This window comes from Papio anubis, chromosome 5 (genome assembly GCF_008728515.1).
Source record: "Papio anubis isolate 15944 chromosome 5, Panubis1.0, whole genome shotgun sequence".
Classification (NCBI taxonomy): Eukaryota; Metazoa; Chordata; class Mammalia; order Primates; family Cercopithecidae; genus Papio; species Papio anubis.
The window spans coordinates 46,019,826-46,091,914 of NC_044980.1; positions in this window are offsets into that span (position 1 = coordinate 46,019,826).

A 72,089-nucleotide genomic window follows, 5' to 3' on the forward strand; every position below is an offset into this window, starting at 1 on the left:
TGAGAGAGTACAACTTTACCTTGCTCCTACTCCTGACCTTAAAAGTATTTAGTTTCTCACCATTCTGTATGATGTTCATCATAGGTTTATATATATGCTCTTCATTAGGTTAAGAAACTTCCTTCCAGTTCTAAATTTGCTAAGTATCATAAATACATACTAAATTTTTCAAACAAATTTTCTGAAACTATGGAGAAAATCATATGGCTTTTCTTCTTTAGTTTGTAAATATTGTGAATTTCATTGATTTTTTAACATTAATTGACTGTACATTCCTGAGAAAACCTCCAATCAATTGTTCATGACATACTTTTCTTTCCCTTGTTTTTTTTTTTTTTTGATTTTTAAACAGGGTCTCTGTCACCTGAGCTGGAGTGCAGTGTGGCATAATCACAGTTCACTGCAGCCTTAACTTCTTGGGCTCAAGAGATGTTCTTGCCTCATCCTCCTGAGTAGCTGGGACTATATATGTATATACACACACACACACACACACATATAAAAAACTATAATATATAATATGTATGATATACTAGCCCATAATATACTAATATATGTATATATTAGCATATTGCAGAATTTGGTGGAATAATAGTTTGTTGTGGATTTTTGTGTTATACTCATGAGGTATATTGTCTAGTAGTTTTCTTATAATGACTTTGCAAGATTTTGGTATAAGGGTAATACTGGCTTCATAAAAGCCGTTGAGAAGTGTTCCTTCCTCTTCTATTTATTTGGAAGAAATCGCTTAGAATTGGTATTTATAGTCCTTGTGTATCAATTTTCTTTTTACTTTAAATATCTATTTTAAAATTTTTCTTTAATTCTATTGGGTATTGTCTCATATATTTTGAAGTTTTGTTTTAGGTAAATTTACAGTTAGCAGTTTTATGTCTTCTTGAAAAATTAACCTCCTTGTCAATATATAATGTCTCCTTTTATCCCCTAAGTACTCCTGAAATCTGCATTGTTTGGTATTAACATAGTGAATTCAGATTTCTTTTGCTTAGTGTTTGTATGATATATCTCTTACCATTCTTTTACTTTACCTTCATATTAAATTAGATTTCTTGAAGACAGCATATGATTGGGTCTTACTCTTATATAAAATCTGGCAATCTCTCTTTTTAACTGGTGTGTTTGGACCATTCACATTTAAAATTGTCACTGACACAAATACATCAAATTCTACCATCTTGCTGGCGATTTTTTATTTGTTCCATTTTATTTTTCTGCCTTCTTTTGATCTGAGTATATGTTATAAACTAGTTTTATCTCCTCTATTGACATTTGTTTATACTTCATTTGAAAATAATTATTGATTTCCAGGGTTTGTAATATAAAGTTTTATTTAATCTGAGTTTACATTTTAACTTAATTGTACTGAATCAAGTATAACGTACAGACCTTACAATAGTATATTTCCAATTTTTTGCTCCCATGGTCTATGCTATTGTCAAAATTGTCTTTTTACTCATGCTGTAAACACATAGAACATTGGTCCTAATCTTGCTTTAGGCAGTCAGATGTTAAAACAAATTAAACAGAAGGAAAGGTATAGATTTTATACTACCATGATTTATTCCATTCCTGACACACTTTATCTTTGTGTAGATCCAAGTTTCTGATTGATGTCATACATCTTTACCTGAAGAACTTCCTGAAGACTTACCAATGTAGGTGTGTTCTCAAAGCAGTCCCTCCACTTTTCCTTGTGTGAAAAAAATTCATTAATTTAAAAACATTATTTTTGCTAGATACAGAGTTTCCAAGATTGACAAGTTGTTTTTTTTTTTCTTTTAACACTTTAAGAATATCACTCAATTGTCTTTTATTTTGCCTAGGTTTCTTACAAGGAATTCTGCTATCATCCTTACATTTGTTCCTCTGCAGGTAATGAATGTGGTTTTCTCCTCTGGCTATCTTCAAGATAGTCTCTTTCTCTTTGGTTTTTAGCAGTTTATGCTTGGATGTTCATTTTTTTTTTCTATATTTATCCTACTTGCTTTTTTCTAAGCTCTTGCATCTGTGGTTTCATGTCTGTCACTAATTATGAGAAATTCTTGGAAATTATTTCTTCACATATTTCTCTGCCTGGCCAGGCATGGTGTCTCACGTCAGTAATCCTAGCACTCTGGGAGGCCGAGGCTGGTGGATCACTTGAGGCCAGGAGTTTGAGACCAGCTTCATCAGCATGGTGAAACCCCATCTCTACTAAATATACAAAAATTAGCCAGGTGTGGTGGTACACGCCTATAATCCCAGCTACTCAGGAGGCTGAGGCAGAAGAATAGCTTGAACACTGGAGGTGGAGGTTTCAGAGAGCTGATTGGCACCACTGTACCCCAGCCTGGATAACAGAGCAAGAATCCATCTCAAACAACAACAACAACAACAACAAACCCCATATATACATATAATATATATATGTAATGTAATACATGAAATATATTTCTCTGCCCATTTTTTTTTCTTCTGCTAGAAATCCAAAGATCCATATGTTAGTCTTTGATATTTTTCCAGAGCTCTTAGGTACTCTGTTCTTTTTAATGCTCCATTTTTTTTTTCTCTTTGCATTTTATTTTGAGAGATTTCTATCAACTCTCTTTGCGTTCACTTAGTCTTTCCTTGACTGTATTGAGTCTGCTTACTAATGAATCTGTCAAAAGGATACTTCATTTCTGTTACTATATTTTTAGTTTATAGCATTGCTATTTGATTATTTCTTACAGGGTCAGTATTTTTGGTATTACCTGTCTGATAGTTTATGTTTTTTGTCTTTCCCATCAGAGACTTTAACACATGTGTAACAATTATTTTAAGTTCCTTGTCACCCATGCCATATCTGAGTCTGATTCTGATGGTTGCATTTTCTCTTCAGAGTTTTTTTCTGTTGACTTTTTCAATAACTTGTGCTTTTATTTTTGAAATCTGGGCATCTTGCTCAAAACAGTAGATACTGAGGTAAATATGTTTTTGATGCTTAAAGATGAGCCCACCTCTTTTTTTTCCTGCCATGGATTAGTGTGGGAGTTTCATTAATCTAGACAGTAGTTGGGCTGACTTTAATATTTGCTGTTGCTATGGTTTCTCTTAGCACACCACAGTTTACATTCTCCTAGTGGTAACATGTGTTTAAGGTGTCGACTGGTTTATTAGCTGCTATTTTCTCATTGCCATCTCCTCCTTCTCTTTGGGTGTTCTCTTACTGTTGCTCTCCAGAGAGAATCTGTCTCTTTTGTAGCCCTCCCAGCTACATCCCATTAGTATTTTCACTTGATGCTTATTAGCCTGATGATATAAGGCAGGGAAGGAGGGTACTCTCAGATGTTCTGGTGAAGCCTCAATCTTTTGTAGGTGCTGTACTCTGTTTCAGAGTATGGCCGTTACAAGTACTCTTGCCACTCCTCCACCTATAGTGCTGGGCCTATGATATATTCCTGCCTCTCCTCCATACATAATGCATTTTCCCCTTTGCTTCCTTCCCTAGCTGCTTTTTCTAGTACCCTAAAGCAACAATTTTGTTGCTCTTCCTCCCTTACATCAAGGCTTTTCTTCCCTAGGGGAGATAAAGGACAGGGGTCTAGTTCTAGTTCCTGCAGTGGTTACTTGTCGTCTCCCTAGTCAGTGCTAAGAAAATATGTTTTTCAGGATTCTCCCTGATCGTCCCTGTGAGTGCCTGGTAAGGTTTATGGAGAAAAGCTTACAAAGGGTGCACATTACCCTATATCTGTGGTCCCCAGGTGCCGTATATCTATCAATAGCCTATAATTGTTATTTAGCGTTAAAAAATTTAACTGTATGTTCTTACCGTATAAAGCATAAGTTAGCATCTTCCTCAGATGTGGAAGTAGTCAGATCCTGTCTTCACCTATGCAAACCTATTTCTCCCCAGATTTGGGGCTACATTTTTGCTGGGCAGCCTAAATTTTCTGGTGGTTTCAAGAAGTTGTTAATGTGCAGTTTGTGTAGTACTTCTTTGTTGGGAAGGTAGAAGCAATGCTCCTGCCAGCTCTCCAAATCCCTGTGCTAGAGCCAGAACAACTAATTGTTAATGATTTTGAAAATGAGAGGTTCAAAGTCCACAGCATAAATAGGATTAAAGATTGCCTCCTAACTTTCCTAAATCTATTTCCAATAGCCATGAATTTCATTTTGTACTGTTGAGTATGGGCTGATATTAAAATTGACTAGAGTTTACTTTGCCGACCAGCACCCATTTAGGGTTCAAGTAGCAGAAATTCAATGGTATCAGTGTCTTGTTTTCCCACAACAGCATTAATGTGCTATATAAATTAGTTCTGTCAGTGGAGAATTCTTGCTGCTCCTTAAACACTGTCCTCTGTGGCTGTGCAGATGTTTCTGTGTCTTTATGTAGTATAATCCTATTAGCAGTGCCTGTGTAACACTTCACACATTTACCAGTTCTTTTTAGGTATAGAACTCATTAATAATAACAAATCTGAACATTTAGGCATTACTATTATTATTACTATTATTGTCTCTCTTTTACTGATCAAGGAACTAAACATTACATGAGGGGATCTACCTATGGTCATAAGCAAGTATCAAGTAGAACTCAACCCCTGACTTGCAGCTCCCATTTTGTTTCTCTAAGTTGCATAGTAAAGTTCTCATATAATTCATTCGCTTGTTCATTAATTCAACACACAATTATTAGACATCCTTTCTGTTTATGACATATACTTAGACTGGGAACTAAAATTAGACTCCAGTCTTAAGCTCCTTGGAATTTATAACACGGTGAAAAAAAAAACATGACAAGTAAAACATTGCAATGGTATCTGTATTAGTTCATTTTCACACTGCTACAAACAACTTCCCAAGATGGGGTAAATAAAGGAAGTTTAATTGACTCACAGTTTTGCATGGCTGGAGAGAAACTTACAATCATGGTGGAAGGGAAGCAGCCACCTTCTTGATAAGGTGGCAGGAAAGAGAGGAGGTGAGTGAAAGAGGAACTTTCCAAACACTTGTAAAACCATCAGATCTTGTGAGAACTCACTATTATAAGAACAGCCTGGGGAAAACACCCCCACAATCCAATCATCTCCCACCAGGTTCCTGGGGGTTACAATTCAATATGAGATTTGGGTGGGGACACAAAGCCTAACCATATCAGTATCTGATGTTGAAAGGAAGAGCATAGATTTTGGGGCCACACAAAGAGCTGTTCAAATTCCTATTTTGTTACTTTCTAGCTAGGTGAGCTTAGAAAATTAGTTTACTTTTTAAAGCTTTTATTCAAATGAGACAGCAATTAGTTTTGCAAGCTCTTTACTAGCACTGGGAATATATCCTTCCTTACCCATATCAGAGGAGAGAGAAGGATGACCTCTTCCCTCAATTGTCTAAGAAAAGAACTAAGGTTTGCTTTGATTGGACCATCTCTGAAACAATCACTGCAGTAGAGGAAAGAGGTCAGTCCTCATAAATATGCATGGTTGTTGTCCCATTGGGAAGGAGTAGAATCAATGCTGTGGAGACACCCATTGTTGTTCTTCCTAATTTTTTCATCATTAGCAGTAGGGATTCTTCATATGCTTTCAGCTATTTCTTTTCTTCATTTAACATTATTGATGTTTCAGTTTTTCATTTCTAAGAATTAGATAGCCTGTGTGTGTGTGTGTGTGTGTGTGTGTGTATGTATGTGTGCATATTTTTGTAGAACATTGTAGAGAAGAACTGATTCTCCCTTAAGAAAAAAATACTCATCAAGCCTCAGTGAATACACCCATATTGGTCTGTTTTCATGCTGCTAATAGAGACATACCTGAGACTGGGTAGTTTAGGGAAAGAAGTTTAATGGACTCACAGTTCCACACGACTGGGGAGGCTTCATAATCATGTTGGAAGGCAAAGCAGAAGCAAAGACACATCTTACATGGCAGCAGGCAAGAGACCTTGTGCAGGGGAACTCCCACTTATAAATCCATCAGATCTTGACACAGGAAATATTACAATTCAAGGGGAGATTTGGGTGGGGACACAGCCAACTCATATCAACACCTAAATTCCAAAATAATATCAATGATGATAATATGTAATAATGTGACTACTTTTATTTGTTTTGTTTTTTTTTTTTCTTTCCAGATGTGGTTGAATCCATGATTCTATACTGATCTTTATACATTATGAAAGTAGATTTTCTTTTTTTGCCACCTATTTTGTTCACCCTTAGGTGAGACAAGAATGCCAGCAGGGGCTGGAGTTAAGTATTTCCTGTCTCTTAAGTTGGTGAAGCCCTGGAAAAAACTGTCAGGCTCTGATAAAATAGTTTTCCTTGAAAAAAGGACACGTTAAGAACAGGACACATTAAGAACAGAACACGTTGAGAACAGAATGCTCTCAGCATATTTCACAATGGTTACTTTTCCCCTTCCCCTGCCAGAAGTATGAGGATATTTTTCTCTCATCTTCCCCATGAGAACCTGATAGGATTCCTGAGAAGTCCAAGATCAAGGCAGTGGCCGGTTTAGTTGTCTAGTGAGGGCTGCATCTTCTGGAAGAGAGGAAAACTGTGTGTTGACATGCCAGAAAGCAGAAGGGCAAAAGGGACTATAACTCCATGAGGCAAGCTTGAGGGCACCTAATCCCATTCTTGAGGACAGAACCCTCATGATTCAACCACCTCTCAAAGGCCAAATCTCCCAATATTTATTGTACTGGAGATAAAGTTTCAGCATGAATTTTTGGGAGAGACAAAAACATTCAAACCATAGCAGCTTCAATAAAGTTTCAGCATGAATTTTAGAAGAGACAAAAACATTCAAACTATAGCACCTTCTAACATTAATCCTCCAACCCCCTTCACCACAAGAATTTCAAACCCTCAAACTTGCCTACACTGAACTCCCAGTAATTTGCAAATTACATAGTTTAAGTCCCCACTCCTCCCACCAAGCCCCCTGTATTGGCTCTAGCAGAAGTTTTTCTCCTGGACTTCTGCTCCAATAAATCATGATTCTTTGTATCTACCTGTCTCATGAATTTTGAGGGCAGTGGTTTGCCCCGTGACCTCAATTATCTGATGAACCTAAGAAAAGTTGTTGATTTTCAGTTTGTCTAAGGTTTTTCTTGTTGTAAGGATGAGAGTTATAACTTCTACGCTCCTTATAAGCTGGACAGGAAACTGGAAATCAAATTAAGTAATTTTTCAAAAGATAAATAACTAGTAAGTGATTCTGATGTTGATCTTTTTTATAATCAAAATGAAAAATTTACTTTAGTTTTGGTAAACACATGTCTTTCCTTATTATTAACTTGACATAAAGCTGTCTTATACCTTCACTTGAAATACATGCCACCACAGTCTTTACTGTGCTTTATGACTTTAGTGAATTCAGCATTGCAACTAGCAAACTTCACCAGTATACACGGTGTGTAAGCAAATGTTGCAAAAATTAAGTTTGCTTCAAATTTGTCGGCACTAATTTTGTTTTGGTTGCAGATCGGTAACATGTGCAGTTAGGTAGAAATTCAGAACCAAAAGTATAGTTGTTTGGACTCCATACTTTTTAAAGTGCTAAGATGTGCAATAAAATTGACTCGTGCTTTAATTTGGCTGTATATCCTGGTGTTGGTTTCTTAACTTCTCTCAGCTTCACTTTCTCACCTGGGAAATGGGGATAATAATATCTAACTCAAAGAGTTATTTTGAAGATTAAATAAGATGATATGTAAAGGGCTAAGTACAAAGTCCAGCATACAGAGTGCCCCAAATTATTATCATTATTCTGTGTGGATCTGAGATAGATCTCAGAACAGGGTAAGAAAGGTTATTTCATCTTGACAATCTGTAGTGTGGCATGGGCATATTTAAGGACAAATCACCTCTCAGCTCCTGGAAGTATTTAAGGAAGAATATTCTCCTCTGAGGATGTAGCAAAGGAGATTTTTGCATTGGGTAAGAGTTAACTAGATGACCTGTAAGAGCCCATACAACTTTGAGTGTCTGATTTAATTAGAAAATGGCATCATTAGTGTTCTGTTTATATTTGAGATGTCAAATTTAATTACTGGTTTGAAGAATGGTTTTCTTACCTCATTACAGTTATTAGTACCTATTATGCCTTTCAGGGATTATTAATTGATTTGAATTTTTCAAGTAGCATTCAGAGACACATAAGATCATTGACTAGACTATGAATTTTTTAAAAAATGTAAAGTTCTTCTGATTCAGAGGTCTCAGAAATGTTTTGTGTTGCGAGCACAGATTTTTCTCCTAATTAAAATTAGTTTCAGCATGTAAGGACTGTACACATAGTGGTTTGGAAGTGACTTTGCCAAAGTTAATTGTTTCAGGACTCTGGATAGAACATATGCTCTCCAGCAAGCCACAGTCCCTACCACTCCCTAATGTTCTATACAGAGCCAGCTTTATTCATTTTTATTGTTTGCTTTTTCTCTCTGGGAATTTGAGTTTGCAACTTCCACTCTATTTTTTTTAATTGTTCCTATTCATTCTTTCCAGTTACTTAAATTGAACCCTTAATTTTTAAACATAGTATGAATATTCAGGACAAGGACAAATTGGATTATATAAAAAGTTGTTGAACTTTCAGTGGTGTATTTTGATTTAATTTTCTAAAGACTGATGAGATTTTTAAAAAAGAAATGATTCTATGTTCTCAAAGGGGGAAGGGCAGAGGCTACATTGTCAAACGGAGCTAAATGTATATACATATACATATATACATCTATATACATATACATATATATGTAACTGTTACATCACAAGTCAATAAAAGCTCAGAGAAAGTTTGAAAAGAAGAAAAAGAACGAGCCTGAAAAGTTAGATCTATCCCTAGTTATATAGATCAAACTAGAAGAATTTGGCATTACAATGATTCAATAAAAGAGAAATATACTTAGGTGTGCTATCAAATAACTTCATGCATGTGAGTGTGAAAAGATGAGCTAAAAATTATAGATTGAATACGAAAACATCTGACTTTGGGATTGGGTTGCAAATTAAGCATACTGATTTGCACATTAAAAAAAAAGTCCTAAAAAATGTATTTAGATGAAGGCCTTAAAACCAAAACAGTGTCATTGTGAATAAAAGTTTTTTGAAAAAAAACCACAATATGATAAAGTGTATCTACCTTGCTATGTTTTAAATGGAAACATTCTATAATATCATGTACTATTCTTTGTTCATTCACTTGACATCTGGATTAATTAACAGTGAACACAATATCAATTTTATATTCTTGGTTCAAAATGTGTGAAGTCACTATCGTTCTAAATAGATAATTTATTTGTGGTATTCATATGTCTTCTAAGAAAAATAGATTTTTCAATAACAGATGTAAGTACACACTAAATATAGATATTTTAAAATATTGATGAAAATCTAGAATAATGTCTTAACTGTAATGTAATTCTTAAGTTATGTAAAAAAGAATTGACTCATGGCTTTTGTAAGTAAATTTTACACAAAGTATATATAGGTTACAAAATGATACAAATATGGTTGTGCTGCAACAACAACTGTACTTTTCATATTATTCTATCAATAGTTACATTAAATCCTATTTAAGAGGCTAGTTCTGGTGCATACACCTATTTGGGTTTTTTTGTTTTTATTTTTGAGACAGTGTTTCACTCTTGTTGCCCAGGCTGGAGTGCAATGGCACGATCTCGCAGCTCACTGCAACCTCCACCTCCTGGGTTCAAGCAATTCTTCTGCCTCATTCTCCCAAGTAGCTGGGATTACAGATGCCTGCCACCATGCCCAGCTAATTTTTGTGTTTTTAGTAGAGACGGGGTTTCACCACGTTGGCCAGGCTGGTGTTGAACTCCTGACCTCAAGTGATCCGCCCATCTCAGCCTCCCAAAGTGTTAGGATTACAGGCATGAGCCACTGCGCCCGGCTGTATACACCTATTTTAAATGTAACTTCTTACAATTTTATAGACAAAATCCTTCAATGAGCAATGGAAAGATGATTTTTAAAAAAGGTTGAATAGAAAAACAGCCCGCAACAGTAATCCATTTTGGATACAATTTTGCTTTTTATGAATAAGTCTGTAAAATATCAACATAAAGAGTGTAGCTTTTTTATGAACACGGCCACAATACTGAAAGCCAGTTCAAATAGTGAACATTTTACAATTCTTATGACATGGGATTACACCCTTGTGGCTCACGCAGCATATGTTGCGTTGGTTTGATTTTACAAATCAAAGAGGAAGAAAATACAAAGTAAATCATTTAGTTGTTTTTTGTTTTTTGTTTTTTTTTTTAAATCTGTCATTGCATTTTTCTATGCTATTTAGGAAATGCAATACAAAAGTGCTATCTGAATATTTATGAGTATTTCAAATTTCATGTGTATTAAAATACAGGTATCGTTAATAAATGTTCACTTTATATGAGGTAGTATCCGGAACCACCAGAACAACAAGAATTTTGTGATTAAAGCAGGAATACTATAAGGGATATTTACTAGCCCATATAAACATTTACCAGCTCATTCTGTCCCATGGAACTATAGTGAAAAGAACTGGCATTTATAACTGCTGTCCAGTATCAATGGTTGTAGACTAGTGAGTACAGTAGGCAATAACTTTCATTTCTTCTGGCTTGAGGAAACAGTAAATAAATTAAACACATCAGAATTCTGCCATCTTTCTAACTTCCACAGGCCAAAGACACATAAAGTGGGACAGAGTCTCTCTTTATACTGGGGGATCAAATAAACATGAAATCTTAAAAATATTCTTTTTTCAAAATACATTCTGCAGTTTCTTCTACGAAGAAATTCCAGAGTGATCACTCTTTCCAGAAGGGAGTAAAAAGAAATAGAATCAGAATGATCTACCCAGAGAAAGTGAGTCCTGAAGTATAGGTGTATTGGTACATATAAAGTAAGATTTTACCAAATGGAAATCATACTAATAAGTTTGTTGAAGCTGACACTAAAGAGTTCTTACCGTAAAACTTATATAATTGGAATTATTACCAAATTCTTATTAAGTTCTTGATCTAGACCAATCTTGTCCAACTCCTGGCCTATGGACTGCACGCAGCCCAGTATGGCTTTGAATGCAGCCCAACACAAATTTGTGAACTTTCTTAAAACATTATGAGATTTATACTATGCATGCACTTTGTTATTATTATTAAATTTTTAGCTCATCAGTTATCATTAGTGCTAGTGTATTTTATGTGTGGCCCAAGACAATTCTTCTTCCAATGTGGCCCAGGGAAGCCAAAAGATTGGACACCCCTGATCTAGGCTATAGCAACAAGAGAGAAAATACACTAAATGTTTATTAAAACAATTATCTTAGGGAAGATGAGAAAGGGGAGATTCTTTGCTGAGAAAGCTAGAATTCTGATTATGTTTTTCAGTATATTTGAATTTGGTTAATAACATTTCAACATTTGATATACTTAACATAATAGGCAATATTTCCGTGTGGAATTCCTGTTTCCCTAAATGTGTTTAAATTAAGGCCAGGAATAACAAGTTTCAGCCAGTATAAAGAAAGATAGTCAGAGGATTCACTTAAAATAATGGCAGCCTGGAGTTTGAATTATCTTTTATTTATAGTTTTCCAAAAACAGTAGTATGAATTAACTGTAGTAAAGAAATGGAAAAATATACAAAAATATAAAAAATTTAAGAATACTTGCAATTTCAGCACCTAGAAAGAAGCTTGTTCATAGTTTAGTCTATTTTTCTCATTATTTAAAAATATATATTCATGGAAATATAAAGGCTGTATATTGATTATTTAATGGCTGAGATCATACTAGATATACAGTATTGTTGACAATTGTCTAATATAATTAAATATTAAACAATTAATGGCCCCATAATATTTTAAATTTGTAGATAAATTTTATTCATTTCTCTATTCATGAACATTAAGGTTGCTTCCATTTTCTTACTCTTATGAATAGCTCTACACAAAAATAAGCATTCTTAAACATAAATTCCTGATGAAACCTTTGTGAATGTTCATGACAAAAATTTCTGAGTTATGTATCCAACAGTGTACTATTTGAAGTGTCTTGATCTATATTTCTCAATTGTTTCCCAGAAACTTTGCTGCATTTAAAACACCTCCAGAGTGTATGAAAGTGTTCATTTCATTTTAGTTTTACCAGAGTTGAGTATTATCAATTTAGTATTTGCCTTTTAAAAATGTCAATAAAACAATTTTTACTTTACTATTTTTATGTATATTTAGTAGTTACCTCTGTGAATTGTTCAAATGTTTTTGTCTTTGCTATCCTTTTTTTACAGAATTGTTGGTCTTTTAATGGACTTACAAAATCTCTTTACACTTCTAGACTGTTCGAACTTTGTTATATTTGGAGCAGCATTAAAACTGAGTTTGTGGTTTGATTTTAATGTCTTTCATAGTGGAGTACTTTAAACACAAACCTAAAACTTACATCACATTTAAGTAGATTTTTGTCTTTGTAATTTTTCCATTGATTTATATTTAGAAACTCCCTAATGTAAATGCAATATATATTTAATATTGCTATGAATCAGTCAGGAAAATATTTAGAAGGAAGGAAGATTGAAAATGGAAATATATGCCATATCAGAGATTAAAGTAAACTTTTAATAATGCATTTAAGATAACAATGTAACTAAAATAATTACAACTAAAATAATGCTATCTTTAAATATATTATAAAGTAGTTAATACATTTGGAATTTATTTTAATATATTATATGGTGTGCGGGAATCTAGTTTAATCTATTCACTCACTCAGTGACTCTTTAATACCAGGCACTATTTTAAGTGCTGAGAATAGAGCTGGGACTAAAATAGACAAAAATTGTACACTGGTGGTGTATATATTTTACTAATATCTAATTTTTTAATGGAGTGCTTAACCAATTTTCCAGCATCATTTCCTTACTATGCCTTTCTTTCTGCATTCATTTCTGAAGACTTTTCTCAATTATTATAAAAAGTAAGATCTGCTTCTGGGTAATGTTTTTCTTTTATTGATTAGACTATTGATACTTACATAAATACAATTGCACATTTATACTACAATCTAATTTCTGACATGGTATATATTCCCTTCTGCAATCTTTCTTTTTCTAAAAAAAATTCCTGGCATATTTATAGCCATTTGTTTTCACTGAATAAAATTTAGAATCACTGATAGTATACTAGAATGCTAATGGTGAAATTTGGATTTGAATTCAAATTATTTCCAAAAGATGAGGAATCTTTACTCATCCAGAAACTTGGAAAGTCTTTCTTTTATTCACATCTCCATTTATATCTGTTAGTAAAGTTTCAACAAATTTTCTTCTTTTAGGTTTTATATATTTCTTGCTAAAGTTTTGCTTTATAGTTTAATTGCTCTTATGAATAGAATATTTTCATACATTTAACAGTCGTTACTATACGAAAAATGATATCTACACTTTTCCATTGTGTCTTGTCAATTTGCTGGTCAACCTTATTAATTCTAACAGCTTTTCAGTTCAATTTGTAGGATTTTCTAGACAATTTTGTATCAGCAATAATTGTAATTTTTGTTTCTTTTTTCCAGTAACTATATTCCTTCTTTATGTTTTATATTTAATAATTGACTAAAATATCCAAACTTGTAATATCTAATCTTATTTCTAAATTTATTCTTAAAAACCTTGAATGTTTTTCCATTAAATATGAAGTTGGCTATTAGATTAGGTTTGGTATTCTTGATCATGGTGAAGAAATGGTTATTTTTCCCAAGGTTACTAAAAGTTCCTGTGTTTTGGTTTTGTTTTTGGGCAGCGATTTATGGTAAAGTGATAGCTTTTTTCTTTTAACCTCTATTGAGTTTTGTCCCCTTAACTTATTGATGTTATATATAAGTTTCTTTTATTCTTGTTACAAATTCCACCTCGTTATTCGGAATAACTTTAGAAATTCACTGCTACATTAACTTTAGAAATGTTTGTATATATAGGCAAGAAGTGAGAGTGATCTGTAGTATTATTTTTCTATCTGTGTAATATTTTGGATCTATATGATTAACTTGAAAGCTTTTAATTGTGTGTGTATGTGTGTACTCTAGAATTATTATTATAGCACAAAATATGCTCAATTACAGAAATTTGGAAAGAACTCCCCTGTGAAACTACTTTGGCAAAAGTCTCTTAGGAAAATAATTCTTCAGCACTTTGTCCATTTTTTTCTAGTTTTGTTTTACTTTAGCAAGTACTTTTGGATGAAAATCAATGAGAACAGACTCAGAAGATAAGTGAAAGAAATAAATATAGGAAGCTCTTCTCTGGAAGAACATTTCAGTAGTTACATCTAAAATTATGAACAGTTGGGTTAGGTAATTTCTTTCAGAACTTTTCTCTATACATCTTGTACAGGTAAGCAAGGAAAAATACAGCAATTAACTCACGCTGACAAGAACTAAAGGAAAGGTTGAATTGATTTTGATAGGGATTATAAGCAGTGGGAACATGAAGCCATGGTTTCCTGTGAACAGTCTAGTTTAGAGAGTTTGCAGAGCTAAATTGTGAAAGCTACTAAAATAGAATGAGAACCATAGAGTAACTGAGGAAAATGAGAAGCAGCACCAGAAGAGCAAGTGCGGTATGACCAAGAACAATTTTCCAGTTGTATTTGTATTATATTCAATAGTTAATTCATATTTGTTTTGTGCCCTCTCCTCTACTTTATCAACATTGTCATCATTATTATTATCATAATCATGATGTTGTAGGGACAATCTATGTAGTATTACAGTTCCTGTATGTTGATTAATGTTTCATATATTTAATGACTATTACTCTGCTTACATTTCTATATAAGACATGGAGAATACCAAGGAAAATGATAATCACAATAATATATAGAGTATATTATACTTTACAAAACGTTATTTTTCATTCATTCTTGAATTATAATTTGAGGATATAGTATAACCATTTATCAAGGGTGTGGGTTGAACAATAAGTCTTAAGGACTTGCCATTTTTAGCTGCTGAGGCCAAGGAAGGCCTCACAGAGGAAGGAGAATGTGAATAAGCCTTTGAGATAGGTCATCCTACTTGGAAGGATTGTCTTTCTTTGGCACTGGTGTATCATTGAAAGATGTGGAGTAAAAGAGTGTCATGATAAAATGAATGCTTAGGATCTAAAAGTCATGGATCTGAAAGTCATGTGTAAACATGAAGTATGCAAAAGGAAAGACCAGGGAAAGGCAAACTAGTTGAGAAGCCACTTTTATAATCTTTTTTTTTTTTTTTAATTATACTTTAAGTTCTAGGGTACATGTGCATAACGTGCAGGTTTGTTACATATGTATTCTTGTGCCATGTTGCTGTGCTGCACCCATCAACTCGTCAGCACCCATCAACTCGTCATTTACATCAGGTATAACTCCCAATGCAATCCCTCCCCCCTCCCCCCTCCCCATGATAGGCCCCGGTGTGTGATGTTCCCCTTCCCGAGTCCAAGTGATCTCATTGTTCAGTTCCCACCTATGAGTGAGAACATTTGTAGGGACATGGATGCAGCTGGAAACCATCATTCTTAGCAAACTATCACAAGAACAGAAAACCAAACACTTTTATAATCTTGAGCAATGGTGAAGTGGCTCAAATACAGAAGCCTTGTGTTGGAGAAGAATATCACTGTTTTGTTGCATCAGAATATTTAAATAGTTCTATAATGTCTACTGTTTCACAATTTGTGTGGTGTAGAGTTTGGATTATTTAGAAACTGTTTCCTTGTCTAAAACATGGTGATCCTATGATTCAACATGTAGTTTTCCTCCTCATTCTACACTGGAAAGTAACTAAGGGAAAAAGTTATTTTTAGTGTTTTTGTCCTCTCAGAGTTTGGGACAGACCTTTGGGGTAGGTCTTAGTGTTTATTAACAAGATGTCAAAGCCTTCAGTTATTACCTTCACTTCGGTCAACTTCAAGCAGTCAAACTGATGAATAACCAGAAAGCTGTTTATGATCCACCTGGTCATGGAGTTTAACATAATACAGAGAAGGTATGGCTAGCAATAGTACATTTATATAAGAAGTTTTACATTTGGATCCAAAAAAGTTTTATTCTTATCTAAGATGTTAACAAGGATTTAGACAATAAAAATTTGGATTTCAAAAACTAAAGCTAGACAACAATGTTTTGTTTTTTTTTTTTTAATTTAGGCTTATTGTTCCTCCCTCTACTGGGAATCGTACCCCTCATGCCTATCTTAGGTGGCCATAGAAATTAAGAAATAAAAGCAATAGAGGATGGAACCTTGTTTTCTGGGAAATAGACACAAATAACATACACTACAAAAGAAATGGCTGTAGAAATGAAAGATGTTACATTAAACTAATTTCCATTCTCCTTTCTTGGATTCCTTATCCCTTTTTCATATCCCAGTTATTATATTTTCTATTCAAACGACAAGAAACATTTCCATGATGAAAACATAAATCAATTTTTAAAGACCTTTTAAAAATTAAAATGCACCCAACCTGTGAGAGTCGGAATGAATGACAAAGGTTTTCAGGAGCATTTAGGAAGTTCCAGGAAATATTGCAAACTTCAGGCAGAAGTATCAGGTCATACTTTTCAGAGAGAAAAGAGGTTCAGTGTCCATAAAAGTTAGAAAAAAGTAAATGTTTTCAATGGACAAAGTGGTTGGAAAATATCAAGAATAACTTTTAAGCTTAAATTCCAGGCTACATTTTACTTTTTTAAAAAGTTATGACATTTGATAATTTCTCCTCTTAAATCTTGGTACTTGGCAGAAACAGAACTCATAGATGTCCTTAATTTAGAGATATTCCAGAGCCTGGATTTAGATGGGTGCAGTGAAGTTTGTAGTTTCACTGATAGAGAGATGTAATAAAGATTTGGAGGTAGCAGCTGGTTTCTTGGGAAAAATAGACCTCAGGCAAAGAGATACAGGGCAAGAGATCTCAGGTCAAAAGAATGATGGTAGTCTTCCAATTATATTAAGATATATTTTATAAGAGGCTTTTATGTAGACAATTATATGTGGGAAGTTTAACTTTAAAGAAAGACAGACTTGGAAACAATGATAAAATGCAATTAATTATGACAGGTTTTGTCACGTTGTTTTTCTAAAGGTTAAATTTAATCCAAAAATATCACACTTGATATTTTGAAATTCTTTTGTCATCAAAATCAGTGATACTTATAGTATGAGTCAACATACATAGAGCTAATATTTTATAATATTTCCCTTATATGTGTATTATGTTATCAATACAATTATTCAGCTCTCCCCATGAGTACTTAGATGTTACTAGATGTGAAATTTACATGACAAAATATTTCAATAGACATTTGAGTGTATTTTTAAAGCGGGCATTTTTTTTTTTCGTGCTCGCTTTTTCATGTGAAATTTTAATAATGTAGAATTCATTCTTCCTCTGAAATGTTGCTAGTTCAAAGGTTTTGGAAAACTGAAGTGTTCTTTGAAGTGCTTTGAAATATTTTAAAAACGTCTTTCACGAACAAATTTGTTTTTTACAGACTGCTCTGCTCATTGACACACCAAGACACCACTTCAAACGTTACAGCAGAGCTGTGGACAGGCAGGCAGCCACAACAGACAGGACAGTCTTGAGACAGACAAGCTGCAATCATGGGGAGAGGGACTTTAAAAAAAAATCTCAGGAGTCTCTCAGACTGGAGGTGAAAAGTCACTCACCAAGTACACCAGGTTCTGTAACCAGAACCTATAGGCCCAGGAAGGTGCTAGGGATATTATGAAATATGCTGCTAGATCCAGTGTTTTCTGCAGCTAACCAGATTCTCCAAACAGAATATGATTTCTTGCAGCAGCGTCTTTGAACTTGGAGATTAGCAATAACAGCTCTACTTACCAGTTAAAATATATTTTCAGGTACATTTGCAGTATTAACAATATGAACTAAAATGAAACATTCTGATACTTTCCAAATAAAAAGACCTCTTTAAAAAAAGTTTTTAGAAATCCCATTTGATCCTAAGAAGCTCTCAGGGCGTATTGATTGGGAAAGTATTTATTTAAAAATTAAAGCTATTAAAAATGTATAATACTTTCAATAAATTTCAATTTTGTTAGTCATGAGAGTATTTATGGTCCTCTGAACTTGGTACATACATGTTGATAATATAGTTTATTTAAACATTTCTTATAGCTTTGAACATCTTGAAATAGCATTGAGGTCCAGATTATGGGGAAAAAATACCCTACTCTTTGTTCCCTAGAATTTTCTTTTTGGCTTTTACATTTAATCTTACAGATTTGGAATTTTCAACTATGGATATGATTCCATTTACAAGTCTCTGACAAGAGATTTTATAAAGCAAGTTATGTTGAAATGCATTCAATAGTTTACTTTAAAGAAATTTTTTCGTAAAATCTTTGGAAAATAAAGGAATATTTTATAAAGTGAATAATGTATATTTCCCATGATTGGCATCTCCCATATTGGGTACCAGTTTAAGAACTTGTTTATATACAAAGATAGACACTTAGAAGATGAGAGAAAGGCCTTTAATACCAGTACTGCAATAACTTACTATCTGGCTGGTAGGAGAGTAAATGTAATAGATTTAGGATAGTATGATCAAAGATTAAATGCCAATTTAGATATTCTCACCACACTTATAAGTACCAGTTTGAAAAAAAAAAAAAAAAAAAAAACACCTAGTATTTGGAATAGAAAGGACTGGGAATCAGAAGTAGGAACTGGATCACAGAACTGGTTCAATCAGAAGAGAGTAAACTATGAAATATATTGACGGAGGCTGAGGCGGGAGAATGGCGTGAACCCAGGAGGCGGAGCTTGCAGTGAGCCGAGATCGCGCCACCGCACTCCAGCCTGGGCGACACAGCGAGACTCCGTCTCAAAAAAAAAAAGAAAAAAAAAAAAAGAAATATATTGACAACTTAAAAAAGTGGATGGGAAAAGAGAGGCAGACATTGAATTTGTACATCTGAGTCACTTACAAGGAGGTACATAGGGTTCAATTTTAAAATTATTCAGTGGGAAGATAAATATTTTTAAGCTATGGATGATATTTACAGTAAAAATTACCCATACTATCCAACATATGAATAAAAATGAGGAATCTTGGTCTGTCCTCCTAAAATCTAAGAAAGGCTATGAATCCATCAATGGGAAATTTCTTTACTTAACTCAATGACATTATATAATAAGTGTGACAAAAATTAAATGATATAATATAAAAATTTAATTATTCAAAATTATTCTAGAAAAAATTTGATTCATCAAAAGAAACATAAACAGCTATCAAAGTAGCTATCAAAACTCAGCCACAGAAACTACGAATTAACAGATCATTGATTTTAAACCACAGAGAGAAGAAAAAATGTTGTGTTACATGCCAAAAAGTGCCAAATATTTGAGGTGATGAATAATTAGCTTGATTTAATCATTCCGTGTTTTAAAAATCATAACATCATTTTGTAGCCCTTAAATATTTACAACTATAATTTTCAATATATAATAATTTGATTTTTAAACCAAATGTTGTATTTACGCTCAGAGTATTGAAGACCTTCTTTCTTGGTGTTAATTTTTTAAAATGTTATTACAGTTCTTAGATGCTCAAGAGTTAAAGTAAAAAATACCTCTAAGCATCCCATCATTATTAATTATGACAGTGAATTTAATGAAGAGACATTTTAAAATTAACACTCTTCTTAACCTCCATCCACCACTTGGCCAGCAAATTAAAGAACAGTCTTTCGTAATGTTGTTACAGTTGGTAATCAAGATAAAGCAACTCCGCAGAACCCTGCTGCTCTTAATGTAGGCTTATCTTTGATGGCTGAAGCAGCATTACTTGAAGAAATTGCCCTCCATTTCTATTTACCTTATTCCTAAAAAACACTTGTCTCTGTGTTTTTGGGAAAAGGATATCAATATATGGTGAATATTAAATAAATGACAATAAGAGAATATAGTATGTTCTGTTTCTATGTTAAATTGCTTATTTGCATTTTTTCTCTTGCTAAAATTGATACAATCTCTGTTTAGCTTTCTTCATGTATTCAATTTATACTGTTGCAATCTAAATTAAGACCATTAGAAGAAAAAGATAAAATACTATGGAATTAGAGTTAAGGAACCCATTAGGTGTTAAGAATATTCTAGGTACTTACATTTTTTAAAATGAAGATTCATTTTTAAATAAAGAAGCATAGGCAAAGAGAGAATGTGATATTTTCTGTGTTGTATATTACGAATTATTTGATTTTTATATATCCAAAGGGAGAATGGAACAACTTTCTTTATATAGAAGCTGTTGCTCACAAGCTCTTGTCTCCCTAGTAGCTGATGGATTGGGTTTTTCCACTGCCATTATGAACAATGGCCGTCAGGAGAAAAAAAAAATCAGTCTTTGAGACTCAGCGAAAGGATTTTTGTTTGTTTTCGTTACTAAAGAGTAGAAAAAAGCATGCATGTATATATACAACAAATACTTCAGTTGAACTTGAGGTCTTAGATGAAATTTATACTAGACATCAAAATGCAGGGACAGATAGGAAAAATATTTTGTGAAGAAAAAGCAGAGGATTTTTATATTACTGAAAATGTACATAGAATTTTCTATGTGAAGATTGGGCTTATAAGGAAAAGTCTGGGTAAAATTTCAGGATTTAAGAGAATACCAATAAAGTGAAGATTGACATTAACCAGACCAGGCTATAAATACCACACAAAGAGACCAAACAAGTCCTCCCCTGACAGGTCTGACCACCTCTCCTGTTCTATAATGAACAACACTGGAAAGAAACCTGTTGTTCTTTCTGGATCAGCGAAACTTAATATGTTAGTTAGAGAACTTTTTTTTTTGTACGATTTTGCATTTGCGAATTTACCTAATACCGTCATACTGATATGTGTAGGTTAAATAATGCAGTGTGATGGTATAGTCAAGCCTCTACAAGTGTCATCATTTAATTATCTCTGTTGTCTTCCTTATCACTCAAACTAATATGACTTAATTTTTCTCAATATCAGTTTAGTGTGGAGGAGGAAGCCACTTTCATGTTTAAGAAAAAGCTTTAATTGCCTGTACTGTAAAAAAGGAAAATGTTAACATGAAGGTAAACATACCATTTTCTCTGCTCTATTTTATGTGCTTGAAAAATAGTAGTTCACAAAGCTTGCTTTGTATTAATATCACTGATTTATATATATTTTATTCTCTTTTTTAGTCTTTAAAATATGCGTTACATTCTAATAAGACTACTGCAGCTGTAACAAATGGTGGCTAATTATATATTATTGATTGTGAAAATATTTTATTATTTAATGTTCAATATCCAATGATTTTAAGAGTATAAATTCTAATAGTATTCTTAAAAAATCTTCCAGAATATTATTCATAATCAATATAAATATGAGCAATATATAAAAGCATTGATATTTCATTATTTAATATTTTCAAATAATTATTATCTAAAATGTGTTTTGGTTGAAAGTTCTAAATTCTATTTTAAATTATTACCTGATGTAAGAAATATCCAACAAATATTAATTGAAGATTTGCCTCATACACTTGTTATGGAAGTTTCAAAATTAAATCTTATATGGTCAGCAAAAAGAAGTGATGTTGACATACGTAACTTTCCAAATTAAAATGTTTTATGAAAGGAACATTAATAAATAATATATAAAGTGAATATGTCAATCTTACAAGTGGCTCAAACTGCAAATGTTTTGCAAAGAAATACACTTCACTGCAGATAATTGATAATAAAATTAAAATGATCTCTGATACAACCTTCAAAGTATGGTCTACTTTATAGAACAGGATTAATTCACTATATTTAACTAATTGTGGTCTAAGAATAGCCAAAGCCCCATTTGTGTTCCTTAAAAATGATAATGAAAATGTGAGTCTGTGTTACATAAAATTCGAACTGCATCTTATGAAGTTAAGATAAATGTGTGGGTCCAACATGAATGAAATACATTACTTATCAAAATTTATTTATTTCTCTAGTAATTCATCAACCACTACCCTTGTAATTTCTTCTGACCACATATGATGCTGGTAAGATCCAAAGTTTTCACCAGAGAATGTCGATGACATCTGTATTCTTGTTATCATTTTCTAAAATGGCACTAAAACTATTTGTCCAATATAGATTGGAATACTAAATTTTACTATATCTTTATTATTTCACATTAGTCTTAATTTCTCTCTGCATCTTCTAAGCAACTTGAGATCAGAGCTTATCTGTTTTTGGTTAGCCTAGTAGTTGTACTAGAGTAAGTATTCAATAAATAATTTAAAAATTACCAAATGAATAAATGTGTTATGCTGCAGAAGCATTTATATCAAAAAGACATTTAGTATCTTCCTTGAAATGTAGTTTGATGTACTGTTTTCTAAAGTAGATGAGAAAGCCCAAATCAAGTGTAAATAAGACAAGATTTCCAAAGTCGTAATTTTGTTTTTTTTTTTAAATTTAATTTTAATTTTTTAATTTTAATTTTTGTGGATACATAACAGTTGTACCTATTATGGGGTACATATTATATTCCGATACAAGCATATACCTTAAACAGTAGTCATTTCTTTGTGTTAGGAAGATTCCAATTTCACTCTCTTAGTTAACAATATACAATAAATTATTGTTAACTATAGTCACCCTTTTGTGCTACTTAACACTATATCTTCTTCCTTCTATTTAACTATACTTTCGTATCCATTAATCAAAGCAGTGATTTTCAAACGGTGTTCCATGAATTCCTAGTGGGTTTTAGAATGTTGCTCAAAAGGTGAAGAGGTAAAAGGAGAGATATTAGGTAGTGAATATAATTTATATATTGGCATTAATAAGACATTCTTTGAAGAAAGAGCTGTGCTGTTAAAGAGTGATTTGAAAAGCCTGTTTAATAATCTGTAGAGATAGTTTGGAGGTAAAATAAATGTTTGATTTTATCATGATGAGAGCTTGGACTGTTTACATACCCTATTGTGTCTCCAGTATGAAGCATAGTCCTTGCACATTATAGTCGTCCAATAAATATTTATTTTTATCAGGCATGACAATGAGAAGTTGGTTAACATTTCGGTTATATACCATGACATTTAATTCCAATAAGCTCAGTAAGCAATAGCACCAGATTACTTATAATTGTTTATTCTCTTTCTGTGTTCATGATTAAGTTTGGTGCACTTCTAATGGTCACTTTTAAATTTGTAAATTTTTACATGGGTTCAAGGTAAAGTGAAACAGTATTTCTTGAAACTGCATATTTAAAGAGGGAACATTTAAAATAATAAATTTAACAATAAAACTAAGACTGTTCATGCTCAAAATAAAGTGACGGGTGGAATCATATTCACACTCATCAATTAATTGTGCAGCTATTATTATCCATACTGATAAGCATATATCCAATGAAAGTAATATTCCAAAAACTCACTCAAAAACCATTGGTCATCTGGGCTCATTTTTTAGACGATATAATTTCTGCAGTTTCTCAATAAGTCTTACATAATACGATTTTACAAAATTGTTTCTATGTTTCCTGCCAAATCATTTTTGAACACAAATAAACAAGAATAAAAATAAAATTATCAATTTATCTCAGCATACATTGAACAACATAGTGTCATAAAAATGTATGCAACAAAATTTAAATATGACAATTGAAATGCATTTATAGAGTTTTTTTTTTTTAATAAAAACCTAAATGCATTAGATGTGAGGAAGAATCATATACTATTAGAGAAAATGCTTTGAACCTTCCTCCACAGATATTGCAACAAGAATGTGAAATGGACAGGCAATGATGAAAATACAATTATTCCTATTGTCTCATGATATAATCTACAGATACTCTGAGCGTGCACATCCTAGATGCTGTTAAAGTCTTATCTCATGTGAAGTCTAACAATTCAGCTAGGCAAGAGGAGGGTGTTACAGATATTCTCATATTTTTTTGTACAATACATTCTACAGTCCAATTAAAAGAAGGTCTAGCACTTGTAAATCACTGGAAAAATATATAACATTAAAACAATATTTAAAGTTTTTATTACATCATTAAATAAGTTGGTCAATATCTAGTGATGGTTGTAACAACCAAGAGCAATGGTAAATAATGTAGAAGTAGTAGTTTTTCCAAAAGCTGTTGCAGAAAAATATGTTCAAGTTTTCTGTTATTGTATGTTGCATAGATAAATGTAGTGGTTATACGATGCATCAACTTTCATCACAGTGTTAGATAAATGTCATATAAATTACATATTTTGTTAAGGTCTCATCTTTCAATTGCAGATTTTTCAGAGCTTTTTGAAATTATACAGCAATGAATTTTAAAACTTCCATTGTTTTTATGGTAGAGTTTGTTGACTGCCCCAAGGCAAGGTGTTAGTACAGATATTTCAAATGAGACAATAAATGCTCCTGTGTTTTAATAAACAGACTCCATTAACTAAAATTGGCTCAGATATTACATGGCTTTCCCCCATACATATCTTGCTAATATTCGGAGTAAGCCAAAGAAACTCCTTATAGTCGTGTATTATCGCAATGTCATTTTACTTACTTAAAACTGCAGATGAAGTGTCAGCAATCAAAACAGAGCTTTAAAGTTTTGATTTGAAATGTAAGTAGCATATATTTACTGTTTTGAAACTTTGATAGAGATAGGGTGATTTAGCTAATTTTAGACACTGACATTGTTGAACACAGAATGACTAAACGATACATTCAGAAATTATTTTCCCAAGAATGATCATTTAAAATGGCTGAGGAACTGTTCATCAAACAATTCCAACTTGAAAATTTAACAATTAAGGTTTGAGAGCAGATGTTAGATAATGTTAGTAATTCAACCTTGAAACAATTTTCTGCTACTTCTCCTTTAGTCTTCCAGATGAGTTAAATTGAAGAGCATCATGAAATTGCAGGATGAGCTGTTAAAAAACTGTTATCATTTGCAATTGTTCTATGTAATACAGAATTGTTTTTATATGATGCAACCCAAAATAAAACAGAAATAATTTGGATGTTAAGGCTGATATAAGACACTAACTTGTATTTACCATCTCTACGTAGAAATTTTTGTTTAGAAAATAACCTTTGGGTTATCATTGACTGCCATTGCTATTATACATGAATAAATAAGAAATAAATGCATACAAATAAATTACCACTTTATTTACTGTTTGTGGTTGCATGCTAATTTTCATTTGGCAAAGAAAGGTCATCTGCTAAAAGTGTTGGAAAATAATGTTCTAGATGTCCTATTCAAGTATTAAGTATCAAGACACACCTCTAATTTCTCCTTTAAAATATGATGACTATAATAGCTAATCTCCAGGATTGTTGTAAGAATTAAAGAAAATATGTGAAATGTTTACAGAGAATTTATGAAGCATTATTGAAGCACTTAGCAAAGTGTCTGTCCTCAAATAATCATGTCATAAATTCTGTTATTATTATTACTCTAGGAAGTATCCGCCTTGGGAATGAATGAAAAAAATTCACTGAGAACACACTGGACAGTTCTGGCTTTTTTGGTCTTGATAGCATAGCTCGGCCACTAAAATTTCTTAATATAATTTGTTACAGTTCCATTTGAGAATATGACAGAAACTACAGACCTGCTTCCACTCATGTCAATTTTTGTATTTTTCCACGACATTCACAGTTTTCTAGGGATTGAGTCTATCCAGACACTCCAGATTAAGATCCCTGCCTTAAGTTTGATCTTTAGAGATATCAGTAATGCAACCAGTTATTCAATAAAATAAGCCTAGACTTATACAATATCCAATATACACTTAGCTATCACCACAACTACACAAGATTTTAGAACTCAGCTCATTGGCTTTTTTGTTTTGTTGTTTGTAAAGAACATTCTTACAGCCATTAAATTGGCTATTCAGAGATTCAAGTTCAGATGTCTGTCAGTTTTGTTTCTTCTCTTAAAATAGAGAAGACAACTGTGAAAAAAGAACATGGAAACTGTTCTTTTTATTCTTTCAGCAATAAACCTGTACTTTTTCAAAACTTCTTTCCTCAAGTTATGATCTGATACAAAAATTAGAAAAGTGTGTATCATTGATGTGTGAAAAATAAATGAGGATTGCAAATGAGCTGAAATGCTATAACTTAGATTAGTAATTTCTGTTTACCAAAATTATAAATTTTATTAAGTGCAACACAGAGTATGTCACTCATTCCTTTTTTTAAATGTTTTAAAGGATTTTCAGACATGAACATAAAAAATTTCCCTCTTCTTTCTTTTAAAGAAATAAAAGATGTAGATGATTAGCATTACGGTACATCAATTAGTGCCTCTGTTCTCTTATAATATATCATATGTCAAAACTTCTGTCTTTGCAATAACAAAAATGACCTTTTGGTGCCATAAGCTCTGGCTGACCTTTGAGTAGCCATAACAGTGGCAGAGAAACAATAAAGATACATCAAGCAAGAGTTACTTCTTGCCACTGGGATTCTCAGGGAATGAACCAGGATGCTATAAGGAACTTGCTCAACTAAAGTTGTAAGTAAAAATGAACAAAAAGACTTTCTATTATGAGAATCAACTTCATGACCTTGAAGTGGTATTTAAATATTTCAGTTAACATAAAGCTTACAGTAGTGTGCACTTTAGAGAAAGTGCAATGTTCAGAATATACTTAGTGAGTGATGTAAATATCAACATTTTGAAAGTTACCTATCTAGTTTAAAGTAAATTTATTAATGGAAAATATAATTTAAACACAAGAGTAGTGTAGCTTAATTTAGAAAAATGTAATAGAGAATGATAGTTTTTTATTTGACTTCCTCTCATCAATTAAAATGTTAACATCAGCTTGTCACAGAGAAACCATTTCTTTTCAAATAGCTTGGAACCACACACTGGGCTGATGTTTGAAATCTGTATCTGTATGATTTATCTATAGGGCACCATTTGAACATTTATTATCTTTGCTGTCCAGAGTGTCTAATTTTGTTTATGTTTTTCATGAAGTGTGGAATCACAATTATGAATTTATATAAACCCAAGCTCTGTAGTTAAATAAGATGAAAGACCTGAACTGCTTCAGTACATTCCAGTGTGAGCAAATTGGGATTCTGGTTACCATGAGGCTCCAGCTTCTAGTGAAGTTGTTGCGGGGAGAAAGAGTGGGGGGTGAGGAGTAGAGAGGGAGATAATTTCATCAAAGGAAGCAGGGTTTGTGTGAGAATTTGACCTGCTAAAGAACAATGAGTTTAGCTCTTCAAATATGGTTTCAGTAATTATTTTCATGATGTTGTTTTGTTATCTGATAGACACCTGCGGTCACTTTTATGTTGGTTAATTTTGCTGTAATCTTTTAGTATATATTTTTAATGCTCAGTCTTCTTTATTTTTAACACAAACAATCTCAAAAGTCTATAGCAAAATACTCTTAAAATAGTGGAATCATCATTCAATTCTCTTGCACATTTGTATTTAAATTCATTTTCAAAGCAACATGTTCTTATTCTGATATTTTCTTCATTTGATTAAAACTTAGATTTAAGTATATAGTCACTTTTATTATAAAAATTCTTATAAATAACTCTTAGCTTCATTCCTTTATTCAACTGGCATTCTACTAAATATCAGCTATTCTGGGCTCTGTGCTAAGATTTGTGAGACAAAAATGAATAAAACGAAGACAATGCTCAGAAACAGCAAATCTTGTTGAATTGTGCTTCTCCTCTCTAGTTCAGCTACATCATGCTAAAATAATTGGTGGATTCACAAAATCCGTTCTTTAAAACATGTATCATTTGCAGCAGGAGGTGGGGAGATGGGGAAGAGAATAGAATAGACTTTATATTAAGTAGTTGTTAATAGAAATAATTTTAAAGGCATCACTAGTCTCCAGACTGCCTCTCGTCACTGTCACCCTAAGTAGAAACTCCCTTTCTTTTCTTTACTTATCTTCCTTTCAAGGTTCAGGTCATACAACCTGTTCTAAGCAGCCATCCTCTTCTCTAGTCTTTAATGAGCATGTGGAACTTTGCAAGACCCTTATTGATGGTACACTCAATTAATCTTAGAACATGCTACCATGAATAATTTATCTTTATTTACTGTTTGCCCTAAATTTGCAATCAGGATTTAAATCCTGCAAGGAAGGATCCATATTTTCTGGGGTTTCATATCCCCAGTGAGGTGCTTTATTCAAACCTGATACTCTAGATGTGGTTGTGATGATATTTTCTATTAGATGTAACAAATACAGCACCTGATATTTTACTGGTTGGTAACGTATTTTTGTATCCTATTGAGTAATACACATGACCATAAGAGGGAGTGAAATGACCTAAGTCTCATCAAGCCTCAAGTGACACAAATAATGATAGGTTCAACTTCCACAGTGGTCACTGAAAGGATAATACCTGGACTAAAGTAATGAATTTTTGTATAGGAGGGAATTTTAATGGGCATCCAAGTAAGAAACTGTTTTCTTCCTACAAAAATTTAGGAAGGCTTAAGAAATCCCTTGTGCAATAATTGCAACCTATCTATCCAATCTGTATTCCAAATAACTACCTCTTTAATTCAGAAATCTGAGACTCACATCCTTCTATTTTAAATTCCTTCAGTTACCCCCTCATTATGAAGTACAAACTCCTTAACATATCATGTACAAGTCTTCTCATGACTGGCTCCTGACTAACCCTGTGGTTTCATGGTCAGTATTGTTTCTCAGGATCTCCATTCTGTTTGATTGTCAAGTTGAATTCCTGACGCCCTATAAGAGCATCTTTTCCTCTCAACCTTTGTAAGTGATAGTTTATTTATTTATTTATTTGGTATAATATTCCTCCTTCTCTTTCCTTGGACAAATAATTCCTTAGGTCTCTCCAACATTACCTCTTTTGTGAAAACTTCCCTTCCCTGCTGTTGGTATCCCTCTCTTTTTACATAGCACCTTAGGCAAAGGCATGCATAGTACTGCTTAGCTGCTCAACTCCAGGGCCACTGTTTACATTTTAGTCTATTTGTATTGCACTGTGAAAAGCCATTTATCTAGAATAAAGTGTGAATTTTCTACCACTCTGAGGCCCTATCTGTGTCATGATTTTAACTTACTACATACTTTGTTATTGTGTTTTCACTCATTTCCACTTCCTCTTCCCCAGGATCAGCGTTTCTAGAATTGTGGTGTGAGGATGCCAGGCATCAGAGCCACCTAGGAGTGCTTATAAAAACTTCAGAGTGCCTTAATTGGCCCTATAGCAGCAAAGTTGCTATTTCCAGGATTCGAACATCTCCTTTTTAAACAAGATGCCCAGGAGACAACTTTGCTTCTTATAGTTTGAGAACTATTACAGTTGACTTAGAACTCCTTGAGGCACCAACTATGTCCTACTCACTTTTGTATCTTCAGCACGTATTCTGGCATGCAGCAGAACTGAATACATATTCCCAAATATGAATTATTGTGACTATATTATGAATGGAAAAATAACTGTAAGACTGTGGTTCTTGGATGTTTTAAAAATAACTGTGTTGTGGATGGAGCTGAAAGCCATTATCCTAAGCAAAGTAATGCAATAACAGAAAAGCAAATACTGCATGTTTTCGTTTGTAAGTGGGAGCTAGACAGTGAGAACACATGGACACAAAGGAGGGAACAATAGTCACTAGGGCCTAGTTGAGGGTGGTAAATGGAAGGAGGGAGAAGATCAACAAACTACCTATCAGGTACTATGTTTATTACCTTGGCAATGAAATAATTTGTACACCAAACCCCCATGGCAGGTAATTTACCTATATAACAAACCTGCACATGTATCCCCGAACCTAAAATAAAAGCAAAAAAAAAAAAACAATTCAAGATATCAACTATGTTGGACAGGACATCAGTCCTTCTTATCCTGCCTCCAGCTAACCTTTGTGGAAGCTAAGTTTCAGGCAAGTATGGTAAAGAGGTAAGGGTTCTTTTCTCCCACCCAACCCCAACTGATAAGACACAGACTCTTCCTTGGACACAGCAACACTGGGACTACTGTGAAACATTTGCCTTTGCCCTGGCTCATAAGGTACTGATTTCACATTGGGAGAGAGAAGTTGAGAAGATCTGAGGCTATTGCACCCCCCTCCTTTTAGCACACGACTACTAAAGCAAGGATGTCTATCTTAGAGAAACCTGCTGTTGTTTCTGTCCTAACGCCAGAGTCATAGCTCAGAGATTTTGCTCAGGAGAAGAAGCAGGTTCGAGAACAGAGAGCTCCAAATCACTCTTCTCCCAATCTTATTTTATTTACAATATAACATGATGAAGTTCAAGCCTAAGGATGTTCTCAAAAACAATGCAGGTGATTATGGGGAAAGGTAATTGAAAGGAAAGTGGTAGACTCATTGGACAAGTAGGCAAACTGCAGCTGATTTGTTTATACAAGGGAACCACAGCAAGAACCCGCTTGGGGTCATAAGAAATCTGAAATACCAACCTGCAGTCTGAATTTTATTGGTTTAGTTTGTGGCGCAATTTATGTACTAATACATTTTTGACAACAATAGAGTGCAACTGACCAGTGATTAGTGGATATTAACAGCTGGGATTGAACAGGGAAAGAAACAATCAACGAGAGGCTCGATAAAATCACTTTCATTGAGGTTGACTGTGGGCATATACAAGGCTACAGCTTTTGAGGAATATCAGAGGCTTACTACTTCTGAGATAAGTAGACACCACTAAAATAATTAACTAAATTACAGTTAATTATAAACTGAACAAATACATAACCATGATGACCTTGGGGAGGTGGTGGTTACCAGCACCCAGTATTACAACAACATATTACTTAAAATATCTGTTCTCCAAAAAATCATGAGATATGCAAAGAAACAGAAAAGTATGACCATATACCAGAAAAAAAAACAGGTAATAGATACTATCTCTGAGAGTAATCAAATGTTATATTTAAAAGAAAAAGAAACTTCAAAGTAGCCGTTATAAATATGTTCAAATAAATTAGTTCTTGATTAAATAAAATAAGGTATGATGTCAATGTCACATCAAATAGAAAATATCAATGATGGAACTTATAATAACCAAATAGAAATTTTAAATTTGAGAAATTCAAAACTAAAATGAAACATTTTTTATGGGAGCTACACAGTTTTAAAATGGCAGAAGAAGGAACTAAACTTGAAGATAGATTTATAGAAATTATGCAATACAAAGAACAAAGATAAAAAATAGTTAAGAAAAATGAACAGAGCCTTAGAGAAACATGGGATACTATCAATCACCCATGTGTCATGTGATTATCAAAAGAGGAGAGAGAGAAAAGGAGCATAAAAATGTTCAAAACACTAATGGCAAAAATCTTTCCAATCAGTTGAAAAATGTTGAAATATACATCCACAAATCTCAACAAACTCCAAAAGGGTAAACGCAAAGAGGTACACAAATAGAGACATTATAGTACAAATTCTGAAAGTCAAAAGACAAAAAGTAAAAGCCAAACCTTTCAAAGAGAACCCCAATAATAATACAAGTTGACTCATCTGCAGAAACAATGAGGGCGGGGAAACAGTGAGGTAACATATTCCGAGTGCTCTAAGGAAAACACACACACACACACACACACACACACACTCCAAAAGCTGTCAACCAAGAATCCTCTAACTATGAAAGCTATCTTTCAAAAGCAATGACAGAATGAATATCTCAACAAAGAATGAAGCTTATTTTCGGCAGGAACACAATATAAGAAATACTAAAGGAAATTCTTTAGGCTGAAAGCAAGTGATCCCAGAAAATAATTCAAATTGACACACCTACAAAATAAAAAGCACCAGTAAAGATAAACATGTAATTATAAAACATAGTAGGAATGAATGTTTATCTCCCTTTTAAAATGATTTGTATAAAATAATATGCATATAATGTACTATTTGACCTATAACATATAATCATGTGTCACATCACAAGGTTTCAGTCAAGGACAGATGGCACATACAACAGTGGTCCCATAAGATTATAATGGAGCTGAAAGATTTTTATTGCCTAGTGACATTGCAGCTATGTATACAGTTGTAATGCAATGCATGACTCACATGTTTGTGGTGATGCTGGTGTATGTAAGCAGACCTACTGCATTGCCAGTCATATGAAGAGTATAGCATATACAATTATAGAGTATATAAGACTTGATAATGATTAATAAACAAATCTGTTAAATGTCTATGTGCATATTATACTGTACTTTCTGTTGTTATGTTAGAGTGTCCTCTTACTTATTTTTTAAAATGTTATTGTAAAGCAGCGTAAGGAAGGTCCTTCCCAAGAATACTTCTGGAACTGTTCCAGAAGAAGGCATAGTTTTCACAGGAGAGGAAAATTCCATGCATGTGATTGCCCTGAAGACCTTCCAGTGAGACAAGATGTGGAAGTGGAAGACACGAATATTGATGATTCTGACCCTGTGTAGGCCTAGGCTAATGTGTGTGTTTATGTCTTAGTTTATTATTATTATTATTATTATACTTTACGTTCTGGGATACATGTGCAGAACGTGCAGTTTTGTTACATAGGTATACACCTGCCATGGTGATTTGCTACACCCATCAACCGGTCACCTACCCTAGGTATTTCTCCTAATACTATCCCTCCCCTAGTTCGCCAGTAGGTTATATGTGCCTAGGGATTTATCTATTTCTTCTAGCTTGTCTTGTTTGTTTGGTATATAATTCTACATAACAATCTCTTATAATCCTTTTTATTTCTATGGTATCAGTTGTAATGTCTTCCCTTTCATTTATGATCTTATTTATTAGTCTTCTCTCTTTTTTCTTCATCTAACTAAGGGTTTGTCAATTTTGTTTATCTTTTCAGAAAATTTACTCTTGATTTTGTGGATTTAATTGTTTTTTAAGTCTCTATTATATTTATTTTTGTTCTGATCTTTGATATTTTCTTCCTTCTGCTCACTTTGGGCTTAATTTTGTTTTGTTTTTCTTTTTCTAGCTCATTGAGATATAATGTTAGATTGTTTATTTGAGATCTTTCTTTTTATTTTGATGTAGGCATTTATTATTATACATTTTCCTCTTAGAATGGCTTCTGGTGCATGCCATAGGTTTTGGTATGCTGTGTTTCCATTTTCATTTGTCTCAATATAATTCTAAATTTCCCTTTTGATTTCTTTTTGACCCATTGGTTGTTCAATTTTTACATATTTGTGAATTTTCCAACATTTCTCCTTTTATTGATTTCTAGTTTTATATCACTGAGATCATAAAAAATGCGTGATATGATTTCAACCCTCTGAAATTTGTTCAGACTTGTTTTGTGACCCAAACTATTATCTATCTTGGAAGAAATTTCTGTGTGTGCTTGAGAAGAATGTGAACTCTGTTGCTGCTGGATAACATGTTATATATATATGTACTTTAAACTAAAAGACCTAACAGATGTGTGTGTGTGTGTGTGTGTGTGTATATCTGTCTATATATGTATATATCTGTCTCTCTATATATATATCTGTCATATATACATATACACATATATGTATATATAAATGTCATATATATGTATATGTGTGTGTGTGTGTGTGTGTGTGTCTGTTAGGTTCTTTAGTTTAGAGTATAGTTCAAGTCTAATGTTTCCAGAAATATTTTCTGTTTGGATGATCTGTTTATTGTTGAAAGTGGGGGTATTGAAGTCCCCTACTATTATTGTATTACAGTCTGTCTCTCCCTTCAGATCTATTAACGTTTGCTTTATATACTTAGGTTCCCTGACTTGTAGTACCTCTGTATTTGCAATTATTATACTCAACAAATTGACCTCTTTATCAATATGTAATGACCTTCTTTGTTTCATTTTACAATTTTTGACTTAAAGTCTATATTGTCTGATATAAGTATAGCTACATCTGCTGTCTTTTATTTTGCATTTGTATAGACTATCTTTTTTTATTCCTTCATTTTCAGTCTATGTGCATCCTTAAAGGTGAGGTGAGCCTATTGTAGGCGGCATGTAGTTGGGCCTTTTTAAAAAAACAAAACAAAACTATTCAACCACCATATATCTAATTACTGAAAAGTTTAATCCATAATCCATGTACATGCAATGAAATTATTGATAGGTAAAATCTTACTATTCCCATTTTATAATTTTTGTCTGTTTTTTAAAGATATGCTTTGTTTCCTCCTCTCTTGCTCCCTTCCTTTGTGGCTTGATGGTTTTCTGTAGTGACGTGCCTTGAATCCTTTGTATTTTTGTTTTGTTGATCTGCTATAAATTTTTGCTTTCTGGTTACCATGAGGCTTACATAAAATACCTGATACTTATAACAGCCTATTTCAAACAGGTAACAACTTAACTTTGATTGCATACAACTCTATAATTTTACTCATCCCCCAAATTCAATGTTCATGGTGTTAAAATTTACATTATTTTGTAATTTATGTCTCTTTACAATTTATTTTAGCTGTAGTTTTTAAATAGTTTTGTCCTTTAACCATCATACTAGAGTTCAAATTACTTTTAGCACTAAAATTACAATCCTAAATTATTCTGAATATGACTCTATGTTACTTAGACAATTGAGATTTGCATTTTTGTATATTTTATGTAATGAATTAACAGGTTTTTGTTTTAGTGCCTACAACTCCCTTTAGTAATTCCTCTAAGGCAGGCCTAGGGATGAGGAACTCTCTTCGCTTTGTTTTTCTGGGAAATTTTTCATTTCTCACTACTGAAGAATAGTTTTGCTGGGTAAAGTATTCCTGGTTGTTGAGATTTTTTTGTCTTTTTTCGTCTTTTTTTTTTCCTTCAGCACTTTGAATATATCATTTATTTCTGCCTTGGCCTGCAGGTTTTCTGCTAAAGCAAGTTGGGACTCCTTTGTGTGTGATATGTTTCTTAACTCTTGTTGCTTTTAGAATTTTTTTGTCTTTGATTTTTTTTATGGTGTGATTATCAATGTATCTTGGTGAACTCTTCTTTTTGTTGAATTTAATTGGAGAATTCTGTGATTTCTGAACCTGAATGTCAGCAGCTTTCCCCAGATTTTGGAAATCTTCAGTCATTATTTCTTTAAATATATTTTCTGGATTTTTTTCTCTTTTTATTTTTCCTTTGGGAAATCCTGTCATGCAAAATGTTAGGTCTCTTTATGGTGTACCATAGTTCCAGAAGGTTTTCTTCATTCTTTTTTTTTATTATTACACTTTAAGTTCTGGGGTACATGTGTATAATGTTCATGTTTGTTATAGGTATACATGCACCGTGGTGGTTTGCTGCACCCATCAATCTGTCATCTACATTAAGTATTTCTCGTAATGCTATCCCTCTCCTAACCCCCAACCCCCTGACAGACACCAGTGTGTGATGTTCCTCTCCCTGTGTCCATGTGTTCTCATTGTTCAACTCCCACTTATGAGTGAGAACATGCAGTGTTTGGTTTTCTGTTCTTGCATTTGTTTGCTGAGAATGATGGTTTCCAGCCTCATCCATGTCCTGCAAAGGACATGAACTCATCCTTTTTTATGACTGCATGGTATTCCATGGTGTATATGTGTCACATTTTCTTTATCCAGTCTATCGTTGATGGAAATTTGGGTTGGTTCCAAGTCTTTGCTATTGTGAACAATGCCGCAATAAACATATGTGTGCGTGTGTATTTATTTACTGTGTCTATTTCCACACAAAATGCCAAAGACCAGGGTGGCGGGAAAAGATGAGTACAGAAGAGATGGTATGTTAAGTCTGACTTTACAGAATCTCAATCAAATACAGTTGAACAACATGGGGGATAAGCTGCGCCTGATTAGAAAATAGGGTATTTGCAGATGTAAATGGTTAGGCAATGAAAATACAAAAGAAGTGTACACTGAGGTCACACTGAATTAGAGTAGGCTTTAAGTTCAATTACTGGTGTCCTCAAGAGGAGAAAGAAATTTGAAGACACAGACACACAAAGGGGAAAAGGCAATATGACCACAGAGGCGGAGACTGAAGAGATGCAGCTGTAAGTCAAGGAGCACCAAGGGTTGGCAACACCCAGAAGCTATGAACCAGCAAGGGATCCTTTCCTAGAACCTTCAATGGGAGCATGCCCCTATTCGGCCATCTTGCTGATGTCACTCAGTATGCGTTATTTATCAAGTTAAGGAAGTTGCTCTCTGTTTCTAGCTTGCAGAGGGTTGTTTAATCATGAATGAGTGTTGGAATTTGTCAAATGCTTTCTATACACATATTGTTATAATCATATTATTTTTCTTTCTTGGAATGTTGATGTCAGGTATTACATTAATTGCTTTCAGTTGTTGAAGTAGTCGTCAAATACCTGTAATACATCCCACTTGGTCATGGAGCATAATTAATTTTCTACATTGTTGGATTCAATTTGCTAATATTTTGTTGAGGTTTTGCATCCATATTTAAAAGGCATATTGGTCTTTAGTTTTCCTATTTTAAAATGATCCCATGTTCTTTGTCTGGTTTTGGTATTAAGATAATGTTTACCTCAGAATAAGTTAAGTAGTCTTGCCTCTACTTCTATTTTTCTGAAATATTTTGTAGGGAATTAGTGTGATTTTCCATAAATAGTTGGTAGAATTCACTAGGAAACTATCTGCACTTTTTTTTTTTCTATTTTGGAAGCTTATGAATTATTTAATTTTCTTAATAAATGTAGACCTATACATGTTGTCTATTTCTCCTTTAATGAATTTTGATAGATTATTTCTTTCAAGGAACTGGTTCTTTCATCTGGGTTATCAAATCTGTGGGCATAATAATATTTCTTTATTATTCTTTTAATGTCCAAGGATCAATAATGATGACATCATTTCTTATGTTTGTAATTTGTTTCTTCTTTCTTTTTTTCCTTGACTAGACTGATAACATTTTAACTTCATCAATTTTGCTTCTCTATCCAAAGAATCAGTTCTTGATTTTAATGATTTTTCTCTAATTATTTTCTCCATTTCATTGAATTCTGCTTGAATTTTTATTATCTCATCTCTTCTGCTCACTTTAGATTTAATTTGCTCTTCTAATTTACTAAGATGGAAGCTAATATTATCATTTTTAGACATATCCAATGTTATAAATTTATCTTTAAGCACAGCTTTAACTCCATCCCGTAAGTTTTTATAAGTTGTATTTTCATTTGAAAAAATTTCAGAATATTTCAAGATATTTAAAACTTTTTCTTGAGACTTCTTTTACCCATTCACTATTTAGAAGTGTGTTGTGTAATCCCAGAACATTTTGGGATTTTTCAGTTATCTTTCTGTTATTGATTTCTGGTTTCATTCCATTGTGGTCTGAGAGTATATTGGTATATATATGTTATTTATTTTCTTTTATATCTGTTAAGGTGTTTTATCATCTAGAATATACTCTGTCTTAGTGTATATTCCATGTGAGCTTTAGAAGAATATGTGCATCCTACCGTTTTGCCTGACTTTATAATTGTCAAGTAGATCCAATTTGGTTGATGGTGCTATTTCACTCAACCATAACCTACTGATTTTCTGCCTGCTGAGTCTGTCAATTACTGATTGAGTGTGCTGAAATCAACTAAATTAGGAGATGTGCCTTTTTCAGTTCTTGTACCATTGTCTTCTTTATTCCTGATAATTTCCCCTTCTCTGAAGTCTACTTTGTCAAAAATGTTATACCTAGTTCAGCTTTCTTTTGATTAGTATTAATATGATATATCTTTATCATTTGAATTTTAGTCTACCTGATTATTTATTTAAAGTGAGTTTCTTGTAGACAACACATAGTGGGGTTTTGTTTTATTATGCACTCTAGCCGTCTCTCTTTTAATTAGTATATTTATATAATTCATATGCAAAATGATGATTAATGTATTTGTATTCATATCTGTTATATTTTTAATTGTTTCATATTTACTTCCCATGCTCTTCATTTCATTTTTGTCTTTCACTTTTTTTCTATACTCTCTGGTTTTATTTGAGTATTTTATATAATTTTATGTCTTTTATACCATGTCAGTTATGCTTTTTTAAAGATTTTTTTCAGTGGTTACTCTGGAGTTTGCAGTATACATTTACAACTAATTTAAGTTCACTTTCACAAAATGTTATACCACTTCATGGATAGTGTAAGTACCTTATAGCAGAGCCTTCCCAATTCTTCCCTCCCATTCTTTGCTGCAATGTAGTCATTTATTTCACTTACCCATCAACTGTATAAATGAATATATTATTGTTATTACTATTTCAGTGAAATCTATCAGATTAATTAAAACCAGTGCTATCAGAAATATTACATTATCTTTAGTTATTCTTTCTGCCATGCTCTTCTCTTCTGTAGGTCTGAATCTCTATCGTTGTTGTAGTCTCTGAAGCACTTTCTAACATTTCTTGCAAGTCAGGTTTTTTGGTGACAAATTCCCTCAACTTTTATTTTTCTGAGAAAGTTGTTGTTTCTCCTTTATTCCTGATGAATAATTTCCCTGGATGCATATTTCTAGGTCTGCTTGGTAGCTTCTACTTTCAAGACTTTAAACATTTCTATCCAACTTCTTATTGCTTGTGTGGTTTCTAAAGAGATGTCCAAATGTAATTCTTATTGCTCTATAGGTAACATCTTTTCTTCCCAGTAGTTTACTTCAAGATTTTTCCTTGTCTTTGACATTCTGCAATTTGAATATACTATAATGGTATGCCTAAGTGTGAGACTTTTGGTATTTACCTTGCTTGGTATCCTCTGAGCTTCCTGGATTTGTGTTTTGATGTCTGCCATTAATTTTGAAAAATACTCAGCTATTGTTACTTCAAAATTTTTTGTTCCTCTTTCTTTTTATTTTTCTGGTATTCTCATTATGTGTATTTTACACCTGTGTAGTTGGATATTCTGTTGTTTTTAAAATTTATGTTTCCCTGTTTTCAGTTTGGGAATATCTATTTACATATCTTCAAGTTTACTGATTCTTTTCCTTGACTATGTCCAGTCCACTAATGAGTCCATTAAAGGCATTTTTTTTTATATGCAATGCTTTTGGTTTGTATTTCCTCTTTAATTTTTTTCTTAGAGTTCCCATCTCTCTGCGTATGTAACCAATTTATTCTTGCATGTTGTCCATCTTTTCTATTAAAGTCTTTGTCATATAATTCATACTTAAAAAAAAAAAATCCCCAAAGATCTGATAATTCCAAACCTCTGTTGTAGCTGGGTCTGGTTCTGATGCTTGCTTTGTATCTTCCAACTGATTATTTTTTGTCTCTTACAATACCTTGTAATTTTTTGTTAAAAGCCAGACATAAAGTACTGGGTACAAGGAACTGAGGTAGATGGGTCTTTATTGTGAAGTTATACATTTATCTGGCTAAAAGTTAGGTTGTGTTTACTATTCACTATTGTTATGGTAGCAAAGGTTAAAATTTCCACTACTGTCTTTGTTTTTTGTCTCCTTTTTGTCTTGGGTTTCTCTAGAAACTCCTTCAGTAGTGTCAGAAGCTTGCAAATTGTTCAGCTGTCATGCCTCTTATTATACAAGAACATTACTGATGAGGTCAAATTCATAAAAAGAGAAACTAGATTGGTATTGCCAGGTTCTGGGGTGAGAATGAAGAGGCGTGATGGCTAATGAGTATAAGACTTTTTGGGAGGTGATTAAAATGTCCTGAAATTAGATAGCAGTGATTGCGTAACTCTGTGAACATGCTAATAATCAGTGAATTGTACCCTTTAAGAGGGCACAAATTTTTTTTGGTATGTGAATTATATCTCAACAAGGCTGGTATATTAAAAAAAAACATAGGTGAACACATTATATTGGTGGTGGGGAAAATTCAGAATTTTTATATAATGTGTACTTTGGAGAAATTGGAATATCCTAAATTGCATTATATCCAAACTACAAAGTTTTAGGGAGTCATTAAAAACTATATTACCAAAGATATTACAAGCTAAGTAAAACCTCAAGGTAAAATTAGATGCATAGGGTAATTTGAATATTATAAAATAAAATGTTTTTATCTCTATGTGTATATATTTCCAAATCTAGCTTTAAAATTATGTATTTTAAATTGAAAATAGCATAAGAAAATTTACATTAATGTTAACAGTATTTATGAAGATTAATACTATGGGTAATGGTATTCTTTAAAAATGTAAAAGCTTTTAAAATTCTATATAATGAGTATGCATTACTTTTACAATCATAAAAATACATCACTAAAAGATACATTATCTTTTTACTTTTGATTCTTAAATACATAGTATACAGTGTGAGATGAGGCTCCAGTATATAACTTCATTATTTAAGTAATAATTATAATAACAACAATAACTGATTAATCGATACCTATCATCAAGTTCTCACTTTTCTTATCCCATTCATTGGTTTTGCCAATGCTGTTGTTATGTTCAAGTAAATGGACACAATGACACTGCTCAGTCAGTCTGCCTTGTGAAAAGCCATTTTAAGATGAGAGTTAAGCAATGTACTATAAGGTAAGGCAAGGCTATTTATAGCACACCCTTGGAACTAAACTTAATTGTATCATCATTATGAGGCAATCTTTACAGAGTCCTGTGAAATGCATTCTATAATTGTAAAAATTGCATTTGCAAATGTCCCTTTAGTAACTAACCATAAGATAGAGGCAGTAGGGAAAAATTTAATTTAAGAAAATAGAATAGAGTTGAAAATTTATGGGAAATTCTGAATAAAGTTCATAATTTTACCCATTACTTGTAATGATTACTCGAAAACCAGAACAGGAAGAAACTGGACTTATTAAAAGAAGCATTAAATAAAGCACTAAACAATGTAGACTGGCAAACTACTGTATCTAGAAGCCTTCTTCCCCTGTGGACACATAAAAGACTAAACAATGTTGAAGATATAAACTTAAGAAACAAAATATCCCACCTGGAGCAGTTTTCTCAAAAGTTACTTAGACTTTGCTACTCTACTTAAAAGCAGTTAGCATTATACTAATAGGTAAAAGCAAGCAGTTTAGGTTGCGTAGTACATGATACCCATACTGGATCAGAGGCTAAAAGCAGTTGGTTTTTCTGGCTTCCTATTTTTGTTTCCTTTGATGACCCAAGTCCTAATGACATACTTTTTCAAAAGTTCAACAGCACTTATGTTTTTATTTAAAATTTTACTATATTTTATTGTACACAGTTCTCTTTAATTAAATCAAGATGTGTTTCTTATTTGAAATGAAGTTCCTCCAAGGAAAGAATTGTGTGTGTTGCATTTTTTAAAATATATTTTTCCCAAGGATCCAGGACTCTGTGGGACAATGCTTAAGAAATACATACTCCACCCCAAATCAACAGAATATACATTCTTCTCAGCACCACATCGTACTTACTCCAAAATTGACCATATAATTGGAAGTAAAGCACTTCTCAGCAAATGTACAAGAACAGAAATTATAACAAACTGTCTCTCAGACCACACTGCAATCAAACTAGAACTCAGAACTAAGAAACTCAATCAAAAATGCTCAACTACATGGAAACTGAGCAACCTGCTCCTGAATGACTACTGGGTACATAACGAAATGAAGGCAGAAATAAAGATGTTCTTTGAAACCAATGAGAACAAAGATACAACATACCAGAATCTCTGGGACACATTTAAAGCAGTGTGTAGAGGGAAATTTATAGCACTAAATGCCCACAAGAGAAAGCAGGAAAGATCAAAAATTGACACTCTAACATCGCAATTAAAAGAACTAGAGAAGCAAGAGCAAACACATTCCAAAGCTAGCAGAAGGCAAGAAATAACTAAGATCAGAGCAGAACTGAAGGAGATAGAGACACAAAAAACCCTCCAAAAAATCAATGAATCCAGGAGTTGGTTTTTTGAAAAGATCAACAAAATTGACAGACCACTAGCAAGACTAATAAAGAAGAAAAGAGAGAAGAATCAAATCGACGCAATTAAAAATGATAAAGGGGATATCACCACCGACCCCACAGAAATACAAACTACCATCAGAGAATACTATAAACACCTCTACGCAAATAAACTGGAAAACCTAGAAGAAATGGATAATTTCCTGGACACTTACACTCTTCCAAGACTAAACCAGGAAGAAGTTGAATCCCTGAATAGACCAATAGTAGGCTCTGAAATTGAGGCAATAATTAATAGCCTACCAACCAAAAAAAGTCCAGGACCAGATGGATTCACAGCTGAATTCTACCAGAGGTATAAGGAGGAGTTGGTACCATTCCTTCTGAAACTATTCCAATCAATAGAAAAAGAGGGAATCCTCCCTAACTCATTTTATGAGGCCAACATCATCCTGATACCAAAGCCTGGCAGAGACACAACAAAAAAAGAGAATTTTAGACCAATATCCCTGATGAACATCGATGCAAAAATCCTCAATAAAATACTGGCAAACCGGATTCAACAACACATCAAAAAGCTTATCCACCATGATCAAGTGGGCTTCATCCCTGGGATGCAAGGCTGGTTCAACATTCGCAAATCAATAAACATAATCCAGCATATAAACAGAACCAAAGACAAGAACCACATGGTTATCTCAATAGATGCAGAAAAGGCTTTTGACAAAATTCAACAGCCCTTCATGCTAAAAACGCTCAATAAATTCGGTATTGATGGAACGTACCTCAAAATAATAAGAGCTATTTATGACAAACCCACAGCCAATATCATACTGAATGGGCAAAAACTGGAAAAATTCCCTTTGAAAACTGGCACAAGACAGGGATGCCCTCTCTCACCACTCCTATTCAACATAGTGTTGGAAGTTCTGGCTAGGGCAATTAGGCAAGAGAAAGAAATCAGGGGTATTCAGTTAGGAAAAGAAGAAGTCAAATTGTCCCTGTTTGCAGATGACATGATTGTATATTTAGAAAACCCCATTGTCTCAGCCCAAAATCTCCTTAAGCTGATAAGCAACTTCAGCAAAGTCTCAGGATACAAAATTAATGTGCAAAAATCACAAGCATTCTTATACACCAATAACAGACAAACACAGAGCCAAATCATGAATGAACTTCCATTCACAATTGCTTCAAAGAGAATAAAATACCTAGGAATCCAACTTACAAGGGATGTAAAGGACCTCTTCAAGGAGAACTACAAACCACTGCTCAGTGAAATAAAAGAGGACACAAACAAATGGAAGAACATACCATGCTCATGGATAGGAAGAATCAATATCGTGAAAATGGCCATACTGCCCAAGGTAATTTATAGATTCAATGCCATCCCCATCAAGCTACCAATGAGTTTCTTCACAGAATTGGAAAAAACTGCTTTAAAGTTCATATGGAACCAAAAAAGAGCCCGCATCTCCAAGACAATCCTAAGTCAAAAGAACAAAGCTGGAGGCATCACGCTACCTGACTTCAAACTATACTACAAGGCTACAGTAACCAAAACAGCATGGTACTGGTACCAAAACAGAGATATAGACCAATGGAACAGAACAGAGTCCTCAGAAATAATACCACACATCTACAGCCATCTGATCTTTGACAAACCTGAGAGAAACAAGAAATGGGGAAAGGATTCCCTATTTAATAAATGGTGCTGGGAAAATTGGCTAGCCATAAGTAGAAAGCTGAAACTGGATCCTTTCCTTACTCCTTATATGAAAATTAATTCAAGATGGATTAGAGACTTAAATGTTAGACCTAATACCATAAAAATCCTAGAGGAAAACCTAGGTAGTACCATTCAGGACATAGGCATGGGCAAAGACTTCATGTCTAAAACACCAAAAGCAACGGCAGCAAAAGCTAAAATTGACAAATGGGATCTAATTAAACTAAAGAGCTTCTGCACAGCAAAAGAAACTACCATCAGAGTGAACAGGCAACCTACAGAATGGGAGAAAATTTTTGCAATCTACTCATCTGACAAAGGGCTAATATCCAGAACCTACAAAGAACTCCAACAAATTTACAAGAAAAAAACAAACAACCCCATCAAAAAGTGGGCAAAGGATATGAACAGACATTTCTCAAAAGAGGACATTCATACAGCCAACAGACATATGAAAAAATGCTCATCATCACTGGCCATCAGAGAAATGCAAATCAAAACCACAATGAGATACCATCTCACACCAGTTAGAATGGCGATCATTAAAAAGTCAGGAAACAACAGGTGCTGGAGAAGATGTGGAGAAATAGGAACACTTTTACACTGTTGGTGGGATTGTAAACTAGTTCAACCATTATGGAAAACAGTATGGCGATTCCTCAAGGATCTAGAACTAGATGTACCATATGACCCAGCCATCCCATTACTGGGGATATACCCAAAGGATTATAAATCATGCTGCTATAAAGACACATGCACACGTATGTTTATTGCGGCACTATTCACAATAGCAAAGACTTGGAATCAACCCAAATGTCCATCAGTGACAGATTGGATTAAGAAAATGTGGCACATATACACCATGGAATACTATGCAGCCATAATAAAGGATGAGTTTGTGTCCTTTGTAGGGACATGGATGCAGCTGGAAACCATCATTCTTAGCAAACTATAACAAGAACAGAAAACCAAACACCGCATGTTCTCACTCATAGGTGGGAACTGAACAATGAGATCACTTGGACTCAGGAAGGGGAACATCACACACCGGGGCCTATCATGGGGAGGGGGGAGGGGGGAGGGATTGCATTGGGAGTTATACCTGATGTAAATGATGAGTTGATGGGTGCTGACGAGTTGATGGGTGCAGCACAGCAACATGGCACAAGTATACATATGTAACAAACCTGCACGTTATGCACATGTACCCTAGAACTTAAAGTATAATAATAATAAATAAATTTTAAAAAAAAAGAAAAATAAAAAGAAATACATAATCTCATTTTATTGTGTTAGTCTCTTATCTAAAAACTTCAGTTTTATTGAACTCAGATTCAGAACTTCACCCCATTACCTATGCATTTATGCAATACCCTACCATATCACCACATAATATCTTCTCATGTTCATTTATACATCCATCCGTCTATTCAACAATCGATATCCACACTGGCTTTTTTTCTCTTTAGTCCAGGGCTTGGGATACTTTTCTGTAAAGGTCCAGAAAGTAAAATTTTAGGCTTTCTGGCCCATATCATCTCTGTAGCAATTACTTAATTCTGCCATTATAACACAAAAGCAGCCAAAACAATTCGTAAGCAAATAACCTTGGCCGGGTTCCAATAAAACTTTATTTATGAAACGCAAGCATAGGCTGGATTTGGTCGTGGGTTATAGTTTGCAGATCCATGCTCTAGTCCACTTTCTTCCTCACTTACCAATTTACAAGATATGTATTTTAATCAGCAAGAGACAGAATATTCTGAAGACGATGCTACATTATTGCTGATAAATCTTCAGTAACATTAATGACATTCTCAGCCCGGTTTTAAATAACTTATTTCTGATTTCTAACATTCCTAAAGATCTGCTACTTCAACTATATTTGCTTGTTCCCCAGAGTTCAGAGATACCTTGAGTCTTCCCAGCACATTATATTTATCTACACTCCATTCTATTGTTACTAAACTGCCCCTTGTTTATTCAAGAGCCACTTCCCTTATCAAACTTACAAAAGCTACTCTCCCTGACCACTTAGCAGGAAGTGGCTTAGCTGTGGTTATTTGTATAAATTTTGTAGCCATCTATCATTGCCTGTATATTCTACATCTTTTTGTTAAGCAACTTTTTAATTTAAATCCTCATATTAATTTTTGTTTATAATGTTATGTTTCTAAGTACAATAAAATTTCTTGAGGAAAAGAAACGTATTACACTTATAAAACTTCCCCATTGCATCTAGCACAGTAATTAACAAATAATAGATGCTCCTCACTGTTTGACTTGGTGGCTATTATTCTGAAGAACCAGCTCTTCTCAATAGCATATTCATTGAAGTTTCTCAACTTGACACAGTAGATTGCAACTGATGGATGGTAAAGTTTTTCTCCCTCAGAAAAAATAAACTTTTCATGGGACAAATGAATAATTTTTCATAAAATGGATAATATTGAGGCATATTATTTACTTTTTGATTACCTTAAAGAATGTTCAGTACTTTACATATAAAATAAAGTTTACTAATTGCCATAATATAAATAGTTGATAAAATTTGAACAGTATTTGACCTTGTTACTATAAATTTATCAAAATAACTGACATTTATCAAAATAACTGATACTGAAGCTTATAAAATGTGATTTAAATAACAGGTTAAAACAACATATAGGTAAAAATTCACCTAAAGCTCTTTTTCACTGGATAACGTATTTTTTTTTTGGTTGAAAGAAGAATGCTTTATTGTCCTTTATTCCCCTCAAGCAATATTTAACTTGTTTTAAGTTTCAGTGAGATTATTTTACTGTACTGTTACTTTTAGTGTATATATTATGAATGCAGAGTTTGTTTTGAATTCTTATTGTTACAGTAATGACTAACATAGCAAAAGTCAGCCACATTTTCTCTTTTCTGTAAATAGAAGTTTATATTGACTTACTCTCTAAGTAGTCCATAAAGTTATTGCTGGAAATGAGATCTTTGGAAAACATAGATGTGATGGTTAATTTTAGGTGTCAACTTGACTGGTTCATGGGGTGCCCAGATATTTCATTAAACATTATTCTGTGTGTATTTGTGAGGGTGTTTCTGGATGAGATTAACACATGCATGAGTAGATGGAGTAGAGGAGAGGGCCCTCCCCAGTGTAGGTGGTCCTCGTCCAATCTGTTGAACTTCCGGATAGAAAAAATAGTCCGAGTGAGGCAGAGTTTCCTCTCTTTTCAATTGCCTTTGAGCTGGGGTATCAGTCTCCTCTTGGCTTTGGACTTTAATACAGAGTGGAATTTATACCCTCAGCTCTCCTAATTCCCAGGACTCTGGACTCAGACAGGAATTACACCATTACCTCTCCTGGTCTCCAGCTTGTCAACTATTACATGTTAGGACTCCTTACCTTCCCAAATCCCATGGAACATAATCCTTATAATAAATATCTTTGTATAGTTATAAGTAAATAGATTTTAACTTGGCTTAGGCTAACTCTTTGTCTAAGACCCCATTCTGGTGCCTTCCTGTGCTATCCCTACAGGCTGTTTGGTGGTGTTTTACATGTTTCCAAATTCATCTGTGTCTGAGTCTTTGCACACACATGATTTTTGCAGATTTTTCATCAAATATATATGGAGCAGCTGGAAGACAAAATTGATCTCATTTTCGTCTTGCCTGGTGCAGTGCCTGACATTTAGTAATGACTCTGTATACTAAACTCTATATCTACATATGAAAATACATAGAGTTTAAACTTGCCTTAATCTTCATACTCTCTTCCAATTTATCTGCATGTTTCTAAAAATCAAATCTATATTTAAAGGACTAATAGAAGCAGATAAATACACAGTAATGACTCCCTAAAAGATAAGTATTCTTTTAAAGGCAAGTTTAAATTACTAAGAAGCTCATTATTTTGAATAAGCATTAATTAGAAGACACCTTTTTCTGGACTCTACTATCTATGCTAAAAATTGGATGTGTAAATATTATCTTCCTCCATTCATGGAACTATTTTAATGTTCACGTCTGCTTTTATAGTAGATACAACTTCTATATGTAAGTTATGGGTTTCGTAGATACTTATAAGGATATTTATATTATAAATGCGATTCTTATAAGAAATTTCAGAATAGTAGCCAAATGGGTAGGCATGGAAATAGCTTCAGGGAAGAAATAAGGAGCTAAACAAAAGATATCTTCATGAATGAAAGAAAATAATGAGGTAAAATAAACCGATGCAGATAAAGGAGCCTCATTCTAAGTTTCTATAGACAGGCGAGAGGAGAAATATGAGTGTTTGGTGTGGTTGTAGGCTAATAGGAAATTTTGCAGAAGTGCCAAAGAAGAAGGAGAAGCCCCAAATGGCTTCACAAAGGGCATAATAGATTGAGATTTAAGCAGAAGCCATATTAGAAAAGGGGTGAGGGCATTGCCTAGCTTTCCTGTGTTGAAACAGATTGGGTTTAAGAAGTTCAGGCCCAACTTAATGGTTATCAAAATAAAACTGTAATTAATCTATGTTGCTACTTGGAGAGCAGGGGCTAATTTTCATCTGAATCACATGTGAGAATCTAAGTACCAAGCTGAAAAGGGAGCTGAATAAATAATTACTTGCACAAGTTTTTTATTTTCTAAAAAGAAAAAGCATGTTTTTAATTGAAAATTCTGGGTTGTTTCAAGCTCCAGATTAGAGATGATCTTTGAGTAAATGTCCCAGTGAAGATATTTACTCAATGTCAATCATTAAACAAAATTAAATAAATAAAGCACACAGAATGTTAAAAAGTAATGAATGTGAAGGAGAAAAGTCAGAAAGAGCAGGAGGCTAAGTGTTGGAGGGGTTGACATTTTAGGTAGAGTGGCCAGAGAAGCAGATGAGATTGAATAAAGATATGAAGGAAGTGAGGGAAGAATTCATCAACTATCTGGGGCAAGAGACCTGAAAGACAGGCAGCAATTGATAATGCAAAGACCCCGAGGCAGATGGGGCCTTTAGATTTCACTAGAGTGAAATCTAAAATGCAGGGAATGCATAGGAAGCAAGATCCCTTTGGAGTTAGGAAATATTAAGTTCTTAACAAACAAGATGAATTTCTGTCTTTTTTGCTTTAAATCATAGCTCATAAACTCATATACTTACAGAAGTCAGGGCAATAATGTCGATGTCTGAAGCATGGTGGGTGTTTTAACTTCCTGGGGCTACCATAACAAATTACTACGAACTGGGTTGATTAACAACAGAAATGTATTCTCTCACAGTTTTGTAGGCGGAAAGTCTGAAATCATGTCAGCAGGGTCATGCTCCCATTGAAGGATCTAGGGAAGGATCCCTTGCTGGTTCTTAGCAAGGGTGTTGGCAATCCTTGGTGCTCCTTCACTTACAGCTGCATCTCTCTAATCTCTGCCTCTGTGGTCACATTGCCTTTTTGCCTTTGTGTGTGTCTATGTCTTCAAATGTCTTTCTCCTCTTGAGAACTCTAATTCAGTGTGACCTCATCGTACACCTGTTTTGTATTTTCATTGCCTAACCATTTACAGCTTCTAATACCCTATTTTCAAACAAGGTCACATTCACAAGTACTGGCAGTTAGGACTTGAACATATTTTGGGGCAGGGGGACACAATTCATCTCACAATAATGGGGAAAGTGGAAAAATCCTGGGCAGATGTTGACTCTAATGGGGTTAGCTTTGACTCAGCTTAGCAGATTGTTGTCAGTTTACATACTTTGCTTTCAGGAAAGGATTTGCCTTGAGGAGGGTAGTTTATTACTAGAATTTAACAGAGGGGGTCAGTTGTGAGTGTGGAGGATCTAGTTCACATGGCTTTAGAAAACTTTTAGGGAGTAATTCCTACCTGTGGTGGAAGAAATGTTTGAGAGAATGTCAAGATTATCAGAGATACTTTGACTTTGGAATGTCAGACAGCCCTATGATAAGCATTTGGGGTCATAATTAAAAATTACATCGAAAAAAATGTAGTTAGCATGGATTATTGTGACATATGTAACATTCTCCTCAAATTTTCTTAGCAAGTTTGCCCCTACATGTACCTTAATCCATAGTTGTTGGTTTCATCTCTTTCCCTAGGCTCACATTTATTAGCTTGACAAGGTGACTTCTATGCAATGAATCTTATTTGAACAAGCAATCTCCAAAGACATGAAATGGGACTGTAGGGTGCTTAGACTTAGAATACCTAGAGTGAAATCTAAAATGCATCCCTTGATCTAAAAAATGCAATTTGGTAGTTCCTAGCGGGATATTTCCCTCAAGATAAAAATTATTTATCTCAAGAAATTATCTATCTTAGGGGATAATTCCTTAACTATAACTTAAAGACATTATACAATTATGAGACTATATTTTCCACTGGTAGTGAGAGACAGGACTTGAAATCTAGAGACATCGCAAGTGGAATCAGAGTTCATGTCTGAGGCCTGTAATGCTACCAGGGATTAAATGAAAGAGATTCAATCCAACCATCTCTTCTAGGATTCAATTCTGAATAGCTGCCTTGTTGATGAGTATACATTTCGTAAGGCCTTATATTTCTCATCTCTATTAAGTTTTCCTTCAGAATTGGGTAGATCATTTTTCCTTGGCACAGATAATTTGTACATTATCTCAATCTTTTTTTTTTTTTTTTCTTCCAGAAGCAGTAAGGCACTGAACTATGAACTTAACTACTGGAACGAAATTTAAAGATGGTCGTTTTAGTGGAATTTCATTCTTTCATTCCTTAACCAAAGATAGACTTTCTAATATCTACAGTCCAGCTGTTGCAGGATTTATTAATCACACTGTAATGCAAATGTTTCAATTTATAACTCCCAAGTTGACAAATTCCACAATTAATTTTAGCAATTACCTTCTCTATCATCTTTACTCATTTCTTATATTAATTTTGTGTCCACCATTATATGGTAAATTCTTCTGAGGACAATGAATCCTTTTCCTCTCCTTCCCTCTCAACTTGGTGTGCTTTGTACATTATATTCACTTAGTAAATACTGGGATAGCTTCAAAATACTCCTTTGTAAATAAAAATAATACAATTAAATCACCATAAAACCATTAGTGTAAAGCAGCAACAAAATACAGTTTTAAGATAAGGCTACCTAATACATTTAAATTGTTATTAACCACCTAGTGAATGCCAAAGTCAAGAAAGTGAATTATTTGCGTCGAGGGTATATTTTATATTATGACTTCTCCCATATGTCTCATGAAGGAAATACATTTATTAATTGACAGCTCTGCCTTTTACTTTATTAAGTACCAAGTTGAGTTTACTTTGAAATTTAGAAAGGATTTTCTCTTACCTGAAGCAGTGAAATAAATTTGTTATACTTATGTCTTGGAAGAAGAATAAATGTAGACTCTGAAAAGATTTAGCTCTTTGGGGATTGCAGTATTTCGATTAATGACACTCTTTCAAATCTCTTAAATCCTGCCTCTTTGCTCAAAATTCTTTCTATTATCATAAATTTATTCTCTTGTGTTAGGACAAGTCTAAACTAGCAAAGTGAAGTGGAAAATGGAGCCAATTATTCAGATAATTGAAATAAAATACTTTTTTCCTCATTACTATATATTTCAGATACAATCTTCTTTTTTTAAACCTGAGTATGTAGAATTACCCCAGTTCCCTCTCGAATAATGTATATAGTTAGATCATATTATTTGAAGTTTTAAATTCTTGTGAACTTTTCTGACTTTGAGACTTGGTCTATATAGGTAAACAACTCCATTTGCAGGGCGAAAATATGTCTGGGGAATTGAGTCAGAAGTAGAATGTTAGCCTTCAGTTGATTAATTTAAGGCACTAGAAAGTTTACTCAAGCAGACATATACAAATCTTTTCCTTGGAGTCTGGATCCACATATAATGAACCAAAGTAATTGTCTCAATAAATAAAATCCCACATTCCTCTCTTAAATGCAAAAAAAAAAAAAAATACAGATAATATAAGATTTTTTTTTAATTTTACTTTAATCATTCAAATTTGTCTCTCATTTTGATACTAATTTTTACTACTTAAAACTTTAAGTTGCAAAGATTTTTTTTTAGAGTGGTATAGAGTAGGAAAGCAACAAATATTTGCTTTCTGGAACAGAAATTATCTGCTAATAATCCAGAAAATTATCAATTATATTCCATCTCCTTATTTGCTATAGTAATTATCCTATTATGTTAGTTTCCTTTTTGCTTAAAAAAAATCCCATAATTCCTTATTTTTCTATTTTTCTATTGTGCCACTAAAATATTTATTTAAGGCTGCAGATATGATGATTTTGGGACAGCTAGCTTATTATAAAAGAAAACTAAATTTTTAACAAATAAAAAGGCATAATTGGGGTAAATAAAAAATATAATGTGAATGAATAAATCTATAAGGAATTACAATTTTGTAGTAAAGAATTTCTTAAATGAGACACCCAAAGAAATACCATAAGGAAAATATAAGAGACTGACCACATCAAAATTAAGGACTTTTATTCAAAAAAGAGCAGAATTGAGAATGCCACTAGCAGGCAGTGAGAATACATTTGCATTCTTCTAAAACTGACAAAGATTTAATACCTAAATATGACTCATACAAATCAAAAAGAAAAAAAAAGAAAAATTGTCAAAAAAAGAGAAGCAAAATCCAAATGGTTCACAAATACATGAAAAAAGATTAATCACACAGCTAATCAGATCAATGTAAATTAACAATAAATAGACATTTATATGCATCCAGTTATTGAAAATTAGAAAGTCAGTACCAGCATGTTTAGGATATTGGAAAAGACAATTTTGTATGTACTGCTTGAGGCAAGAGAAGATGATATAATTCTTTATGAGATACATTTTAAAGGTTTGATGAAATGAAGTATACATGTAATCTATGATCCAATCTATGATCTAATCATATTACACTGCTGGGTATTTACTTGAAATAAATCTTTGTATAGCCAATTGTTATATGTTTTGCGATAGAAAAGATATAGAAACAAACTAGGTTTCCATCACTGTAGGAACAAATAAGTGAAAAAGAGGTACATACAAACAATATGATGTCATGAAGGAGTTACAATCAGTAAACTAGATAAATATACAGCAAAATGGATAGATCTTAAAGTGGTGAGTAAAAACTAATACAAGAAATAGAACATATACAGGCTGATATAACATCTGGAATCAAAATACATCCATATGTAAAACAGCATTACATTATTCAGGAATATAAATATTTCCAAGTACTATATTACATGAGAATGAAATATGTGTAGAATGGAAGTGATTTTGGTAATGAAAAAGATCATAAAAAAGATAAATCTCACATAGATTAAAGATGATTGTGTTTCTGTGTTTCAAGTAAATAACAACAACAAAAATAAGCCTTCGTACTTCATCCCTAGTGAGATCAGAGACTCTTGCCTTCTCCTCTATGATGACATCATTTTGCTAGTTCGCCCAGTGACATTTGTGCTTCTCAGTTCTGTCATTTCTCTGACAGACCTCTGCTTCATCCATCTTACATTTCTTGGTTTCTTTGTATTATCTGGCTCTTGTTGACTCAATGTCTATTGTTTTGTTGTACCACTTTAAAATCAACCTATTTTGTTGTTTAGATAGTAAACTCAATGTAACAAACACATTTGTAATTTCACAACTTTGAAATATTCCTATAAGTGTTTCAGATTTAAAAGAAGATATTTTAACTCAATAATACACAGTGAGTCCATAATCATTCATGGATTGTGTCTAACTGGAATGGTTCCATTACTTGAATTGTTTACTGTCTACAGAAGATGACATCGGAGGACCCAGGAAGACTCTGCCCTGCAAAATTTTTTCCCCATGTGCCCAGCATTACCTACAGTTTATTTACATGGGATTTAGCTTTTCATTCCACAGTTAGTCATAGAGTTCACATGTGAACACCTCTGTCAAGAGCAATGGGCCTCAAGAGAACAAGTAAGAGCATCAGGGAATACAGGACAGAAAAAAAGGATAAAATTTTCAATTCTTTTTTGTATAAGATTGGCTGTTATCATATCAGAGTATGAAGAATTCTTTAGTGCAAAACTAGATCTTTCTCTTTAACTTGAAAAAAGCGTGTGTGTGTGTGTGTGTGTGTGAGACAGAGAGAGAGAGAGAGAGAGAGAGAGAGAGAGAGAGAGAGAGAGAGAGAGAGAGTGTCAGTGAAGACTGCATATTGATTCTGGACTTCTGCTCCCAACAGAAGATAACAGGGCATCACACTCCTGCCTTGCTGATGTCATGTTAGATGAGGCCTAGTGGAGAGTCAGGACTTCCATCACCATCCCACAGTAATGAGGGCATTTTCCCATGGTGTCAGTGGAGGCCACATGGGGAAGAGTAACAAGGAGCTGCTCTCCTTCTCAGAGGGTGGTATCAGTGGAGGCCTAGTGGGGAGCCAGAACTCTCACTCCTGACCAGCAATAATTAGCAGCCCTTCTCTGGGTATGGAAGGAAGCTGAGATGGAAACTTGGACTTCCTCAACCAAGTGGCAATAACTCAGTCACTTATCAGTTCCTATGTTCAGAGTATTGTCAAAAAAAGATCTGCTAAAGCAAGATATTTAAATAAGATCCAGAGACTCATGCCACTCTCAATATGTCCAAGTTTCAGTTACAAATTACCCATCATACTATGAGCAGGGAAAATCTCAAATGCAAAGAGAAAAAGAATCAACAGATGTCAACACTGAGACAAAACAAATGGCAGACTTGTCTGACAAGCATTTTAAAGCATCTATCATGAAAATGTTCATCAAGTATTTAGGCATGTACCTGAAATAAACACACATACAAAAATAGAAAGTCTCAGCAAAAAATTTGAAAATCTGAAGAATCAAAATAAAATTGCAGAACTAAAAAGTATAATGAATAAAATAAAAAAACTCAACAACAGAATGGAAAGTGCAGATGAAAGAACCAAGGAGCCTGAAGATGGGATAATAGAATTACTCAGTCAAAACAACAGAGAGAAAACATACTGGGAAACAAAACAAAACAAAACAAAGCAAAAAAAAAACAAAAACAGAACCTGTGGAACTATTCTACAAGATTAATATTCTTGCTATTGGAGTCCTGAGAGAGAAGAAAAGAGGGTGGATCTGAAAAGTATTGAAATAAATAATAGATTAAAACTTACCAGATTTTTCAAAAGACACCAACCTACAAATCCAATAAGCTGAGCAAACACCAAGTAGGATTTAAAAAATCTATGCCAAGGTGCATCATAAACTTCTGAAAACCAAAGAAATATAAAATCTCTTGAAAGCAGTGAGAAAAATTGAGCTCTTATCTATATGGGGAAAACACTTTGAATGACAGACAATTTCTCATCAGAAACTATGAGACCAGAGGAAAGAATGCTAAAACATTTTACAAATGCTGAAAGAAAAGAAATCTGTCAATCCAGATTTCTATATATAGTGAAAATATTCTTCAGGAATTAAGAGGAAATCAAAACAATCTCAGATGAAATAAAATGAAGAGAATTTGTAGCCAGCAAATAAAATTTAGGCTAAAAGAATGGATAAAGGAGGTTCATGAAACTGAAAGGAAATGTTCAAAGAAAAAACCATTGGCACATTAAAAAGAAAGAAGAAAGAAGATAGTGAAAAGATAGATAAATACAATAGACTATCTTTTTCTTCCTGAGTTTTCAGAATTATTCTGAATCATAGGGACATAATTATAGCATTATCTGACATGGTTCTTAACATACATAGAAGATGGAGTTATAATAGGGAAATAAGGTTTTTATATTTAATAAAACCTGCTAAAACGTTGACAGCAGTAAAATGTTATTTTATATATAATATACATACATATATATGTAATATGCATATGCATACACATATGCATACAAATATATTCATATATACACAAATATATTTTTGTGTGATTTCTGTGTTTATATACACACATTTACAAACTACTAACAAATTATACAAAGAGATAAACTAAAAATATGATAAAGTCAAGATAAAATTTAATAAATTTTCAAGTACTTCACAAGAAAGCATGAAAAAGGAAATAGTGAAGGGCGGAGCAAGATGGCTGAATAGGAACAGCTCCAGTCTCCAGCTCCCAGCACGAGCGACACAGAAGATGGGTGATTTCTGCGTTTTCAACTGAGATACCGGGTTCATCTCACGAGGGAGTGACAGACAATCGGTGCTGGTCAGCTGCTGCAGCCCGCCCAGCAAGAGCTGAAGCAGGACGAGGCATCGCCTCACCTGGGAAGTGCAAGGGGGAAGGGAATCCCTTTTCTGAGCCAGGGGAACTGAGACACACAACACCTGGAAAATCAGGTAACTCCCACCCCAATACTGCGCTTTACCAAGGGTCCTAGCAAACGGCACACCAGGAGATTATATCCCACACCTGGCCGGGAGGGTCCCATGCCCGCGGAGCTGCCCTCATTGCTAGCACAGCAGTCTGCGATCTAACTGCAAGGCAGCAGCAAGGTTGGGGGAGGGACGCCTGCCATTGCTGAGGCTTAAGTAGGTAAACAAAGCCGCTGGGAAGTTTGAACTGGGTGAAGCCCACAGCCGCTCAAGGAGGCCTGCCTGTCTCTGTAGACTCCACCTCTGCGGACAGGGCACAGCTAAACAAACAAAAAAAACAACAGAAACCTCTGCAGATGCAAACGACCCCGTCTGACAGCTTTGAAGAAAGCAGTGGGTCTCCCAACACGGAGGTTGAGATCTGAGAATGGACAGACTCCCTGCCTGAGTGGCCTAACTGGGAGACATCCCCCACTAGGGGCAAACCGACAACCCACACCTCACACGGCTGGGTACACCCCTGAGACGAAGACTCCAAAGCAAGAATCAGACAGGTATACCCGCTGTTCAGCAATATTCTATCTTCTGCAGCCTCTGGTGCTGATACCCAGGCAAACAGGGTCTGGAGTGGACCTCAGGCAATCTCCAACAGACCTACAGCTGAGGGTTCTGACAGTTAGAAGGAAAACTAACAAACAGGAAGGACACCCACACCAAAACCCCATCAGTACATCACCATCATCAAAGAACAAAGGCAGGTAAAACCACAAAGATGGGGAAAAAGCAGGGCAGAAAAGCTGGAAATTCAAAAACTAAGAGCGCATCTCCCCCTCCAAAGGAACGCAGCTCATCGCCAGCAACGGATCAAAGCTGGATGGAGAATGACTTTGACAAGTTGAGAGAAGAAGGCTGCAGTTGATCAAACTTCTCAGAGCTAAAGGAGGAATTACGTACCCAGCGCAAAGAAACTAAAAATCTTGAAAAAAGAATGGAAGAATGGATACCTAGAATAATCAATGCAGAGAAGGCCATAAACGAACTGACAGAGATGAAAACCATGACACGAGAAATACGTGACAAACGCATAAGCTTCAGTAACCGACTCGATCAACTGGAAGAAACAGTATCAGCGATTGAGGATCAAATGAATGAAATGAAGCGAGAAGAGAAATCTAAAGAAAAAAGAGGAAAAAGAAAAGAACAAAGCCTTCAAGAAGTATGGGATTATGTGAAAAGACCAAATCTATGACTGTTTGGGGTGCCTGAAAGTGAGGAAGAAAATGGAACCAAGTTGGAAAACACTCTGCAGGATATCATCCAGGAGAACTTCCCCAACATAGTAAGGCAGGCCAACATTCAAATTCAAGAAATACAGAGAACACCAAAAATATACTCCTCGAGAACAGCAACTCCAAGACACATAATTGTCAGATTCACCAAAGTTGAAATGAAGGAAAAACTGTTAAGGGCAGCCAGAGAGAAAGGTCGGGTTACCCACAGAGGGAAGCCCATCAGACTAACAGCAGATCTCTCAGCAGAAATTCTACAAGCCAGAAGAGAGTGGGGGCCAATATTCAACATTCTTAAAGAAAAGAATTTTAAACCCAGAATTTCATATCCAGCCAAACTAAGGTTCATCAGTGAAGGAGAAATAAAATCCTTTAGAGATAAGCAAATGCTTAGAGATTTTGTCACCACCAGGCCTGCCTTACAAGAGACCCTGAAAGAAGCACTAAGCATGGAAAGGAACAACTGGTACCAGCCATTGCAAAAACATGCCAAAATGTAAAGATCATCAATGCTAGGAAGAAATTGCATCAACTAAAGAGCAAAATAAACAGTTAATATCATAATGACAGGATCAAGTTCACACATAACAATATTAACCTTAAATGTAAATGGACTAAATGGTCCAATTAAAAGACACAGACTGGCAAACTGGATAAAGAGTCAAGACACATCAGTTTGCTGTATTCAGGAGACCCATCTCACATGCAGAGACATACATAGGCTCAAAATAAAGGGATGGAGGAAGATTTACCAAGCAAATGGAGAACAAAAAAAAGCAGGGGTTGAAATCCTAGTCTCTGATAAAACAGACTTTAAACCATCAAAGATCAAAAGAGACAAAGAAGGCCATTACATAATGGTAAAGGGATCAATTCAACAGGAAGAGCTAACTATTCTAAATATGTATGCACCCAATACAGGAGCACCCAGATTCATAAAGCAAGTCCTTAGAGACTTAGAAAGAGTCTTAGACTCCCATAAAATAATAAAGGGAGACTTCAACACCCCACTGTCAACATTAGACAGATCAACGAGACAGAAAGTTAACAAGGATATCCAGGAATTGAACTCATCTCTGAACCAAGTGGACCTAATAGACATCTACAGAACTCTCCACCCCAAATCAACAGATTATACACTCTTCTCAGCACTACATCACACTTATTCCAAAATTGACCACATAGCTGGAAGTAAAGCACTCCTCAGCAAATGTACAAGAACAGAATTTATAATGAACTGTCTCTTAGACCACAGTGCAATCAAACTAGAATTCAGGACTAAGAAATTCAATCAAAACCGCTCAACTTCATGGAAACTGAACAACCTGCCCCTGAATGACTACTGGGTACATAACGAAATGAAGGCAGAAATAAAGATGTTCTTTGAAACCAATGAGAACAAAGATATAACATACCAGAATCTCTGGGACACATTTAAAGCAGTGTGTAGAGGGAAATTTATAGCACTAAATGCCCACAAGAGGAAGCTGGAAAGATCTAACATTGATACTCTAACATCACAATTAAAAGAACTAGAGAAGCAAGAGCAAACACATTCAAAAGCTAGCAGAAGGCAAGAAATAACTAAGATCAGAGCAGAATTGAAGGAGATAGAGACACAAAAAACCCAAAAAAATCAATGAATCCAGGAGTTGGTTTTCTGAAAAGATCAACAAAATTGATAGACCACTAGCAAGTCTAATAAAGAAGAAAAGAGAGAAGAGTCAAATAGATGCAATAAAAAATGATAAAGGGGATATCACCACCAACCCCACAGAAATACAAACTACCATCAGAGAATACTATAAACACCTCTACGCAAATAAACTGGAAAACCTAGAAGAAATGGATAATTTCCTGGACACTTACACTCTCCGAAGACTAAACCAGGAAGAAGTTGAATCCCTAAATAGACCAATAGCAGGCTCTGAAATTGAGGCAATAATTAATAGCCTACCAACCAAAAAAAGTCCAGGACCAGATGGATTCACAGCTGAATTCTACCAGAGGTACAAGGAGGAGTTGCTACCATTCCTTCTGAAACTATTCCAATCAATAGAAAAAGAGGGAATCCTCCCTAACTCATTTTATGAGGCCAACATCATCCTGATACCAAAGCCTGGCAGAGACAACAAAAAAAGAGAATTTTAGACCAATATCCCTGGTGAACATTGATGGAAAAATCCTCAATAAAATATTGGAAAACCGAATCCAGCAGCCCATCAAAAAGCTTATCCACCATGATCAAGTGGGCGTCATCCCTGGGATGTAAGGCTGGTTCAACATATGCAAATCAATAAACGTAATCCAGCATATAAACAGAACCAAAGACAAAAACCACATGATTATCTCAATAGATGCAGAAAAGGCCTTTGACAAAATTCAACAGCCCTTCATGCTAAAAACTCTCAATAAATTTGGCATTGATGGAACGTATCTCAAAATAATAAGAGCTATTTATGACAAACCCACAGTCAATATCATAGTGCATGGGCAAAAACTGGAAAAATTCCCTTTGAAAACTGGCACAAGACAGGGATGCCCTCTCTCACCACTCCTATTCAACATAGTGTTGGAAGTTCTGGCTAGGGCAATCAGACAAGAGAAAGAAATCAAGGGTATTCAGTTAGGAAAAGAAGAAGTCAAACTGTCCCTGTTTGCAGATGACGTGATTGTATATTTAGAAAACCCCATCATCTCAGCCCAAAATCTCCTTAAGCTGATAAGCAACTTCAGCAAAGTCTCAGGATACAAAATTAATGTGCAAAAATCACAAGCATTCTTATACACCAGTAACAGACAAACAGAGAGCCAAGTCATGAATGAACTTGCATTCACAATTGCTTCAAAGAGAATAAAATACCTAGGAATCCAACTGACAAGGGATGTAAAGGACCTCTTCAAGGAGAACTACAAACCACTGTTCAGTGAAATAAAAGAGGACACAAACAAATGGAAGAACATACCATGCTCATGGATAGGAAGAATCAATATCATGAAAATGGCCATACTGCCCAAGGTAATTTATAGATTCAATGCCATCCCCATCAAGCTACCAATGAGTTTCTTCACAGAATTGGAAAAACCTGCTTTAAAGTTCATATGGATCCAAAAATGATCCCACATTGCCAAGACAATCCTAAGTCAAAAGAACAAAGCTGGAGGTATCACGCTACCTGACTTCAAACTATACTACAAGGCTACAGTAACCAAAACAGCATGGTACTGGTACCAAAAGGGAGATATAGACCAGTGGAACAGAACAGAGCCCTCAGAAATAATATCACACATCTACAGCCATCTGGTCTTTGACAAACCTGAAAAAAACAGGAAATGGGGAAAGGATTCCCTATTTAATAAATGGTGCTGGGATAATTGGCTAGCCATAAGTAGAAAGCTGAAACTGCATCCTTTCCTTACTCCTTATATGAAAATTAATTCAAGATGGATTAGAGACTTAAATGTTAGACCTAATACCATAAAAACCCTAGAAGAAAACCCAGGTAATACCATTCAGGACATAGGCATGGGCAAGGACTTCATGTCTAAAACACCAAAAGCAATGGCAACAAAAGCCAAAATTGTCAAATGGGATCTAATTAAACTAAAGAGCTTTTGCACAGCAAAAGAAACTACCATCAGAGTGAACAGGCAACCTACAGAATGGGAGAAAATTTTTGCAATCTACTCATCTGACAAAGGGCTAATATCCAGAACCTACAAAGAACTCAAACAAGTTTACAAGAAAAAAAACAAACAATTCCATCAAAAAGTGGGCAAAGGACATGAACAGACATTTCTCAAAAGAAGACATGCATACAGCCTACAGACACATGAAAAAATGCTCAACATCACTGGCCATCAGAGAAATGCAATTCAAAACCACAATGAGAAACTATCTCACACCAGTTAGAATGGCAATCGTTAAAAAGTCAAGCAACAACAGGTGCTGGAGAGGATGTGGAGAAATAGAAACACTTTTACACTGTTGGTGGGACTGTAAACTAGTTCAACCATTATGGAAAACAGTATGGTGATTCCTCAAGGATCTAGAACTAGAAGTACCATGTGACCCAGCCATCCCATTACTGGGTATATACCCAAAGGATTATAAATCATGCTGCTATAAAGACACATGCACATGTATATTCATTGCGGCAGTATTCACAATAGCAAAGACTTGGATGTCCATCAGTGACAGACTGGATTAAGAAAATGTGGCACATATACACCATGGAATACTATGCAGCCATTAAAAAGGATGAGTTTGTGTCCTTTGTAGGGACATGTATGCAGCTGGAAACCATCATTCTCAGCAAACTATCACAAGAACAGAAAACCAAACACCACATGTTCTCACTTATAGGTGGGAACTGAACAATGAGATCACTTGGACGCAGGAAGGGGAACATCACACACCGGGGCCTATCATGGGGAGAGGGGAGGAGGGAGGGATTGCATTGGGAGTTATACCTGATGTAAATGACGAGTTGATGGGTGCTTACAAGTTGATGGGTGCAGCACAGCAACATGGCACAAGTATACATATGTAACAAACCTGCACATTATGCACATGTACCCTAGAACTTAAAGTATAATAATAAAAAAAATAAATAAAAAAAGATAAAGGAAATAGTACGATGAAACAAAAGAGGAACCCCACAACAAAAAATGACATAACAGACTTAAGCCCTCACCTATCAATATTTTCATTAAATGTAAGTAGTTTAAACAACACACACACACACACACACATACTCTCTATGCTATCTAAAAGAAACTCATCCAACTGTATGATGTCTAAGAGAAATTCACTTCAAGTATAATGATATAGGTAGGTTGGAAGTAAAAGGATGAAAAAAGATATAAATACATATTACAATGGAAATATCAATCAGTGAAAGAAGGATCAGCTATATGAATATCAGTTAATGTAGCTTTCAAAGCAAAGAAAATTACCAGAGACAGAGATGAACATTACATAATGAAAGTGTCAATCCACCAAGAAAACAATCATTGAATTTTGTATGAACCAAACTACAATGCTGCAAAATATATGAGGCAAAACCTATTAGAACTGAAAGGAGAGACATACGAATGTGAAATTATAGTTGGATACTTCAACGTGATTCTCTCAGTAATTGATAATACAACTGGAGAAAAGAATTAGCAAGGACATAGAAGAACTAAGTAACACCAACCACTGTCAGGAACTAGTGAACATTTATAAAGCATTCCACCCAAAAACAGCAAGATGCATATTCCTTTCAAGTACAGATGAAATCGTACCAAGATAGAGCATATAATGGTCCATAAAAAAATCATAACAAATTTAAAAAGACTGAAATTATACAAAGCTCATTCTTTAATCACAATGAAATAGAAATCAGAACCAGAGACATGATAAGAATATCTACAAACACTCGTAAACAACAAACTTCAAAATAATCCATGGGTCAAAGAGAGTGTTTAAAGGGAAATTAAACAAAAACACATTGAAACGAATGACATTGAAATGCAATATATCAAAATTTGTTGGATCCAATTAAAGAGTGTTGAGAGGAAGATTTATAGCACTATATGTTTATATTAGATAAAAGAAAAGTCTCAAATAAATAACCTAATCTCTCATCTCAAGAAAGTAGAAAAATCAGAGCAAAATAAATCAAAACAAGAAGGAATCCGATTGTTAAGACACAAAGAGAAATCAGTGAAGTTGAAAACAATAGAGAAAATCAGCAGCTGGCGCGATCTCGGCTCACTGCAAGGTCCACTTCCCGGGTCCACGCCGTTCTCCTGCCTCAGCCTCCCGAGTAGCTGGGATTACAGGCGCCCACCACCACACCTGGCTAATTTTTTGTATTTTTAGTAGAGATAGAGTTTCACCGTGTTAGCCAGGATGGTCTTGATCTCCTGACCTCGTGATCAGCCCGCCTTGGCCTCCCAAAGTGCTGGGATTACTGGCTCGAGCCACCACGCCAGGCCCCAAACTGATTCTTCAAAAAGAGTAGTGAAATTGGCAAATCTTTCCTGTAATAGTTAATTTTATGTGTCAACTTGGCTAAGACATGGTACCCAGTTTTCGGTAAAACACCAGTCTAGATATTGCTGTGAAGGTATTTTTTAGAAGTAATTAAATTTTTTTTTTTTTTTTTTTTTGAGACGGAGTCTCGCTCTGTCGCCCAGGCTGGAGTGCAGTGACCGGATCTCAGCTCTGCAAGCTCCGCCCTCCCAGTTCCGCATGCCATTCCGGCCTCCAGCTCGAGTAGCTGGGACTACAGGCGCGCCACCTCGCCGGCTAGTTTTTGTATTTCTTAATAGAGCGGGGTTTCACCATGTTAGCCAGGATGGTCACCGATCTCCTGACCTCGTGATCCATGCGTCGGCCTCTAAAGTGCTGGGATTACGGGCTTTTAACCAGTAGACTTTGAGGTAAAGCAGATTAGTCTCCATAATATGGCTGGGCCTCATTCAATCAGTTGAAAGTCTTTAGAGAAAAAGACTGAGGTCCCCAGGCAGAAAGAATTCTGCCTCCAGGCTGCCTCTGAATTTGAGATGGCAATGTGGACTCTTGCCTGGGTCTCTAGCCTGCTGGCCTGCCCTGCAGATTTTGGATTTATCAGCCTCCACTATTGTGTGCACCAATTCCTTCAAATAAATGTTTTTCTGTATATATTTACACACCCTGTTTGTTCTGTTTCTCTGGAGAACCCTAACTGTACGTCTAGCAAAACTGATAAAGAGAGAAGGAGAAGGCACAAATTATCAATATCAGGAAAAATAAACAAACAAAAAATAACCAAGGGCTGTTGCTATGAACTATTTTACATCAAAAGGACAAGAGAATACTAAGAAGAATTCTACATATACATTTCACAAATTACATGACATGAAATAATTACTAAAAACATAGAAACTATCATAAATTATCCAGTGAGAATTAAATAATTTATATTTGAATAATCCCATAACTATTAAGGTTATTGACTTCTTAATTTAAAAAGTTCATTGAAAAAAAAAAGAAATCTCTAAGCCTAGATCGTTTCACTGGAGAATTCTGCCAAATACTTAAAGAATTAACATCAATCCTACACATTCTTTTCCAAAAGATGTAAGTGAGAGATAACATTACAAATGTATTTTATAAAGCCAATATTACTTTGATACCCAAACCAAAGACAGTACTAAAAAATAAAGAAGAAAAGAAAAAATAAAAACAACTTAACAATTCTTGATCATTATTACTAATTTATAGAGTAATAATCCATTGCAAAATATTAGCAAATAGATTCCTGTAATATATAGAAAGAATTACGTACCCTAACCAATTGGGGTTGATACCAGGGATGCAAAGCTGGCTCAGTATTTGAAAATCAATCAATATATTATATTAACATGCCAAATAAGAAAAATCACATGATGATATCAATTGACGCAGAAAAATTATTTAAAGAATTTAACATCCATTCATGATAAAAATCTCTCAGAAAGCTAGGTGTAATGTGGAACTGTCTCAGCTTGATGAAGAACATCTATAAAAAGCCTACAGCTATTGTGGTACTCAATGCTAAAAGCCTGAATGCTTTTGCTCTAAGATTCAGAGCAAGGCAAGGATGTTCACTTTTATTGCTGATATTTAGCATTATACTGGAAGTTCTAGCCAGTGCAATAAGGCATTGAAAGGAAATAGAAGGCATATAAAACAGAAAAGAGGCCGGGTGCGGTGGCTCAAGCCTGTAATCCCAGCACTTTGGGAGGCCGAGACGGGCGGATCACGAGGTCAGGAGATCGAGACCATCCTGGCTAACCTGGTGAAACCCCGTCTCTACTAAAAAAATACAAAAAACTAGCCGGGTGAGGTGGTGGGCGCCTGTAATCCCAGCTACTCGGGAGGCTGAGGCAGGGGAATGGAGTAAACTTGGGAGGCGGAGCTTGCAGTGAGCTGAGATCCGGCCACTGCACTCCAGCCTGGGCGACAGAGCGAGACTCCCTCTCAAAAAAAAAAAAAAAAAAAAACCAGAAAAGGAGAAATAAAACCATTCCTATTTATATATGCCATGATGGTCTATAAAAATTTCCAAGGAATTCCCAAAAACCTCGTAGAATTAATAAGTGAGTTTAGCAAGGTCACATGATATAAGATCTACGATTAAAAATCAACTGTGTTTTTATATACTAATAATGAACACGTGGAAACCAAAATTAAAAATATAATGCATTTATAAGCACTAAAAAACTACTTAGAGATACGTATCCCAAAATATGTCAAAGCACACATAGGAGTTACGTGCTGGAAGGTATAAAATGTTGATAAAACAAATCAGAGAAGATCAAAATAAGTGGAGGAATATAATGTGTTTGTGGATTGCAAAGCTTAACATAGTAATTATGTCAATTCTCCACAAATTAATATACAGATTCAACAAAATTCTTATCACAATCCCAGCATGATTTGTAGTAGAAATGAACAAAATTTTTCTAAATTTTAAAAATGAAGTCAAAGTATCTAGAATAGTGAAAATAATATTGTAAAAACAGAATAAAGTGGGAAGGATCACTCTGATTCCGAGATATCATATATTACAGTAATCAAGAGTCTGTGTGTAGGAATAAATATTAAGTTGGTGCAAAAGTAATTGCGGTTTTTGCCACTATTAATGGAGAACACTTCTCAGATATAACATCAAAAGCACTATTCATAAAGAACAAATCGTCAACAAACTCGACTTCATCAAAATTTAAAACTTTTGCTCTTCAAGATCCTGTTAAGAGGATGAAAAGATAAATTCCAGGGTGGGAAAAATTTTGAAAACCTTATATGAAACCTAGAACTTGTATCTAGAATATATGAAAAATTCTCAGAACTTTAAAGTAAAAGCAAACAATGTAATTAGAAAATATTCAGGAGACATAAAGGGTCATTTCACCAAAGAGGTAAGGTATGAATGGCAAATAAGCATGAGAAAATATGTTTAACAATAGTAGACTCTAGGAAAATGTATAATAATGACACAGTGAGATAGACAGTACTTCCCCCTTACATTTGGAGGGATATGTTCCAGGATCCCCAGTGGATGCCTGAAACTAGGGATAGTACCAAATCATATATGTTTGTGTGTGTGTGTGTGTGTGTGTGTGTGTATATATATTTTTTCCTGTGTATATATGTACCTGTGATAAAGTTTAATGTATAAATTTGACACAGTAAAAGATTAACAATAACTAATAAAAAATAGAACAAGTATAACAGTATGCATCACCACTCACACTTTGGGAGTATTTTAAGTAAAATAAGGGTTACTTGAATACAAGCAATGCAATAATCAGAACAGGCTAGCTGATAACTGAGATAGCTAATGGGCTGATAGCATATGCAATGTGGATATGCTAGAAAAAAGGATGATTAATGTCCTGGGAAGAGATGAGCAAGATGGCTTGAGATTTCATCACACATCTCAGAATGATATGCAATTTAAAATTTATGAATTGTTTATTTCTGGAATTTTCCGTGTAATATTTTTGGAATGCCACTGACAGTTTCAGTTATCCAGGGTTTTAGTTACTGTGGTTAACTGAAACCAGGGAAGGCAAAACCATGGATAAGCAGGACTACTGAACTATATGTCCGTTGAAACCGCTAAACATTTTTGAAAAGTGACAATACCAAATGCTGATGAGGATGTAGAGAAACTGAATCTCTCAGATATTGATGATGGGAATGCAAAATGGTACCGAAACTCTGGAAAACAGTATGGCAGTTTCTTAAAATGTAAACATACACTTATCAAAACACTTTCCTTTCCAGAGAAAGGAAAATTTATGAATATACAACAACTCACACATGAATATTCATTGAAGCTATATTCATAATTGTCCAAATTAGAAAAAACCAAATGGTTTCCCCTGGTCAATTGCTTAAACAAAATGTGGTATATCCTTACCGTACAACAACTTGGATCTCAAGAGCATTAATCTGATTGCCAAAAATGCCAATTTCAATAAGTTACAGGCTGTATAATTCCATTTATATAACATTCTTGAAATGACAAAATTATAGAGATGAACAGATTAGTGGTTTCCAAGGTTTAGAGATGGAAGGAAATGAACAGACAGTACTGGCTGTGAAAGTAAAAGGTATCAAGAGGGAGTTCATGGTGATCAAATTGTCCGGTGTCTTGATTATGGCTGTGGTTACAAGAATCTAAGCATGTGATAAAATGGCATAAACCTATACATACACATTTTACCAGTGTCAATTTCTAGAGGTCTGAGAGACTTCGAAGTTTGAAATTTGGCCTTCCTTTAGCACAAGCACTGCCACCAGATAATTTCTTTTCTTTTTTTTTTTTTTTTGAGACGGAGTCTGGCTCTGTAGCCCAGGCTGGAGTGCAGTGGCCGGATCTCAGCTCACTGCAAGCTCCGCCTCCCGGGTTCACGCCATTCTCCGGCCTCAGCCTCCCGAGTAGCTGGGACTACAGGCGCCCGCCACCTCGCCCAGCTATTTTTTGTATTTCTTAGTAGAGACGGGGTTTCACCGTGTTAGCCAGGATGGTCTCGATCTCCTGACCTCGTGATCCGCCCATCTCGGCCTCCCAAAGTTTTTTTTTCAGAATTATCACTCCTCTTTTTTAAAAAAATGAACTGAACTGAGGTTTCAGAACATGTGTATCATTGCCTTAATTAAAATAAAACAGAAAATCCAAGAGTGCTTCTGATGATTGCTGTGTTTGGCTCCATTTCTTCCGTAATATTAGTTCTCTTTCTAATTAAAGGTTGACCTTAATGATCAGTTTGAAGATAGCTGGAGCATGGTATTAGTGCATTTATCTCAAACTTCTGTTAGAGAAAGTCAGAGTGTAAGACAATGGTTAGACAACACAGCACATTTTCCTTTATGTTCCCAGGGATAATTTTTGTTATTTACTTTTAGGACGTTTAATGTGTACATTCTTCCATCCCTCTCCAAAGCTACCTGGGGCTGCATAATTGACTATAAAGTAGTCCCAAGCTAAAGATGTTGCTCTACCAGTGTAAGAAGGATGTTTCTGACTCACTTGCTGATGATTCAGGTTAATATGGTATTTAGACCACTAGTTTTCTCAATTTTTAAAGTGTTCTTTTTATGACAAGTATACGTTTAGCGGATAAGGAAATTTTGTTGTTGCTGTTGTTAAAAGTATGATCGGGTATATACAGTATCAGTAAAGAAATATAAAACTAGCTCTTGACAATTCTACTACTGCACTGTGCTGTGAGGAGTACATGGAAAGAATAATTGTAATCAGTATTACAGAGTCTAAAATTCTAAGGGAATTTGTAATTTTTCTCAGTGAGATATTGCAAATATTTAGGCAACAAAGTGGCTGGTATTAGGGGTCAGTTAAAGGGACGGTGGGATATTGGGAAGAACACAGATTGAAAGTCCAGAAAGCGAGAATCAAATCTCAGTTCTTCCCATTTTAATGGACAAGTCACTTAATCTCTCTGTGTCTCATTTTTCTCTGTGTTTCATTTGTAGATTGTAGATAATACCCATTTATGATGAAATATATTGGTAAGTCTCACTAGGAGTGAATCTTGCTTTTATTGGGTAAGAAGGATGTTTTTAAGCTTGTATTTATTTTATCATTTCTCATTAAAAAATATAAATAGCTTTTTACAAAATCAACAATAAAAACAAAGTAGGAAATCTTCTTTAATTTGGTGTAATATATGATTCATCAACCTTGGCTGCTATTAATATACCAATCAGTGAAAATGTTCCAAGTTTGATGTTGCTCAATAGATAAGCTAAAACCTGTAAGCCCTCACAAGAATCTGTATTTACAAACAGATGCACCTACCTCTTAAAGTAATCAGTTTCTAACAAAGTATTGTTTATATGTTTCATGCAAATTGGTTTGAAGTGTTGCTTAGACAATCTTATTATATTTAAGAATAAAAACTTCCATCAAGAAATTGTGCAAAGAAAATGGACACACCAGCTGGATAAATCTATCATGTGCAAGGGGGAATAGGGGAAGCAAGCACTTTTAATTAGCTGAGTGAATGCAGTTTGCTGAACACAGAAAGCACAGCCTTAGTCATATTAAAATGTGCCTAATTTTCTGTGAAAAAGTCCCATCTGAACAGGCCTGACCACAGTCAATCATACTAAAAGCCACTGGTGCTTAATTTGATTTACCAATATAAAATGCAAATTAGGTTATTAAGTGGAGTGGCAGACAGAGTAGGGCCCCTTTCAAACCATCAAGTTAAATGCAAGCAGACAGCAAACTGGCTGTGCAAAGAAAATTTTAGCATATTCGTTTGATTAGTGCTACAAAAATTTAATTAGGTTGGCTAATTACTTGACAAATTGCTCTACACGAGAGAAAAGGCAGAGGAGTTTTTTTTTTTTCTTTTTTCATTGCAAATATCCTGTGTGTATTTTAGCCCAAATGCTATCTGCCAATTTGCAAAAGCCTTATTAAATGAATGGAAGACAGTCCCCAATAATAGCAAATTGTATAATGCATATAATTAGACAAGGCCCACACTCTACCCATATGTCCATACTCTATCATAGTTAAAAATACTTAACACAATATTTATGTGTAGCTATTGTCAAAACAGATTATTGCAAAGCAGTCAGTTCTTAAGAAAGAAAGTATTGTGCATGATATAGAAAATAGACGTTTGTGACATTCCTACCTCCCAAAAGAGTTTGTTTGTTAACTAGTACATGAAGCAGTAGTGACATGCTAAAGTTTGTCATCACAGAACGGACCAGTCAGCCAAACCATGGATGAATGAGGCCAAGGCTAAGATGGAATAGAGAAAATTGTCTCCTTGTGATACATTCTAAATGTAAAGCTATTAATTTACAACTAGAGTTACTGACATTTCATAAAACAAAATTTATTTTTTCAAAAGCTATTCAAAGTGAAACAATTTCTTTAGAAAAAGGATGTTTATATCAATATTCAAGAGAATAAGATAGATTTCATATATCACAGTATTATTTGGAGGCTTCCACAATTTTTTCAGATACATTATTTGGTTTTCATTGATTTTCAACAGAACTAGTGAGCCTGTTCTAACTCAAGCCCTGTGATTTTACAAAGCGACAACCACTTTGCCTGTCCAAGTGGAAAAACTAAGTATCATATTTTATAAACATGCTTTGCAGTTAGTAATTAGATACTATATTTAACCTGTTCTAAAGCAACATCTTATGAAAATTTGAACTGTAAGAACTATTTGCGAACCATCCTTTATGCAGGCTGCATTACTTTTTTACAATCAGAATCCGCTCTGTTAGTTTAGAACTCAGCTATAGTTACACTTGACAGTGCAGATGCACTTAGGATTTTATGTAACACCCTTATCATTACTGCCATTTTATCTTAACTTGACTCTTTTACTCTTTTTAGATTCACAATCATTGCCAAAAATAGACTAAAAATTTGTTGAGATTATGATAGAAAGTGGATTATGTAGGCAATTTTACTTATATAAAGTCCTGAGATAAAGTTGTGGCCTCCTGAGCAAACATTTGGCCATGAATTGCTGACATTATATTTGAACACATTGAGGGTGTCATATATAGATTCTATAAACACAGAAAGTGCAAAATTTGGTAACAAAGTATTATATTTTAATATAAGAATAATACTAATCACTTGAGGTTTTTTTTTTTTTCTTTAATGTATTGATTGTCTTTACTCCCTCCCCTGTCATTTATTTTTAATTTGATAAACTGACTAGTATTTAAAAAATTTAGGCCGGGCGCAGTGGCTGACGCCTGTAATACCAGCACTTTGTGATCCAAGGCGGGTGGATCACAAGGTCAGGAGATGGAGACCATCCTGGATAACACGGTGAAACCCGTCTCTACTAAGAAATACAAAAAATTAGCCAGGCGTGGTGGCGGGCACCTGTAGTCCCAGCTACTCGGGAGGCTGAGGCAGGAGAATGGCGTGAATGCAGGAGGCAGAGCTTGCAGTGAGCCGAGATGGTGCCACTGCACTACAGCCTGGGCGAGGGAGCCAGACTCCGTCTCAAAAAAAAAAAAAAGAAAAAATTAACAGATGCAGTCTATTAAATATTGAAACCTGGGACATTTTGTTAAGGGTATGCATAGAAAACAGTGAAATTATTGGCTTGCAAACATATTAAGGTACTTCTTATGTGTTAATATTAAATGTTATACTTCAGTGTCCAATGGCAGCTGCTGTATTAATTGCTGATAAGACAATAATCTTGATTATTATTTTTATCTGTTACCTAACACAGATTACATGCATGTAAAATAACAGTAGCTACCTTTTATTGAGCCCCTACTATGTGAAGATGCGGGGTTTGTTGTTTATATATATTTATTCAATTCTTCTACACAAATAAAGATGTAAGTATTATTGTTTCAATTTTATAAAGTATAAGATTGAGGTGAGATAGTTTAAGTAAAGAATTCAAAAGCAAAAAATGAGTAATGAATAAATATAGGTTTGAACCATAGCCTGTCTGAATTGTAATATATTCTTCCCAATGCTGTGAATAATTTTTGGATATGTATTTTTTATACGATTTTATGTATGTATGTATACATAATATACAGTGGTGGGTTTGTATCTATTCGAGAGTTGCCACTGTGATTGTATATAATTGAGATTTAAACCACTAATTGTGATTTGTATATTATACACTTATGATATACAGGTCCGTTTTCTATCTTTCTACCCTAATAACAGAGAAAGGGTTTTTATAAAATATAGTCAAACGTGGCCATTGATATATTTTTACACTCTATAATTCATTCATATGTCTGAACAATTTGATGATGGAAGTAAAGAGATTGAAAGCCCACAGATTTCAATAGTTCAAGAACTATGGCAATTCAGGCTGACAAAAACCTTTGGAAACATCATATCCTTTAAAGTTGT